The 67,355-nt window shown below is 44.0% G+C and overlaps 2 protein-coding genes across 2 annotated transcripts; both read right to left on the reverse strand.

Annotated features, from left to right (window-relative positions):
* Positions 1-26,032: 26,032 nt before the first annotated feature.
* Positions 26,033-31,886, reverse strand: sost (sclerostin). The gene is made up of 2 exons (XM_080517535.1): positions 31,493-31,886; positions 26,033-27,803 (listed from the first exon to the last, which is right to left on the reverse strand). Exons 1-2 carry the CDS (start codon positions 31,758-31,760, stop codon positions 27,394-27,396), a joined length of 678 nt encoding a protein of 225 aa, XP_080373661.1. The 5' UTR covers positions 31,761-31,886; the 3' UTR covers positions 26,033-27,393.
* A 19,733-nt stretch (positions 31,887-51,619) lies between these two features.
* On the reverse strand, positions 51,620-60,711 carry dusp3a (dual specificity phosphatase 3a; the record flags this gene model as incomplete). The annotated part of the gene is made up of 3 exons (XM_080517666.1): positions 51,620-51,849; positions 56,097-56,329; positions 60,494-60,711. The coding sequence occupies 3 exons, from the start codon at positions 60,709-60,711 to the stop codon at positions 51,620-51,622; spliced, it is 681 nt and encodes a 226-aa protein (XP_080373792.1).
* Positions 60,712-67,355: the final 6,644 nt, after the last annotated feature.

Consider the following 67,355-nt stretch of genomic DNA (forward strand, 5'->3'; position numbering starts at 1 on the left):
GCGTACAGTATTTCTGCATGAAAAAAGAAAATGTAATTCATAGTATACGTTAAGTGTAGAAAGCAGAGGAGTCAAACATCAGGCATAACAGCAATACTGTTCAATTCAGCCTGCAGGATTTAAAAAAATTTAAACATTTCAAATTGTTCAATAAGAGCAACTGTTTCTGATTACGACGCTGCAGGTACAGTACGAGTGAATGACATAAGACAACACCGTATCGTAGCTTCAACATCAAATCCTCACTTTGAGAGTAAATCTGGAAACGCACATAGACGCATGTGGAAGCTGCAGAATTGTTGCAGTGTGGAAAGCAACAGGCTTTTTCCAACATCAGTGTGAAGAAAAATTTAATTTCTGATCAGAAGACGAGCAAAACTAAACGTTTAGTCTTATGTTTAAATAGCAGGGTGTCATACAAGTACTTAAATGTAACAATGAAACTCATTTGTTGGTCATTTATATCTAAAATGCTTATTTTTCAATGTTTTCTTCCTTAAAAACTTGATACATTCAAAGCTGGATTATTGTTAAAAAGAAAAAAAAAAAAGGTCCACACAACTGAGAACCACTTTTCAACAATGAAACATCTAATGTGTCACCAACAAAACAAAATAGAGCTGCAGCGTATATCTCAATGTTTGACATGGTAATTTAGGCCCCATTTACACAATGTTTCACGTGAAGACGCACATTTTTTATGTTTAAGTTTTAGAAAAGCTTCATGTTCACACAGCAACGTTCTGAAAACCATGTCAGTTTTCATGTTGGGCCACTAGTGGGTGCTGTTGGCCGCGAGTACGCGGACATTCGCCTGGAGTGTTATTAAAGCGACTGTCAACCCTACAAACTCCCCAGTCCCAGGAGAATATGGACTGGGAGTCATGACGCAAGGAAGAAAACATTGTTCTGATTGTCCAGCTACTGAACATGTGCACAGCGACGAGCTACTCCAGCCGTAGGGTGCGCTTGCACAATGGCAGCCTTTCAGCTGTATAGTCTGCCTCGGGTTAATCACGAGCACAACACCGATAATTCCTGAGTCCAGGAATAACACAAAACTCGCATGTAAACATTAATCACAATTTGTCGGATTCGTGTTGTTGCAACCACACCTCGAATAAATCCAGCACAGCGTGCAGCAAACAGGGCGAGCGAGATGTTCAAGACGGGTCCCTGTTAAAAATCCTCTCAGGAGGCGTCGCTAAGACGCCATCGGTTCCGTCTTTAAGACAAATGTGTCTTAAAGACGGAGAGAGAGAAAAAAACAAAAAACGTCAAGCCGACTGCGGAGAATATCCAGTAAAAGCAAGCCGTTCATTCTTCACCTCCTTTGTCTTCGTCCCTCCTCCGAGTTGCCTTTTCATCCTTTATCGCTGTCAGCTGCCTCCCGCTCCCCCTCCGTTACACCCCCCCCCCCCCCCCCCCCCCCCCCCGGAGGGCAAAGTGTCGCTCTAATGAAACTGTTAAACTTGACTTTGGAAGCACATTAAAGGAAGCTGTGGACAACGTTTTAATGGCGCTTCTGCCAAGATGAACAAATGTGGCTGCAGAAAGTCGCCCCCCCCTGGAAGCAGAGATGTGCTTCAGGAAAGCCACAGTCCATCTCTTTAATGTCGACGCACGGCGTATATCTCCCCTTTCTTGACCTTTTATTTGCAGTTTTTATCCCTCTAAAAGGACATTCAGCCAGACTCGTAGAGCTGTAGAGCTTTTGGATCCGAAACAACGTCACATTCTTTTCAAAGTTTCACATTCATGTTTTTAAGAATTCAACCTCACGGTATGAAGATGGCAGGTTGTACTGAGGATCTTTTATGAAAATCAGTACAGCTGTGCAGTATTGACCTGATACCCGATACTGGTGTCAGAATCGGTGCTTCCCGAGTCGGTATCAGTGTTTTCTTACACGTCGATCATTTGTCGTGCGATACTGAACAAGGAGTCAACAGCAACTGACGATGGGCAGAATGGAGGTTACGTCTTGTTGGCAGCTTATCGGCTCATTTGCACCAGATACAGACACGCCCAGAGCCACTCATTGCAGACATCGGATACAGAGTGAACACAGCAGTACCACTGGTAGTCATAGGGGGGCAGTATTGAGATTGAAAGTGGTACTGACCACAAAAAAACCTCCAATCGGTTCAATATTAACATGGACATTCACCATCGGGTTGACCTTTGATCTTCTCTTTAAAAAAACAACAACAATACGGTTCTTGGTGCTTATCCCAACGCAAAAGCCGCAGAGCAGTATGAACTTGTTTTGACTGAAGTTCAAATTGTTTATTTCATGAAGGTATGACGTCCGTTATTTATCACAGGCAACAATTATACATAAGTACATGTTCTGCACCGAGACAACAGTTTGTATACGATAGAAGGAATTCAATTTAGAACACAATAATTTGTGTGCAAAAAGGAGAATAATCCATCGGCGACATTTACATAAATATAAATTCAATATTCATATGGAAAGAACTCCGATTTGTATAAATAGTTTGAGTTCATTTTCTTTCCTTCTTTCTTTCTTTCTTTCTTTCTTCTCAGCAGAGGTCCAGTGAATGAAGTCTGAGTCATCGGGCTTCCAGGCCAGTCCAACGTCTCCCAGGTGGAGCACAGGGGTAGTGTGATGATGTTATGGGATTATTTTTACAGGACCCTTTGCCCGCTTTGCCGTGAATTAACCGAGCTCCCGCCTGCGCGGTTGGAGGACGCCATGTTTCTCTGGGAACCCTCAGAAAGTCGGAGCTGTTCGGAGATTAAACGCTCGTTGCCTTTTTTTTAATATATATATATATATATGACGCGTCACCTCAGATGTGTGTTTGGCTGCCAGCGCCTCGTCCTTGGTGTGTTGTTTAAATTCACGACGTAGCTGCCTGCTCCCACACTGGACCCCCCCCCCCCCCCCCCTTCCCCCCCTTACACAACACACACACGTACCAGCGTAAAATGTGCCACACACACTCCCCTTTCTCTGTGTGAAAAGCAGCTCTGCCAGGTTTGTCTTCCCTGCCAGGCCTTTCTCTGAGAACTCAAAGACGTCTGAATGCGTCGACCCGCCGGTTTGAGGACCACCAGGAAAGTGGATGACGAAATCGCCAGAGAAGCGCGGAAGTTGCCAGTTTCTTGCGGTGCCAAAGTACTTAAAAAACCCACATACAGGTATTTGAATGCCTCAGTTGAGAGAGCAGTCATTTGTTCCCCGCTTTTCCACAACAAAGTCTGACAACCATCGTAAAAGACATCGGTGTCACGCCTCGGCACGGCATCACTCTGCGAGCCGGGTCCGGCTGTGGACAGGTGAAACTGCTTGAAAAATAGGAATAGTCAAAAAAAGCAAGCAAGCCCTCCTTTCCCCCTGCGTCGTTAAACTGAAATACGTCTCGGGTCGCATTACGGGGCGGTCTGCCACGTCTTGGCACCGGCCTCGCAAGCGCGCGTCGCCATTTTTCCAGCGCGTCCAGACTCACAGTGGTCCGATTGGGTGAGAATTAATGAAGACAATCACGGCCAGGAGACAGTAGGACACATGCGGGCTCCTGTTGTGTCTCCTCGCTCACGTCAGCACCAGGAGGGCTCCCAAAATATAAAGTTACCTCAAAGTAAATCTCGCCGAGATGGAACGAATTTGCACCCATGTGTCTTCACTCACTGGCATGAAGAGCAGCTGTGTCTCGCTGCATTAGTAGACACATTTGGTAGAGGCCAAGTGAGCCCTCATAATTCCAAATATTAGATTTGTGGCAGGAGAACGTGAAATATTAAGCCCTCCTGTAATCGCCTGATAATTTGATACAAGCGGATCGACAATCCAAACTTCGAGAAATCCACCTTTCAACAATTCTGACAGAGAAAAACTGTACTATACGCATTGTAACACTGCTGCAGTTAGGAGCGATTATTAATCCCCTCATTATGATCGAAATGACTTCACTATAGCCAGACCAGACAAACCACACATTAATGTCATGAGAACGTCTATCGTGACTCTTCCACACCACCCACTCCCGAAGTCTTTCCGTCTTAAATGTCTTATTCATGAAGCCATACACATCAAATGTCTCATCTCGGGGAAACTGGACCTGGACTTCTGTAACTCTCCGTCTCTGACTGTCAGTAAATGTCATCACTGCTATCAGAAACCTGGCGTTCCGCTCCGGTAGTCGTCTCGACGGTCCAAACACCCTGTAAAATCATTATCGCGTGCGTCCAACACAAGCGTAACCTGCTGGCGACACGGATTTCAGAACCCAAACGTCTCACACCTGATGGCCTTCACAGGTTACTTGTAAGTAAAAGCAACTTCTGTGTTCAAGGAACAGAGTTTTCGGTCACATTTTCACTGAAGGAGTAACAAAAATCCTAATGAATGTCTGTGTATAATTCAACTTTTTGTAACTATTTCAGGCACATACATGGATATTTTAATATGAGCAGGTTCATGATGCTCACAGCTTTTTGTGACATATCAAATACTCACATCAGACTGAGGTTCACTTTCAGAGAAATGTTTTTTTGCGTCAACTCGCTTTGACTCTGGTACATTACAATAAGACAATAACAAAACCATCTTACTACCATCTGAAAAATATCGGACGAATCAAAGGATTTGTGAACGGCAAGATTCGGAGAAATTTGTTCATGAATTTATTTTCGGTAGGTTGGATTATTGTAACGGTGTGTTTACAGGCCTCAGTAAAAAAAAAATCTGTCAGCTCGTGCAGAATGCTGCAGCCAGAACCCTCACCAACACAAAGAGGGTGGAGCACATTACAGCCTTGCTCCAATCCCTGCACTGGCTGCCAGTGTGTCAATGGATTGACTTCAAATCTTACTTCTGGTCTATAAAGCTTTGAACGGTCTCGGGCCTAAATAATCTCACATTAACTTGTAGAATATTAAACCTCCAGACCTCTGAGGTCCCCAGGAAGAGGTTTACTCATTGTTCCTTGAGTCAGAAAGAAGCTGAAGCAGCATGATTTTCTCCACCAACACATTTAACTCTGGTCGTTTGTGGCGGCTCAGAGCTCCATCGAATCTCTCCACAGAAAGCAAACAGAAGAAATGCAGACCTTCATTCTGTAAACTGGGTAAATACACACAAAAGCCTCATTTCCTTTAGGGTTCTCTCCCGCAAACGGACGCAAACTCCAAATACTATCTGTTGTGTATTTAACCGGCTTCACACAGGCTCTGTTATATCATGATATCATAACTGAGCTCAAACTGAACCTCACATCTTCCAGGAACCAGCTGCATCGAAGCCACACTGAACTCATTATCCGACTCCTGCATGCAAACAAAAAGAAAAAAAAGAAAAAAAAGTTCCCATAAACACGGTAAGAATTGACCACATCCCATAAAAGCCGATAGCCGAGTGTTTTGTCACGGCAACATGTCTGAACGTTTCACCTGAAGCCACCCGGTGTGGAAACGCTTTCTTTTTTTCTCTCGTCGTCCCTTTTTCAGGCTCTTGCTCTGCGAACGGACGCGGAATCGTGCAAAAGCTCAGCTGATTTACTGAGTGTCAGACAAGTCGTGATCTCTGGCCTTTACAGACAGCCAGTGGCAGTAAAACACACTCCCCATATGTACACCGCCCCCCCCCCCCCCCCCCGGACTAATGAAGTCCATAAAGCAGACTGTTTGACAGGCGGCAAACACAGCTGAGAGTGCAGGCGGTTTTAATCGGGCCTCTGGAGGGAGACCCACACCTTCAGGGAGAGGACCCCGGGACACTCTCGACATACATCAGGAACGACAGGGAGGCCTGAGGCCCTCCGCCTGGTCCCCCCCCCGCGCGCTTTCCGCACAGGTGCATGACGGGCTCAGGGAACGAGGTCAGAGTCCGGCTTCGCTGCAGAGGATTGGAAAAGTTCTCTGGCCCGTGCTGTCATCGTTATGATCGCTCACTGCCATGGTTTGCATGCCTGTGGTCCTTCAACATGTCGAAAACCTTTAGGACAAAAGCAAACATTTAAACGACTGCGCGGTCTGAAACGCGGTTCACAGCGTTGCCTCACTCGCATTGGGGGAAAGGCGACACGGGCTGTACAGTTCTGTTGCAGGAGGTTCCTCACAGCAGGAAGATCCTGCTTCAGTTCTCATTCCCCCCCCCCCCCCCTTTGCACCTGCATCACTTTCCTCCGGGCGCTTTGACTCACTCCTGTAACTGTGTTCCGGGTCAATTAGCAGCCCCGAAATTGCAGATAAGTGAGAATATGTGCGCCTGTGCGATCTGCTTTTCAGCTGCCTGACAGCCAGCGTCCAAGATAAATATAGGCTCCGCTTGCAGAGCTCGTCTTCAACGGTTTAGCGGTTTCAAAAGTTATTCACATTGTTAGCATGAGCCCTGCAATGTGCTCAAGCTCATCCGGGAGGCAGTTTGAGACCCTGCGTTCTAGTGAAAATGCATCATTTTTGCATTTTTGTTTCAAAAAAGTTTCACGTTTACGCAGCAACATTTTGAAAACGCTGGAGGATATGGACTGGGAGTCACAACACAACGGGAGGAAACTTTCTTATTGTCAATCTACTGAGCGTGTGCAGAACTGCTAGTTACTGTGGCCATGGTGCACATGGTCGACAGAGAGTCGGAGCCCGAGTTTTTCCCAAACAGATTTTGTCAGGGAATTGCAGGTGGACCCAAACACAGTTCTATGAAAACCAGAGTTTATTGTTGGAAACGTCCAGGGAAAAACCCCACAGGGAAACAGGACCGACGGGTGACGAGCAGAGCGACTTGTTGACAAGACGAGCCAACAGAGGGAGAGGGTTTAAATACACTGGGAAGGGGTGGACACAGGTGCAACACAGTGAGTGAGGCAGAAGGCCATTGGTTAATTGGAAACATGAGGTGAGCTGACAGATTTGGAGCATTTTCAAGAAGTTCCACTTTTGCAGTCATTTTCAAAAAGTTGCGATTTTCTGTTAAACCCAAATGGAATAAAAGTTTTTCTTTTTCCACTTAAAAATGCCCAGTGCGTTTGCTCAAGGACACCTGGACATGGTCCGTAATAAGCGCTAGAACCATCAGCCTCTAGTGACAGATGGTCTCTTGGTCATGCAATATTCAATCCAGCTTTTCGTTTTGGAGGGCTGGAGACAATCCCACAGTGAAAACACAGAGAGTCCCAATAACGGGAGTCTGATCATTGGTGCAGTATTAATATAAACTTCACTACTTAAACACAGAACATTTGAGGGGCGGCCATTACTCGTGTTTATTTAACCAAACTTGTTCTCGTTTTAATTCCCACTGACCTCTGTGTCATACCGAGACTTCAGGCCGGGTTGATTTTTTTTTTCTGTTGGACGCCCGGAGCCAAAACCCTTCCTTAAAACCTGGACTCAAGATGTGTGACAGTTTGAAAACCAAGGTTGGTCCCGCTATCATGAGAGATTAATCAATTTCACATGGCTCAAGGAATCATTTATGCAAAGAGAAAGCAAAGAGCCAGAGAGCAGAGGGCTTCCATTGGAAAATAAAGCAACAGATGCTGAACCACTCCGAGACGCAGTCTGCCAGCCGAGGGTTTAAGCAGAATGATTCCCCGGCCGCTTTTTCCCCTGATCTTGCAAGGAAAATAAAATTTCTCCTTGGCTGCAGATTAAGCATGGATGGAGGAGGGGGGGAGGGAGGGGGGTCAACCTTGCTGATGCCTTTTCATCGCAATTTATGCTCCATCTGCCGGCTCCATCACCACCTCCGAGACACCCAGCTCTATTTGTCCACACAAGCGTTATTGCTAATGGATATCGCAGCGTATTTCAACGGCCGCCGTAAAAAAAAAACAAAAAAAAACGCGCGTTTCCGACCCGCCCCGGGTTCCACCGCCGCCGCTTCGCTCCCGAGCTCGTCCCGAAGATACAACAGGGGTCAGATGGCGGTGTGTGTGCTTCTCGAAACATGTGGCGATAGGTGATCCAAACGGAAGACATTAACTTGCAAAAAAGCTTCTCTCGCTCTCTCTCTCTCTCTCTCTCGCTCTCTCTCTCTCTCTCTCTCTCTCTCTCTCTCTCTCTCTCTCTCTCTCTCTCTCGCTCTCTCTCTCCCGACGGTGAGCTAAGGTTTCGACACAACTGCGCGTTTGGATGCGGTTCTGTTGAGAGTCACAAGAAGACGCTTGTTTTTAATGGCGCAAACATCAGTGGAATAATACGGAATTTCGCTTGCCACCCCCCCCCCCCCCCCCCTCATCCCCCCCCCCCACCTCCTTTCCTTGTTGAACTTGTAACATGAAGTCAAATGTTTGCCGTGCTCGTCGGCCAGCTCTGGCCAAGACGCCGCATTCATTCACTCCCAGCTTATCTCGCAGGCGTCGTACGAATCGGGGTGCGTCAGGCTCGAACGTGTCATTGCAAAGTGAGGGGTTTGGTAAATTATGCTAATTCGGGTCAGTTGGGATTTCGCGATTTGAAAGAAATGTGCCTTCGGGCAGTGAAGTCCCTCCGAAAATATTTGCACTGCAGCTGGTTTGAATGCAGGAAGAAAAAAAAAAGCAGCTCCCAGCAGAGCGGAATGAGACATTTCTGTAGCCGAGCTCAACAACAAGCAAAATGTTTTATTTCTGACTGCGACTTGCCAAGTTCTGCAAAAGTCTAATTGATTGTTTGGTCTGTATTTCAGCCTCGCAGCTACACTCTGGAATAACATCAGGTTTGTACAATATGTACAAGTGTAAGTTTTAGCATTTCTATCTATCTATCTATCTATCATATCTATCTATCTATCTATCTATCTAAGTCTTTTTTGAAAGGTTTCAATTGAAAAAGTCTCCCTATGTAACTCAATCAGTTACATTTTCATACATTTTTAAATAGCTATGCCTTTATTTTATTATTGCCTTTATTTTGTCTTAAAGCAAATAAGATAAAATATTGTAATTGTAAAATAATAAATGGAATTGTTATTCTAGAAACCTTTTAAGATATATGGTATGATGTAAGTGTAAAATGTAAATGTACCTGTATGCATTCAAATGTTTTTTTTAATTATTGCAGTGAATGAGAATATTTTGAGGCTGAAGCCCATTTTAATTCAGAATGTACCTTTATGATGAACAAGCTTTGCATTAAATGTTCTAATAGCAGATATGTAGAATTATAAACTAAAAATAACGTGGCTGCTCAGTTAATTGAGTCCATGTGTGCACAGAGCTGGGTACTTACAAAAATAGATGTTTCCTTCTCTGTTTTTTCCAACATAATAATGTTCACGCTTAAAAAAAAAAAAAAAATCTATTTTGCACAAAACTGGCTAAGAGCTATTAAGAGCTACAGGCCAAACCTATAGGGGGCAGTGTAACGAGAAACATAAAGTCATGCTGGCCAATCAGAATCCTGGAAAAAACATAGGCCAGAGTTTTCTGATATTCACTTTTTTTTTTAACTTGTTGCTTTGTTTTTGTGAAAATCGCATTGAAACGTCACCATTTCTACTTGTTTTCGTTCATTTTTGTCGACTCTTCTGCTTTTATACGAGCTCACAGTCGCTGACAGGACGGCCGAGGTGCATCTTTTTATGTTGACCTGTATTTTTCAGCCGTTCCCCTCGCCTGTCCACTAATATGTCAACAACTTGTTCACATGCCGTTACTCAGTTACCCAGACTCTCTCTCTCTCTCTCTCTCTCTCCCTTTTTGTTTGCGTTTTTTGGAAAAGCCGAGGTCCTCCGTTAAAATTCTGAGTAGGTCTTTACGGACTCAGTGGGACATTTTGCCTTTTCATCTGCTGAGTGCTTCGTCTGTTTCCTTACAAACCCCAATTTTTTTTTACAACCGGAGCCCAATTGGCCCTTAAGGACACAAACCATGCCAGTGCCTCTGTAAGAGCTGTGTGTACGTGTGTGTGTGTGTGTGTGTGTGTGTGTGTGTGTGTGTGTGTGTGTGTGTGTGTGTGTGTGTGTGTGTGTGTGTGTGTGTGTGTGTGTGTGTGTGTGTGTGTGCGTGTGTGTGATGTTTGGAAAGACACTAAATGGACAAATTGTTCTTTGACTTATTTACATTTGACGGTTTCTCTCGTGCTTTTTGACGGATCGCCTCAAAAACCTGCGCTGCAAGTAAGGATCAGAAGACTCCATACTCTTGTAAAGATTCTTGAAATGCGCCAAGAGATGACGTCCCTGAACGAAGGCCGACGAGGGTCCTGAGGACTTGCACGGGTCTCAGGGACATTTTCTGTCCGTTCTGTCTCCTGTTTTATCCTGAAGCCTCATGCTGTCTCTCGTTACCGGCTCCCTGACTTCCCCTCCTCGTGTCTTCACTGCTCCCCTGATGTGTTTCACCTGGTGGCTGCATTTTATATCAAGCTTCAATTTTTGGTTTCTTCCTGTGGCCTTACTGGACTGTCCAGTCTGGGTTTTTTTTTATCTCGCAGGCCACAAAAAGCAAAAATCCATCATCAGTTGTCGATTTAAAATGCGGCACATCATCGGCCTGCTTTGTTCTGCAGTGAGGAGGCGACGCAAAGGTCTGATGAGGTGATGGTTGCACGATACGAGGTTTAAGAACGATTGTTTACAGTAAACTCCAAGTAAAGTCAACTTAGTGTTTTTCCTGTCTCAGGATCCTTTGATCATCCGTATAAACATTAAAGTGTTTGATAGATTGTTTCTATCAGTGTGTGGCAACACAGTGATGCTAACAAGTTGAATTATGCTACAAATATTCTTTACTTCAATACCTGATATATTCGTGGAAAGATACTAAGTTGAACTTTTTTTGTTGATATCCCAAATTCAATTAAGTAAAATATCATGGAAATCATCATATATATATATATATATATATATATATATATATATATATATATATATATATATATACCCTGCGCCACAACAAAGAAAAATGTAAAAGTTATAAATTCAAACTTTTTTATGTCACTGTCTCACTGGTCCGGCTCTTTTAAGGTGAATTATTTGTGGCTCCTGAACTAAAATGTCTGCGACGCCGCTGAGCTAAACCTTCGCCAAGTGACGCTGTCGTTGCTCAAACAGAAGTGGATTTTAAAAGGTACATTTTCCCCCGAAGACAGCGCTTTTTGAGCGCTGTCTTCTCCGTGCGCCAGACTCGAGGCTGTTGCCCCCTTTTGATCTATTGCCCCTTCTCTCACACGCCGCCCCTCTCTTGTGCTTTGTTGTCAGACGCGACATCCGATACGGCGCTCTAATGACCGAGCGTGGCGTCGCCCGCTTAAGCCCCTCCACGGCTGTGGAACGTCTCAGGAGTGACGTGATGGAGAGCGGCTTAAGGGAGGACGAGCGGCGGCCCGGCGGCTGGCGACTCTGGCAGGAACAGGAAGTCACCTGCACACAGTCATGAGACCGAGCGGGGCCCCGAGGACCAAGACTTATGAGGGGCTGTCAGGCTCCAGGGCCGGGGCCGGACTGTCACGCTGCGTGATGGAGCCCAGAGAGATGCTTTATAATCCCACTGTCTGTACCTCTCTCTCACACACACACACACATACACACACACACACACACACATGCACACACAGTGTTTCTTCCTCAGTGTGTAATGGCCTCGTGACTCCAAAGTAAGAGCGTTTTATACCGTCAGTATTTTCTTTATTCCACATTCACATCTGGATATCATAGAGAAGTTTATACTAACATATTCAATCACCACATTTTTGTTTTTATCCTTAAATAATAAATGTGGAATTATCATTTGAATAAGTTCATATCCATAACCTTTTATTAAATTCACCCTGATTAAAGAGTTCACATTGAGAGCAACTCAATGTGTTTTTGCTGATTTATATATACTATGATCCTATTATAATTATCAAAAATATTACACTTGATGTTTATTGCCCCGGATATTAAAAACTTCATTAATGAGAGTTTTACCCTTTTAATATGGATTTAATGGCCGTTTCTCTGCACGATTTTGTTAATATATTTTAATCATTTATTTATCGTGTACAACATTTTCATATTTTTAAATAAAATCTTAAAGTTTAGCAGAAAATGTTATGTCAAAGTATATTTTTATGCTTTGCGTCATTTTTTGTGATTTTTTTTTTTTTATTGGCTTACAGTTAATAATTAAGGCATTAAAACTTTTAATAAATTCCTTGGAAATCCTCGACGACAGCCGCCTGCATCCAGCACAGGGGCGGGAAATTATTCCTCCAGAGGGAGGAAAATTTCAGCGTATGAGGCCACATGTTGCACTAAATTCAGTTCAATATGAATATTAAAGAGCTGCCTATTGCGGTTCTGAACAGCTATATCGGTACCCGATGGGGATTCAAAGTCTATTTGTGTGTCGACGATTCTCTGGAGAAATTAAGCAACTGGTTAAAATATACATGAAAATGCAAAATAAAAAAAATGACTTTCTTTAGTTGAGGCCTGTATTCAAATAGTTGAAAAGGCTAAAACTGCTCCATCAATAGGCTCATAAAATGTCAGGGGTTCATAATTCTGGATAATTGTTTCTTAAATGCTACACGCACTACAGTTTTTATGTCAGTAATACGAGATGTCAGAGTTTAAAGCTTCTTACCGTTGAATTAGCTTTAAATTAGCCTTGATGTGTTTTATTTGGTGAAAAAAACTGCAAAAAAAAATGTCTTCTGAGGTCTTAGAGGTTGCAGATCTCTTCTCTATAAAGTTTAAAATGGTAAAAGGTTGCAGGTTGTATTGAAAATAGAAAAGTATTCTTGTAAAAGCAGCTTCTTTACCGTATTTTCTGGACTAAAAGTCACCCTTTTTATCCATTTCTATTCCTTTTTGGCTGCTTGATTTTAAATGTGACTTATTCCCCCGTTTGCTGAACAATATTTTCAAGTAAAAAAGGCGAAACCTTTGTAGTCTGCGTTTTTCACAACAATGGATGGATTTTCACTAAACAGTCTTACATGCCACACGAGAACGCTGTTTCATGTAACTGCGTGTTTTTCGTCCGATCATCCACATGGTGTGGCAGAAATGGGTTCCAGAGTGGAGAAATTTGAAAATGCCGACGCACATTTGCTGAAAATGATGATGTCATCGGCCCACCTCTCGACCTGCGACCCTCTCCGCGACGTCACTTAACAACACTAACAATGGCGGACGACGTGCTCCAGATGGAGTTGCAGAAGCTGCTGATTGCTCGTTGCTTTAACAAGGCCAGATGTTCGATTAGTCCATTTTTTGCAGCACCACCTACAGGCCTGTCATACGTGTCCTTACACATCCTTTCGTATCATTTTCACGGTCTTGTATACTCACTTTTTTGTTTGTTTTTTTGCACCCCAACACACCACTGAGATGTCGTCTTCAGAGAAGTTAACACTCGTTCCTTGTCGCTCACTTAAAATACCTTTGATAATTTGAGTCTCTTTTGCAGATTTACTGCTTGAACTTCAAAGACGCTACTTCAGATGGAGAGAAAAATAGTTTTGCGTATCAGCGGAGATTCTGCTCCGGTCGGGCATTCCCGCAAGAATCCCCGGCATTCCAGAAGGTGCGCTCGGGTCCGTCGGCGGCTGTGTGAAACCCGTGACGACATGGAGAGCATGCGACATGCTTCTTTAATTAATGAGGGCGAGGTGAGATCAAACGACCGGCGCCGCTCCCCGCCCGGCCGTGGGAGCCGCAGGGAATTTATTGCTTGTTGAAGTGGAGGGGGGGAGGGGGGGGGGGCGGGGGTTGTTTTCATTTTGCTTATGATTGTGCTTCGCATTCTGAATTTTAATAGAGTGATAAGTGATGACAACCAAACAAGCTTTATTAGTCCAGATGCAAGTATGTTAAAAAAAAAAAAAAAAAGTCTCCAGCTCGACACCTGCGCTGCATTCCCTCTTAAAGTAAAAAAAAAAAAAAACAAAGAAATTCTTCTCTCTCACTCCCAGCGGTGATTTGAGGCCATGCTTGGGTCTATCGCGTCCCCTCAGATGAGGTTTACAGGTTTCACCGGCCTGCTGACGTCCTGAAAGGATCGGCGTTGCGACGAAGCGATGACTTCAACGGCGAAGGGCGAAGCCACTTGAAGGCCCGGGACTGCAGATTGCGCAACATCGCCTCAAAAACACTCTGGTTTGACGGGATAAATATTCTGAAATGCGAAAGGAAAAAAAAAAAAAAGAAAGAAAGAAAGAACGAAAGATCTTTAACTCCTAAAAGCTGCCATTTTGCATTTGAAGTTGTCAAGAGTTGATTTCTGCAATTTTGAACACCTGCAACAAATTCACATCAGCTGTGTGATGAACCGCCCTTTAAGCTTTTTTTGTTTTTTTTGTCTCTTTTACAACAAATACCTACTGACAATAGCAATGTTGCAGCGTGTGAGCGACTTGCTGGCGCTCTCACCGTATTTCAAACGCTACATGAACACCCGTGTGACTCCCTGTAAGACCGAGGACGTATGCGCCTCCTCCCCTCCTATATCAGCACACTTATGCGCCTGAGATGTGCACTAAAACTTTAAATGAAAAACCTGTTGACATGTCCGCGGGGACGGAGGGGGGGGGGGGGGGGAGCCGCCCTCTCGGCGGATTCAGCTGGAACAACGGCAAACGGGCTGCCACGAGGTGTTTAATGGCTGCGTGAAGTTCCCACAGGGGGTGGGGGGGCTGGGAGGGGGGGAGGGGGGGGCTGCTGGGAACACGGATGAATCCGGCCCCGTGATGGATGAAACAGGCCGGGTCCCGCCTCCTCGGCCTTATTTATGGGAGCAGAACGCGTTCCCCCCCGTCTGTCCGCACACGCTGCCGTGAATGTCATTACATGTTGGGTAGGGGGGGGGGGGGCAATAAGACATCTGACATTGAAATGAGCTACACACTCGTGTAACAGCTCTTCTCGAGATAGGAAGTGATCACGATTTGCAATATGGACATTCCAGAGGTGGAAACAAGGCAGACCACCAGAGCTATGAAACGCCGGTCTGCTCTTCCACTCAATGTGAGGCTGATGCAGAATCCTGGAGGAGCTCAGTGTCTCCTGCAGCGGCGCCGAAGTCGGTAAAAGGACAAGGAAGCATCCTGGGCGGCGAACGGCGAATTCACAACACGTCGAAAAACCGTGTTGACTTTTCCCCAAGAAGACTAATAAAGGCAAACGTGGTTTAAACTCAAGATGAGAGAAACTTGTTCAAGGTTTGTTTGCACGGCAACGTTTTGAAAATGACGCCCGTTTACATGGAAACGGCAGAAAAACCACAAACGGTGTAGTTTTCATGCCGGGCCACTAGTTGGCTCTGTTTGTTTTTGTAATGAAACCACACACACACACACACACGCAGCAGAGAAAAATACGTTATGAACGTTAATCATAGGGAGAACTCGGACATTCGTATGGACAGACCTCCAAGTTGACTCGTCATTCCTGTGACTGTCAAAATAAAACTTATCAATTCCCAGGAGAATATGGACTTTGAATCATGACACAATTTTCAGATTTTCCATCTACTGAGCATGTGCAGATATTACTAGTTACTACAGTTGTGGTGCGCATGACCAATAGCAGTTTATAGCACCATTTGTGGTTTTACTTCACCTTTCCTGCCACACAGCTCAGGTGTGGAGAAGTCAGACGTGTGACAGGGTCGGTGTGACACAGCTCACGACTCACAGTCTTCCTGGAGAGCTTTTCCACTGTTTTCACAAACCTAAATGTTTAGTTTAGTGCAGAACGTTGTTTTCAGTAGCATGCAGGCTTCCTGTGACTGGTACTAAAGGGATCTAACCCAAACTATTAAACAGTCGGGCGCGTTTGGCCTCGGGGTCGGTCCTGGGTGGGCCGTCAGCGCCTCGGGCTGTGAGCGGAGTGCTTTCAGACCGGGAGTCCGGACCGGTCGGGGTTTTAAACGAGGTCAAAAGTCGACGACTCGGCGGCGCGCCGGCGCCCCTCTCCACTTCTGGAATCTGGTTTTTCGGGAGTGAAAAACACAGAACAAAGGGAGTCAATCAGGCGAGTGAGAGTGGGATTGCGCGTCGTTGTCTTTCAGTTTTCAGCTCGAGCGTTTCATCGCGGTCCAGACACGCACGGCACGGCGTTTATATTGGACGGGAAACACGGCGCGGCGTGATTAACTGTCGACACAACAGCAATCAGCTTTTATTTATTGGACGTAATTCTGGACGGGCGCCTCGTCTGCCGAAGCGCCGCGAAGTCCAATCGATCAAGTCATTAAAAACCTCATCCCTACTGACGTAACTCTTCTCCGAGGTGTTTTGGCCATAAATCACAGAGCGCCGCGTGATTTTAATTTATGAACGTGAAAAGAAGCGGCAGACGTGAAAATTCCCCCCCTTGAGTCAACAAAACGTCACGAGGTTTCTCTTGAAGAACAGATTTCAGACGTCCGATGATGGACGTGCAACACGGTTGTGAATTTGATCATCTTCATCATTCTTGGAGGTTTCGCGTCCACGGAAAGGTTCCAGAAGCATCTGTTGCTTGAATCGAGTCTCCCCTCGCACTCCTCTTCGACGGAGGGGGAAACACTCGGGTGGCTCCTGCTGGGTCACATGTGCTGACTCCGAAAGATCTCAGCAACACTGCGATAACAACATGAATCCAACCAAGGCTGTTTCAGGCAACGGTGAGAGTCAGGCATGTGGATCTGGATGATCGAAACGGAATAGAAGCATCAGGCGGCACATTATTTCCGCTGCGGGGAAAAACTGTCTGTTTGTGCTTGTAAACCAGTGTCGAAGTCATAATAGTTCAGGGGCCACATACATCATCTCCAGGGGGCCAAACTGCACAAATAGAACTTTGAAATTGAAACCTTTCCTTTGTTGTGGCGCAGTGTGGACACATTTTACAAGCAGCACTGAAACTGTGTAGCCTGTTTCATCTTTTCGTTTGATTTTTAGCCCCAAGAAACACTGCATTTTATCTTTTTTTATCCTACTTTTTCATTTTAATTCTTAGCTCTATTTGTGATGAAAACCTTTTTGTGTGTATTTTTTAGCGTTTATTTTTCTTTATGTGTTTGTTTTTGATCTAATTCGATCTTGTATATTTTGATCTTACTTATTGGTGAATGATACCAATAACCAACACTTGACCAAGTACCTTTGTACCTCGTTTTTTAGTTAGTTCTGGAATACCAATGGTAATCGCAACTCTGCAAAATGAATCTACTCACAGGTACGAGGAAACTTGATCTTGACCTCGACATAAATCCCCTCTCAATGATACTCGAAACACAGTGAAACATCAAAAATCGACTCCTGTAACTGTTGCATTTTGCCGTTTCACGCTCCCACTGATCTCCGAGGGGGAATTTGGACACGGTGCAAAGCCTCACTGTTTCACTGGAAAACTTCGCAGCACATAACACACATGGCAAACTGTGAGTCATCAGAAGAGACACGTTCTCGACCTTTTCTACGCACAATTAGCCGTGGCAGCCACAACAGTAATAACCCTGCCCACACTCCGGTCGCGCACCGCTCCGCTCTCACACCAAGGATTTTTTTTATCCCCTTTTCCATGAGAACAGTGAACGCAGCACTTGATTGTCGTTCCGGGCTATAAATTACACTGTTGTTCGACACAAATCACATTTTTTGAAAAGGATCAAGTGGTAATGTAAACAGCATGCGAGTTATCGTATCCTCCCAGGATCATCTGTTCCTTCAAAACAAGACTAATAGACATAATTGTTTTCACCGCAAACATACTTTCAGAGCTTCTCTGTAACTTGGGTCAAGACTGGGACACGGATCCAGGCGTACAGTTTCAGGGGCTCTTTGACATCTGATAAGGGCTGGAGTGCTGAATTGATCCTGATCTTAAACTCTCCTAAGCTGGGGAGATTGTGGAGATATCTGCCTTCGCCTCTCATGGGTCATGCACCCACGACCACAAGGATAGGAAGCAATTTCCACTGCACTTGGAGCTGATTGCGTTGAGCGGGTCCTCGGGGGTCAGAATAAAGTAATAAAGGACTGACGCCTGATTAATCAGCAACAGGCCTAAAAAAAAATAAAACAGCTTCCATCTGGAGGAAAAAGTGAAATATGCTGTTGATGTGTGTTTGTGTGTCAGAGCTGTGATTCACAAACTAAACTGCCCCTAAAGCAGCGTTTTTTTTTTTACCAAAAGAGATTTCGGCCTCGTTTTGACGACACAGGAGACGAACCCTCGTAGGAAATCAGATCCAAAACAACAGAATAATCCTCCCTTCGATTACCAAGTGGAGATAAACGGAGGAAAACTGAATGATTATTGCCACAAACCTCGTAGTTCTGAATGTGTCGCCACTGTTGGTGCTAAGCTAACTGTTGCTCCTCGTATGACTGCACCCGCTTTTAGAGTCTCTGAGAATTATTACTGAGCACATGTGTATTAATGTCTTTGTTTAAATAACATCTGGAATAATGATGGTAACTTCAGCCAAAATTATTGGAGTCAACACAGAGCGCATGGCCTGCATCTCGCTGTAATATATTACGTGTGTTGATGTGAAAATTGTTTGGGGTTTACATTCCAGTCCAGTTCACTGATGACAAAACACGACAAAGCGTTTCATCTTTTTCCGACCATTTTTAACCTCTGTGGCGCTCGTCCCCCGCAGGTTTACCTTGAAGAGAAGCCTGTGAGCGCTTCCGACCGCTGATAATGGAGCTGAAGTTGGACCAACATGCCAGTTTCTAATGTTAAGTTTTTATTCTGGCGAGTCCTTCAAACAATGGCTGCCATGCGACGTGCTCAACCTTCATCCAGTGTCTCATTCAAAGACTTTGCTGTCATTCGGACAATGTGAGACGGTGGCTTGAACGCCAGTACACGGCTCAGCTTTAATATTCCACAATAACGACGTTTACTAGCTGGACTGATGTGACGCTTTTCTCAGTGGAAGCATCCATCTGTAGGAGCTGTTGCCTCCAGCACAATCATGATAAAACATAAACATCATCAGATGCAGTTCATCACAATTCAAATTGTCTAAACTCCTCCATATTTTAGTCTGTATTTACACAACATTTCAAGCATAAATGCATCATTTTGACATTTTATTTCCAGAAAACTCTCATGTTTCCAAGGCACCGTTTTGAAAATGTTTATATGGAAACAGCAGAATCTCTGAAAACGGCCACCAGTGGGCGCTGTTAGTTGTATTTCTAATGAAACTACACACACGCACATGCAGCAAAGGACAATCTGCTGTAAACATTAACAGAGTAGTAGACGGACATTTACATGTATAGACGACCAAGTTGGATTGTTATTACGGTGACTATAAAACTATAAAACTACCAAGTCACAGGAGAACATTGACTGGGAGTCATGACACTCCGTCCTTCTACTGAGCATGTGCAGAACTACTGGTTACTACGGCCGTGGCGCACATGTGCAGTAGCAGCGTTTCAGAAAAGTTGCTTCCCCCCCCCCCCCCCCCCCGGTGATCATAAAGACAAGCGTTGAAGGGCTTTCAAAAAAACTCAATTTTCAGCAGCTTCCGGCACCGTTGCCATGGAAACGGACACCCGAGACGCAACGAAAGCGAAGGCCTGAACCCAGCGTCCGTGAGCCCGCTGACCCTCCCTGCGATCTCCGGAAGCCGGGTTTGAGAATCGTCGTCTGCGAGGAACAGCAGCGTTTCACTCCTGCCCTCCAATAACCTCCACAGCTGAGGAACCATGACACAAACAGACAAACAAGCACAAAAGGCACCAGGCTGTCTGCGCAAGTCGCCATAAGTCCTCTGGGGGGGGGAAGAAAAGCTCCAGTTTGTTGATCTGGGAACGAGAACAACGCCGCCCGTTTACAACTTGGTTTCTGTGGCTCTTTGTTTTTTTTTTGTTTTTTTTGAAGATAGGCTGCACAAGATATGACACTTCTCATGGAGAGAGGCCGAAAAACCGTCTTCTCCAGGAGTGGTGATATAACGGCTCTGACATGAAATTAATTCAACCAGGACACGGAGGCTGTTGTCATCGGCTCGCCGCCGTCCAAAGAGCTCTTTCATGATCAGAATCAGCTGTAATGATCATGGCTCTGAGGAGGAGGGAGGGTACAAGGGAGGGACGCATCGCCAGTCCACGTCTGCCCGACACCACATTAGCACCAGCAGCCCGGCTGCGGTCCGCAACGATGACAGCAAGAGAAATGGCTCGATTCACTCCCTTGATTTATTTTCTGAGGATCTCAGAACGTGCGTGGAGGTTTTGGATGGAGACGGACTACTGCCTGTCATAAATCTGCTTCTAATCCCCGACATGCCATGACTTACCCGCCACAGAAACACTTTGCTCCCGTTTTAAAATCACCCGCGTCACATATAATTGCTTCTGTCTCGAAGGAAGCCAACGATGCCTTCACTTATTTATTTCATCTATTTATTTTCGCAAATTCTTGCCGGATTAACCGGGCCTTATTGAAAGCACACTTCAGCTGGAGCTCTCGGTTTCCCACATGTCGTCTCTGGGAAGATTCGGACCCGAGAGATTAATAAATTCGGCATTTTTATTCAAAATGTATGTAAATTATGCATATAAATGGATCCAGCTTGTATTGAAAGTGGTGAGGAAAAAAAAGTTGTTGATCCCATCTCTTGATTACTCCACATTAAAACTGAGTAAGTGGTGATGAAAAGCGGTAATTATCCTGCTATTGGAGCCAGACTGGAAGTGTTTGTTTTAAGGATCTCTATCTTTGAGAAATGAACAGTGAAAAGAGACTTGACGTCGAAAGCCAAGAGAGGAATTTGTGGCTACGATCGGTTAAAGCGTCTTGTTTCAGATGTCGGTCCTCATCTGAAAAAAAAGTTGTTGTTGACCACATTGCAAGCACTTACACCACTGTAGGTAAATCGCAGCAGAGCGTGATATTACACTGTTTACTGGAGTGTTATTGTTTCCATAACGCTGAGCAGATTTTCAACTGTTTTCATCTCATTATCGATTTTTTCCATCCCCTAAGAGTGATGACTAATGACTGTGAACAGGGTGGGATTTCCAAAAAAGGCATGTGTGTGTGGTGGTGGTGGTGGATAGAATATCAGACATGTTCCAAAGATGCTAATTATAAGAATAAATCAAATGTTTTTAGGTGAAAACAAAACTTTTGTAGCGTTTTGAGCGTCCTTTTACACAAAGACGATGCTCAGAGTCGTTCGGGCTCATTTTTTAATGTCCTTATACTACACTACTACTTTTATTTGTATTATCTGAATCCTTTATCTGCTTTAACATTGTGCACGGTGTGTTTTTACACCATATTTACTCTACTGTAAAGCACTTCAGTCCACCGCAGTTAAAATACTGAATAAATGAAGTCGCTTGTTTGCACAAAAGTGTTCATAATTTAATACATAGATCACAATTTCAGCTGCGCTGCTACTGTCTGTTTACCTCGGCACGACGGTCAATTTGTCCAAAATGTGTCAAACTGTCCCGTTCGATGATGTTCTGAAACATGAAATGAAACATTCGGGCCGAGCAGCCGTCAGCCTTGTCAGATGGAAACCTTCCTTGCGCTTTCTGGATAAACACGTACAGTTGTGCTGCCTTCCTTGGAGGACGAGACCGTTTACAACATGTCAGATGAATGGAGACATTTTAATTGCCTGTGCGGCGTACCTGACCTCGCTCGTGGCGTTTTTTTTTCCCTTCAACCATTGACCTCGACGTAATTCCCGACTGACAAGCTTTGTAAACTCTCAAATATGAAATAAGCACACACTGTACAGATATCACACTGACTGCGGACATGTGTCGGCTTTAACGTTCCAGAGGAAAGGGGGAACTTTTGTGGTCCTCCTCTAAGATTTCCACAAAATTCCTGTTTGTCAGCATGTTTTGTCTTTAAGTTATTGTCCAACACATGATCTGTGTTCATGTGGATGTTTCTTTAAGATACAAAGTCCAGAAGCCAGGAAGTTCTCTCTCTCTCTCTCTCTCTCTCTCTCTCTCTCTCTCTCTCTCTCTCTCTCTCCCTCTCTCTCGCTGCAGAACCTTGTAGCTCACTCTGCTTGTTTAGAATTGTTTGTTGACAGCCCTGTTTCCTATCGTCTGCACCTCCTCTTGTCCAGAGCGCACATGGCTGCTTCGCCTCCGTGCACACCTCCGTGTTCCCAAATGTATTTGTCCATTCATTTTTTAATTTTAATTTTATTTGTTTAATGAGAAATAATACAAAAAAAATGTGATCATTAAAGTAATTAGCAATTGTAGCGAGAAGCTAAAGTCATCACGGGGATGCCAGAAACATAAAGAGACTATTTTATGGTGAATTATAGTTTCCAATTGTATCAAATATCAACAAAATTGGGAATAAATACATCTAAATGATGTCAGTATGGAGAAATTGCGAAAAATCGTGCTTAAATTAAAGCATTTTTAGTTCATGTTTCGACTGTTACATTTGCTTAATGTTTTCTTTTTGAACAAATAACTGATTTCTGTTCACTCGAGATGTTTTTAGCAAATCATTCTGAAAAAGAACCGATTCAGAAAACAGTTTAATGTAGTCGGTGAACTTCCTGGAGCCTTCAACTCCGTGTGGAGTTATTATTTCATCCATGCTGAGTAAGATTACAGCGTCTCTGGGTAAACGATGGTGAATTAGATTTAATGTGGCCAGCGAGCACTGCTACTCATCGTTATGTACAGGTTGATATCTTTGTTTTTGACATGTTTACAGTTTCGAGAATAAACTACAAACAAACTGTGTTAGTTTTGCCGGAGGACACGTCAACGGTTCTGTAGCACCCACTAGTGGTCCGCAGCTGAATAAAACGAGAATTTTTATTTACCTGACGTCTAATTTTTATTTTTGTTTTTGCCACAATATTTTTGTTTACTTGTTTCACATCAAAATGCAGCGTCTTCGATATATTTTTGTGACTCAGTCATTTTGACAATGAGTTGTTGCACAAACATTATTAAAAAAAAAAAAAAATGAAATAAAGTAACCGAATACAAAACATGTGTGACACAGTTTGTATTTCATTATATATGTTAATGTATGCGCAACAAAAAAATCAAAACATAAGTGCTCCTTCCATCTCATCTAAGGAAAATCTGCAAAATTAAAGTCAGATGTTTCTAGTATATGTGAATTTTAAGTGTTATTTGATTTAATAATTAGATCAAAATCTATATTATATTAAATGAATGGCCTCCATATGCTCTTTAATATATATGTGATCCTCTTTAATGGCATGCCACCTTTTCTTTTAAATCCTTTAAAATACAATCTCTGCTTTTTCTCCCCGTTTCTCCATTTAATTTAATTGTGGATTTGCTTTGAGTTGCCTTGCGTCTAAATGGTGCGACATAAATAAACCTGCCGAGACTCTCCAGGCACCCGGAACGAGATTTCGAATTCCTCGACTCTGGAAGCCTGAACGCTGAAGTTAACCTGGACGGACGTGTTTGGTCTCGGCTCCGTCGTGACCTCAGCTTTTCTCGTCCCCTCGGAGGATTTCAGGAAAAAACGCTATCCACCTTTCAAAGGCCGGAGGAAACACAATTACTTGAACTTGTGCTTTTCGGCCCCGGCCAGACATTCTCTTCTGGTTTCCATTTGTTTGAAGCGATCGGTGCTCGTGACCTGATAAGGGAGTGGCCCGGCGGAGCACAAACATCCGTCTCCCGATGCGTCGTCCACATGTGTTCGAACCGGAGCGGCGATAGATCCGCTCCTGGAAAGGCTTGACTCGCGCGGCCTGGAGGTGAAACCGCGTTTTCCACTTCATGTAATCCCCACTGAAGTCCCGCCTGTTGCATGTGCTCGTCTGGTAAATATATTCATTCGCAATAAACATCATGGGCAGCCTGAAATATTGAATCGCGCAGGCAGATGACCGGAGGAACCCGACACTTTGGGGACATTTTAACGTGTGTGGAGAAAGTTTTTTTTGTTTTGTTTTTTTCTCCTGCTACAGAAGTCGCCTCCGGTCAGTTTCCACTCGTGCCGTTTGCCGTCAACATCGGAGCCTTGTTTGTTTTCGTAAGACGGATCCCTCTGGCAAAAACAATCATCCGTCAAGTATCTCTTTATTTTTCCGATGGTACACGATCTACTTCGTTTCACCGTCTCTCTGTTTGGCAGGACATCACTTAGCTCTGTGTTGACAGTGTCGGAGGCGGCTGCGTCTCGCTCTGCGATAAACACGACGCCCCCGACGCCTCACGGCCCGAAACGAGATCTTTCACCACTCATCTCAATGTGACGTCAGAGGTAAAGTCTTCACGTACGTCCGCGAACGTTCTGAAAACGACGTAGTTCGCACGCCAGGACCACGCGTTGACGCCGTTGTTTTGTTTTTGTAATCGAACCACAAACACAGAGAGCAACAACGATACGAATCACGAAGAATGACGTCGCCACACGCCGTTGCGTAGCTTCCCCAGGTTATGCAACGGCGTGTGGCGACGCCATTCGCCAGAGCGGCCGGCGGGAAACATGGCGCCCAAAACGGCACGAATGCTCGTGAATTTAATTCCATTTCACGAGAAGGGTTGACAACTTGCAATACTTGTGAAGTGGATATTTCATCAAAGGGAGGAAATACAACCAATATGCAGAAACATCTGCAACAATGTGAATAATTCTCAAGTCGTAGCGTTTTCAAATATTTGCGTTTTCGGTGTCTCTGGGCGCCGTTGTCGTGTCAACAGACGGCCAAAACGTAACCAATTCTTTTCAAACTGGATGATGCAGCACCTCTTTTCTTCTCGAATTTTGACAAAGAAAGCCAACGACGGTTAATCAAAGCTCGTGTCACTTCTATAAAAACTCCCTGAGTCATGCTGGGAGACGTTCGGGAACTGTTGCTTCTCGGCGACGCGCCTGGAGCTTCACGTTCTCACGGTAACACGAGGCAGATGCTTTGTCAGCATCGATATCTCCGAGTACCGTTCACGCAAGCCGCTCCGTTTACGTGCGTTATTGAATTTTCTTGGGAAACCTGCGGTATTGCATGTCGGTTCTCTCTCCCGGAAAGCGGCACTTGAAAATGACATAATGACTCCCAACATTACAGATGATGTAGTGAAATTTAATCTCCACTGTTTGGCCGTTTGCAGAGGTTTTCTGTTCTGCGTTTGCACTGAAGCCTATTTGACCATTTAAGGGAGCGAATGCACCGGTAATTAAAAATAAATGTGTTTTCTTTAGCTAGGTATGGTTCCAGTGCCGCGGTCGCGTAAACGATTCAATCTGACCGGCCGAGCCGCAGCGGAGTTTCAGCAGTTTGAACTTTTGAGCTCTTACATCGAATCCTGGAGGGATTGCTTAAACCTCCATGTTTCTCTCAGAAAGATAAGCCGAACAACTTCTTTACTGCTGCTTTCTGAGAGTAACACACACTACGCAACCGCCGATATTTAGCTTCTACGCTATTACTCGTTTAGCATTGAATAGATTCTTCATTTGCACTCCAGATACATATTTTAAAGAAGTATTTTCAGTTAAGTTAATTAAATGTATGTTCAATTTGCAAATTCAAATGACAAACTGCATGTCAGCAGGTTACATTTTGTTGAAATGCAAATGAAAGAGAAGGAAACTTCTCGGAAGGTGGAAAGAATAAAAAGCACTTCATTTTGGACGGAGGATGGCGAGATGGGTGAAGCAGATCATCATCATTCGTCTTCTATTGAACTTGTTTAATTATGTAAAGGTGAAAATGGACCCCAAAAAGTGAATATTAATTTTGTACTTAATTGATACACAATGCCTTTTTAAGGCATCAATTTATTGGTAAAATTAAGAATCATGTGCAATATAAGCTTCCCATAATGCTATTGGAGAGGTTTGTTGGACATTTCACTGTATTTTGCATCATTGTAGCAATTTTCTGTCGCAATTGTTGGTATTTGCAAAAATATCAATATTTTCATCAGGAATACTTGGTACCACAACAAAAAAAACAACTTAAAATTTAAGTTTAAAGATTATTAATGCACTATATTGGTCCAGACCCCTGAAGCAGAAACCAGATCGTATAAACCCCCTGAACTAAAATGTGTTCAACACTCCTGATCCAGACATGTGCATAAAAGGTCATAAAAAACAACAACCTTTAAACACAAATAATTATGAAATAAGCCAGCGTTTTTCCAAATATATCTGCCTTTACTTTATTCATGTCCTGTACAGATTTTTTTCACTTTCTCTATCATACTATATGACAATAATGGCTATTATTTGCTACAAAAAGGTTGCATAAATAATTTAAATGTGGAAAATAAAAAATAAATATGCAGTTCATTCTTTGCGACAGTCCTTCTTAGCATCTCCCTCGTTTCACCACCACGTCACAGGCCGTCTTCCAGTCGCTGCATCGGTTGGAAAGAGAAGCGAGCGCGGCCCGACCGGCGACGCGAGGATGAGGCGGCGGCGTGGAGGAAGGGGGTTGTGTTGTCTGCGGCCGCCACTTCCTCTTCCCCTCGGCGGTCCGCACACGGGCAAAAAACGGAATCATTGTTTTCGCCATCTTTCCTGCCGGAGCTATTTACAGAGCGGGGAGCGGGTTGTCGGACGGACGGTCTAGTTCGGTGGAGGTAATTCCAGTGGTGGACGTGTTGGAAAGTCCGACGCCGTTCGGTAGCGACACGCCCACACGCCACGCGTGTGAATCCAGCAAACAGGAAGTGGCTGCGTCTGGAGGAAATGGCTTTTTTTGTGACTCAGTCCTCAGAAATGGGCTCATTTAGGTGATTAAGAGGAGTCGGAGGAGTTTGGTGTGAGTTCCTCCCCGCTGCAGCGTCGCCTCTCTCCCTCTCTCTCTCTCTCTCTCTCTCTCTCCCTCTCTCTGTCTCTCTCTCTCTCTCTCTCTCTGGCTCGTGTTGAAAAGCGTCGCTTGGAACCGATAGGCCGTCCTGATGAGCGAGGCCTTCGCCACTGGCCCGGACCGCCGTGCAGACCGGGGGCCTCTGCAAACCTGTCAACATCCCACTGCCGGAGACCACCGAGATGCACAGGCAGCCTGGGAGGAGCGGGATTTGGGGGGGTGGGGTGGTGGGGGGGGGGGGGGGGGGGGATTACAACCACTTTGAGCGGACGTCCACCTTTTCAGCCTTAAAAAGCGAGCGAGTGGAGCTCGGCATCCGCTGGATATTTGTACAGATGGGGCGGCCGAGGCCTCGGGGAGGACGCTGCACTGTGCTTACGTGGAATCTGGATAAGTGGAGGACGGAGCCAAGCATCGGGGAGGCTCGGGAGCTGCTGGGGCGATCAGACGCTGGTGGATATACACCCTCGCCAGTCACAGTCACGGCGAGCTCTGGCGCCGACTCCTTCTGTCATGCAAATAAGAAAAGTTCACAAATATGCCGGGGAAACAGACTGAAGCCCAGCCTGGGAAATAGCTTATGGATTTGCTCTGCGTTTCGTGTGTGGTGTAACTTGTGTGTGTGGGGGGGGACGGGGGGGGGGGGGGGCGCTTTTGGTGTCTGTCCCTCGGACGCGCCGCCTCAGCGTCAGTACGAGTTTCCCGTCAGCGGCGTGTTGTTCTTGCTCCGGCCCTGAGGCGAGCGGCCGTGCTTCTTGCCACGCTGCGCCTTGGGCAGCTCCTTGGCCTCCGACTGGTTGTGGTGGGGCCTGAAGCGCTTGCACTTGCAGGAGGTGACCACGCGGATCTTGTAAGTCCGAGTGTTGCCGCTGGGACAGTGCAGCTGGACGCGGCGCGTCCGGGAGTGCGCGGCGACGCAGCGGTAGTCCGACGCGCTGCTCCTCCACCACTTGCCGCGCACGATGGAGTTGGGCATGAGGTGCGACGGGAGGCACTGGCCCGAGCACACCAGCTCCCGCACCGGCTTGGCGCTGCGGCAGGATCCGTCGGTCATGTAACGGGTGGAGCGCAGCTCCCTGCAGCTCAGCTCCGAGGCACCTGGAGGAAGGGGGAGGAAGAGGAGATGGCGGTGAGCAGCCGAGGACTCCACCCAAAACAAACATTCTGAACGAACCCTCTTTGCAGGCTCGCTGCAGCGTCGGATCCCTCCGTGCGCTCAGCTCTGTTCAGACTCTGTTCATCAGTGTTTTCACTCTGCGTGATTGAACTAAAACCACAAAGAACCCAGGACATGTTTCCAAAGAAGACGAGAATTAACTACCAAAAGTACACTTTTAAATAACTGTCATGGCCACGACAAGTTTTTTATTCTTGTATAATAGATTATAATAGATTTGTTGTAATTTGCAAACCCACCACTCCATACTACTTTAGTCAATGAGAATTGATGCAACTTAATGTAGAAATTGATACTTAACAGTACCTAAAAGTACTTAAATTTGCACCAACAAAGCCATAAACTGGTGGTTTTCATTGGTTTACAATATAAATAGACATAAAAGGCCCAACATATGTTTCAAGGGGACCTCAGAGTGAACAACCAAACCACTGGATGGAGGAAACACCTTGTACAACTTATGTGACTTTCTTAGGTTCTAATAAATGCTTTAAAGGGGGAAAAAAAAAAAAGCATTTGCATGGAGTTGTTGCAATTTAAAAACTGAATCTAAAATACTAATGGCTCTCCAACATGCTTCTACCTGGACAAGCACTGGGGGGATATTGAGGTTTTAGGTGAACGTTAAAGCAGAGGAGCTCAGATCAGAGCGTCTACGCTGTGAATGTGATCTGTATATCTCAATATAAGAAGCTCCATTTATGTATCTGAGGTAAAGAATTCACCAGTGAAAAGCTGTGAGGACGACCACGTTGGCTTCTTATGAGCTCTAGACCCCGTTTACGTGACTTTCCAGTCAAAACGCATCGTTTTTTTGGCCTTTTTGTTCCAGAAAAGTTTTGTGTTTACATGACAACGTTTTTTGAAAGCTATGTCCGTTTCCACGGGAACAGCAGAAACACAGAAAACGATGCAGTTTTCATGTTGGGCCACTAGTGAGTGCTGTTGTTTGTTTTTTGTAATGAAACCAGCATGATGTCATACAAACTGGGAGCCATTTTTGTTATTGTCCATCGAGTGAGCATGTGTACAATAACTATTTACGTCTACACGTTTTGAAAAAGTTGAGTTTTCAGTGACTCAAACCGCCGCGAACCGACGGCCAAACCGGGACAAAAGTTTAGCATTTTGACTTGAAAATGCTGTTGCGCAAATAAGGATTTAGCTTTTGTGGCTGCCTTCGGTTCTTCTCCACGCTTGTAAAGGAACGAGGACATGAGCAAAGTGCGCCTTTAAAGTCGGACGTGTTACATGAGAACTTCTTGGCCACAATAGGTTCTTTTACATGCTTATAAGTGACAAAGAGCACGAGTTATACCACCAGCTCCTACACATTATTCATAGAATTTAGATTATAAAGCTTAATGACTGAACAGCAGAATGAATGAGGGATCTCGAGTTTTGTGATCCACCATAGGTTCTCTTGCAGGGAGTTGCAGTAATACTTACCAGTAGAAACTGATAAACCCTACATCTTAATGTGTGTTTGGAAATATATAGTTATAGAAATTCAACCTAATGTCTCAAAGCAGAGTCTCTGAATTTTTTTTATTCCTGGTGTGTTTATTAACTGACAAAAAAAAAAAAAAAAACAGCTGGCAGCAATCAGCTGATAGGAATCCAGAGCGGAGGGCCATTAAACAGCTCAATCAAACCAAATGGAGGCTGGTCCAGGAAGGAAAAGCTGCTGGACGCTAGGAAGTGTATGTGAGATGGAAGAGTAAATAAGCTGTCTGGTTATTTTAAGGCCGCGTTACAGTTTTCTAACAAACGGGACACCTGCCAGACTGATTTGAGACACTCAGGCCGTAATCCAATCGTCCGGCTTTTTTAACAGCCGCACGCATGAGTTATTGTCCTGGTTCTTTTTCTTTTTCAGAAACAGTGACTGTCGGTTAAGAAATGATACACTCGGAGAGGATCTGTTTTCCTCTGTGGCTTTCTTTGCAAAAAAAAAAAAAAAGAAGGAAAAAAAAGGGCTGAACAAAGGTTTTATGTGAGGTGACTTCCTCTTTTTTTGTTGTTGTTTTCCTCCCTCCCCATGAGAACCTGATCCAGTGTTATTCTGCGGCTGCAGGGACCACAGTGGCGCAGAATGCTTCCAGCACACACCGCAGGGCAGCGGTTTGCACCGATTACCACCAGAACCACTAAAACAGTCGCGTATCGTCGCCTCTCTGAAGGAAACACACTGCAGACTACCGTGCGGCTGCGTGAGCTGCGCCTTTCCCCTCGGAAAGGAGGCGATACCTGGGAGAGGACTGGAGGGAGGCCAGGCCTCCGCAGGGACCGACAAGATTATATAACCCAGGAGATTTCTCCCTCACACGTGCTACTGCAGTTTAATTGTACATCTATCTTCGAAACACTGACGAATACAAACCCAAATAAAACACAATCTCGTCTTTTGTGCTTCATCTTCACACTAACCCAGCCCGACTCGCCCCGTCAAGCTCTTCTCCCCCTAATCTGATCAATCGTCTTCTGATCTGCAAATCAAGTGGTCGTGATTGAGCGGGTCGAAAACGACCGCAGCCACCCATCTTGAATCCATGAGAGCACGCGTGAGATTATCCTGCAAGCGCAGCTCAATCAGAACTTACATCCTTTACTGGCCACAGGTGGGAATCATTCTCAGAGGCAGTGTTGCATTTAAAAAGCAATTTCTACAAAACCCCCACAAAGAACCCCCCCCCCCTAAGAACAAACCGTGGACTTTCTCTGTTTTGGAGACATGTTGTTGCAATCAAATGGTTATGGCGTAAGTAGAGCTTGACTAATAGTATAAAGAGAGAAGGAAACAACCTGGAAGACAACGTGAAAAAGCCCTGATGTCCCTACGAGCGCGCTGTTTGGAGGAGGGAACCGCAAGAATGTGCGCCCGAGCTGCTCTCATCACCCTCATCTCTGGGTTAAACAGGAAAACACTGTTCCCACACAGCTGAGCGGCTCCTCATCGGGGAGCTGGTGTGAAAACCAAGCAGAGGGTGAGGACAGGATGCTCATTGAACTGCAATGTTCAAGCGTTCAGTCTTTTCACAGAAACATTGAACCTTTAAAATCCTTCTTTTGCAGCGCTTACTAACCCATTTTATCCTTTAGAATGAAAGTTCAAACACAAACTTGTTGTGGAAGGTAATTTTGTTGTATTTGGGTAGGTGTTTTGAAACATACAATTTAAGGTTTTTACGGGATCTGATCCACAAAAATTAAGTTTCCATGAGAAAGAAATCAAATTTTATGTTGAGATCCAGTTTCTTTGTAAAGTGGCAGACTGGGTGTTATAATATCAATCTATCTATCTTTATCTTTATGTTTTAAATTGGGAGTGTTATCAATTTTACGCACGGTGGCCTGGTGCGTAAAAATACCAATCTACGGAGTTTCTGAGCGTAAAAATGTTCGACTGGCTATTAAATGTATATATCTGGCATACAACTTAGTCTATCTATGCATTTATGTTTTAAATTGAGGGTTTTCTCACTTTTACGCACGGTGACGCAAATGCGCGTAAAAACCCTTAACTTAACCCCAAACAGCTGATTTAATGATTTTTATGTCACAAGTGTATTGAAATAAAGTTAGAAGGAATCAAAGTGTAATGACTTACTGAATGAGACTGTGTCGGCTGTCCTCCCGCCGTGTTTCGCCCTGTTATTCAACGAGTTGCTGTTGTTGTTGATGGCGTTGTTGTTGTTGTCGCTGATGCCGCCAGACGCCGGTAGTATCACATCCTGCGGTGTCCGGGGGTTATCTCTGTACTCCGGTAAGATCTCCGTGGCGTCGTTTTTAAATACCTTCCATCCCTTGACGGCGGTGCAGCATCCCTGCAGCAGCAGCGCCGAGCTGGAGACGAGGAGAGCCAGAGACACCTGCATGCTGCTCGGCTCGGGAGAGACGCAAATCTCACACGGACAACAAATAATAGCAAAAAAAAAAAAAAGAAAAAAGCTTGTAGATTCAAAAAAAAATCGGGTGACGAGATGGTTGGACACGCTGGTCACGTCCAGTCTCCGTGAGCGCAAGAGGCGCGCACGGTATTTAAGCATTACGCACGTTTCCGTCGGGGCTGGCAATTAAGCGCTGGAGCAAAGTGGGAGGGGTTGAACCCGGAGAGAGACTCATTGAGAGAGGAGGCGGTGGGAGGAAGGAGAGGAGAAGATGAGGATTGAGAAATGGGGGGGGTAGAAAATATTTTTTTTTTAAATGTGAAGCGAATAAATGGGGGGAAAGGGGGGAAAGGGGGGGGGGGGGGGGTTTCTAATCTGCACATTTTTATTCTGCTGTTCCAACATGCATCGCCTCTCCCATCTTTTAATGATTTCCTTGTGTTTAACCCCCTCATCTGGCAAGAGATCATGTTTGGTCACTTCTGCAATTTCTTCCTAATGAACGTAAATCCACGGAAACATGATGGAATAATTCGACTAAACATGAATAAATGCGCTTGATGAAACGTTGGTTGTGCTATTAGTTGATCTCTACTTAGCTGTAAGAAATATATAAATTTTTCACATATAAAATGAATAATCTTACACAAATGGTTTTGGTATCCAAATAATTTTATTAAGAATTCAAAAGAATTATGTAAAAAAAATATCTGCAAACATCTGTCAATCTGGTAATTCCATCCCTATTCTTTGAAAATAATACATTATATAGTAGGAGAGTGATGGTTATTCATGTGTAGAATATGTTCTACAGATCATTTTTTAAATGATCGTTTAATAAGTTGTGCCTTTCTTGTCATTTTGGTCAGTTTAGTGTTTTTCAGCAGCTTAAATTTAATTAAATGGCGCATGATGGTGTTTATTCATCCTGTAAACGATCAGTGGACTTTAAGCATTCATTCATCACATTTTAAAATGGAAATTTGCGGGATTTTTTTTTTTTTTTTACTATAAACGGAGACAGGTGCAGTTGGTGTAGAGGCTTGCATGTCCACCATGACTTTTTCTCAGCTTATTCCATCTTTTTCCCTCAGTCCAGAAACATCTGAGGCTCTAAGTTGGATGTAACCTGAGTGTCTCTCCGTGTTTTTCCTGTGCGTCCTCACCTTCAGTCAGCTGGATTCGGCTTCATCACCTCGTGACCTCACTTGGACGAAACAGTGGGGAAGATGGATGATGCATTATGTAGAAGGCTGAGGGTGTCCAGCAGCACGCAGTGAAGCTTTTATCCAATTCCAATGACAAATATATTGAATTTTGTGAATTTTTAAGCGATAGATTGTGGGAAATGTGGGAATTGTGCTTTTCCACCGGTTGTAAACGCCACTTAACGGTGTTTTTACAGAGTTTAAAGTCGTGAAACAACCTTGCACACTCTGGGTTGTGCGTATTTGAATAAATGCCCCCACAAAGTGTCCAGAGCTGGTTTATTTTGGACCACCTCGTTCTCCTGTGAGAGATTCCCTCTCCTCTCTCTTCTCTTCACTGTTTGAAACACACATTAATCATCCTCCCCTCACATTAATTACAGTGTTACCGCTCTCAGCAGGAACAGTCAAAACGAATGACGCTGCTCTTCTCCCGCATGCTGCAGAATAAACTCTGCAGCTCCATCTGTAGTGTGCAACATTCGATCGCTGCCCGTGTTGTTGCATGGGAATCCGACAATTCTATATCTGCGTGTCTGGTTTGAATATAATAATGCAGACTGAGGACTACAAGTTCTTGGCTTCACTCCGATCCCGGTGATTTGATGAGTGCTGACAGATGGAGGCTCTTTTATTCAAACACTGCCCTCTTGAGGGGGAATAAACAAGTCTGGTGGAGGGAAAGGATGAGAACATGGTTCATGTGGACGAGTTTATAGATGCAGAACTATGAATCCTGGGTTACAAGATAGGAGAGAAAATAAAGTTTGAGATTTAAAATCTTCATCCAGGTCAATATTATGTTGGAGATGGGTCCATAATCACCATTTTCTCCTGTAATTATCTGTAAGATGGTCGTTGTTAATAACTCACATTATAAGACTGAGTCAGAATTTTCAACCTGTTACAGAAACACAGTGAGAATATGTCCGATTTAGACACTTTTTTGAGAAATAAATTGTGAAAAACATTCCATTCTTAATTTTTCATAAATACATTTTACATCATGTTCTTAATCTTTACTTTAACGAGTGTCTGGTTGAATCTTACCATCGAAAAGAGTTAAATGTTGCAAAATATAAATAGAAGAATAGTTTGAAAGTAATAAATACCTTGTTTATTTGTATATTTGCTTCATAAAGAGGATGTTAAGATATTCAGGCTTTGACATCTTCATGAATGAACAATAGCCTGAGCATATTTGCGGATAATGTTCAGGGTTTTTTTTTCCTGTTCTAAAAGCCTCATTGAGTCTCAGAAAGTTTTTCATAAGCACTGACGGGAGCGTTTTCTTTTTCTTTTTTTCCCTTTTTTTAATGATTTCTGACGTTCAGCATGACACTGATGTTACGATCCGGGAGGTTTTAAAGTAAGTGAAGCAGACAGCTCGTATTGTGTGTAACCCTCCAGCTCTGAGGCCGTGCCAGCTTCCTTTCTTTATGTGACGGACCCGATGTCTTCGGCGAAGCCAGCTCTGATTACGGCCTGCTCACCGACGTCGTGACGGATGTCAGTCACGGTCTGGATTCAGGCCTCTGGGTTTCTTCCTGGAGCCCGTGAGCCCCGAGGGGAGTGTTTTTCTATCACGATAACGGTCCAAATAGCAGTCAGATGCTCCGCAGACTGACAGGAAGCCTCCAGCGCTGCAGAGTGCAGTTTGATTTTTATGGAAATGGGGGAAAACATTGTTTTGCGGTCCACAAACAAGCTGTCCTGGCGCCCGGCGTCCTGGTCACGTTTAGACAACCTGATCGCAAACATACAAACATATTTCGACTTCTCAACACGATCATGAGCCAAGGAGAGTAAAAGAAAAAGTAATCACAGCAAAATGCCAAAACATTTTTTACATTCAACAGACATAAAATAAACAAAATGCGATTATCGTGCTTGAAATTGGTTTATTTTTTTGTAATCTGATACAAAATACACAAGTTCTCTTAGTGAATGCAACATTTTTTCATACACTAAGTCAAAATTCTCCCATATTTAAATAGTGATGTTTTATTGATTATATGTTGGATTTCAACACTGGTAACTTGTGGTGCATTTATTTTGAAAAGCCAGTCAATCCCACACAAGTAAACATAAATAATGTTAGAAAGGATAAAGACACTTTTACCAGGAAGAAATGTGCAGAACCAGACTGGGAGGAGGCTGATTCTGCTGGACCAGGAGTGTCAGACACATTTGAATTGAGGGGCCACAAACATCACATTGTGCCGTGATCGCCTCAAAATTCAAATGCTGAGTATACTTGATGAAAATGTCAAACAAATGACTGCAATCTCAACATAAAGGGAATTTTAATTAAACTTTCTGGTGTGAAAGACAGTGAGGCGTCCAAAAAAAAAACGTCTCCTATTGCTGTTGCATTGTGGGTGTTTTTACAAACTCCCCCTGACAGCATGACTTTGAGTCTAATACTAGTTTACAATCCATTATGTCAGCATCACTAATATCTCAGCTCGGGTCTCAGTGTTGTGTCGCTCTTAAGAAATGTGTTCAAAAATGCATGTTTTCTTTGAAATCTTTACCATTTTATTGGTATTTCCGCCAGATCGGAGCCTCTTGAGGGCCGGTTTTGGTCCACGGGCCTTATGTTGGACAACCCTGGGTTAGAGGATAGTGAGAAGAAAAGGAGAGAAGCTCAGTGTGATAATACATTATGTGTTAGCCTCCTGAGCATAAACTACGAGCTCGATCCACAGCTGAAAAACCTTTAGAAAGCAACTCTCTGAAGACAAAATGCTCAGACCAGGTTATTCGGGACATTTCTCCAGCCTAGTTTTGTGCAAAGAATCACTCAATATCATAGGAAGAGAAACCAATACGCCAGAAATATCATATATCTGTTAAGCTGGGTGTCAAATCAAGGAAAATCGAGGCTCAGTGGTGCTCAAATTTGACAATCTGCCGTCTCGCCGTTGGGCAAATAGGCCTCCTAATTTCCTTTTGCTGAGGGCCTCCAATTGGCCCGGGGCGCACCCGGGTTACAAGAGCTCTAGAAGAGACTCACACACTCACCAAACTGGTATTTCCATCTGTTTCTCGTAGCGATGGATGTGAGGAAGATGTCAGGCTCCTCGTCGTCATCGTGATGTGATGTTTTCATCAGCTGCTCATCTGTTTCATCTGCACTTTGTTACATCTTGGTTTTATCAAAACACACACTTTTCTACTGCGGCCAGCATGAAAACAACTGAATAGAGCTTTTTTTTTTTTTTTTTTCCCTGTGTTTTGTGGGCAAATAAAAGACAGGAAGACAATGTTTTGTCATAAAAGGGAATATAGGCTTTTCCATAAAATATACATGAATTGGAATAGTGAAGCAGACTCTTTGAATGCAGCATGGGAACAATCGCATGCTGCGAATAAAAACATGATGTTAAATACATGCATTAAAAGACATTTGTCAATACGAGCTCTGAGGAAGTGGATCAGTGATGAATGGCTTTGTGGTCCGATGCATTCCTTCAGTGTTATTCCATTTGAAAAGCTGTCATAAAAAAAACAAAAAGGAAGAATAAATTGCAAATTCTTTTTCACGATATTTGGCGTGCAAAGTTTGCAGATGTATCATTTGTGACAGAACAAATCTGAGGAGAGATCCCGTTTCAGCAACGGAAGACTTCTGAGGAAAATACAAGCAGATATTTATCAAGTGTTTGTCAACTGTATTTACATTTGAAGAGGCTGAACATCTGGATGTATTTAGCTCATTTCTTAATAAGAAACTAGGACCACAACAGAGGCTGCATCTTCATTGTGTCTCAAGTAGAAACTCCTTCCAGTCCGTCAATACGAGACAACGGCATGATCCAACTGGTGCTGGTTATGGACGAAGAATCCTTTAGGAGGATGTCACCTGACCACCAGTCCGTTACAGGGTCATTTACACTTACAGGCTATTTCAAGTCGCCAATCTTAGGCAGTCTTAAGTAGCTGCTTAGGTAGCTAAGGACCTCAGAGCTCTTTTTTGGGCCCGTAATGTTAAATGCTCAGCTAAATAAGCTGAAACAAGTCTATTAAGAACTTTAAAAACAAACAAAGTTTAGAATTTATATATTTACATGACACTCAAAATGTCCTCTTCCCCCATTAAACAGGAGTTTAATGGAAGAGCAACAGTGCAGCTCTTCACGGGAATCTAGTTTAGTTCATAGTAACTGAGCTGCCTCTGTTGCAGTGCGACCTCCTCACCACTAGGTGGTGCAGAGGTGACTTGGCCTTGTCAACACAGCTGCAGTGTTTTGGTGTTTGGAAAGCAGTAAATACAGTCAAATTAAAAAATAATATATATATATATATAGCCGCGCAATATCTTGAGCTATAAGGGTAAAAGTTAATCAGAAGTGTTTTCATATTAAAGGCGCTCAAGTGGAAGTGTTTGCGGGCTAAAAGTGATGAAAAGCAAATGTGCGCGACCGCTTCCGTCGCTTTCGTCGCCATACATGTGTGGAGAATTTAGCCAGAAGTGCTGTAACGCAGCGGATGATCAATTGCTGTGCGTTGACCCTGGACACGTCGCCGTTTCAAACAGCTCAAGCAATTGATTTATCGCCCATTTATTTACACGCAGCTCTTTCCAAGCTATATCTGTGCATGTCTATAATGGAAGTAATTAATCATTGTTCAGCTGAATATTATAACAAAGAGATGAGGCAATCCTGACTTCTTTTTTCCTTTTGGATAGTAGCTCAGGCTAATGCCATATTTTGTATTGATCTCATTTTTAACTAATAATAAGTGATCGTCGACATATAGCTGTATTTAGATTTTTTTTTTTTTTTTTTTTTTAAATCTTTGTTGCACTAAAGATGGAGCAAAAGCAGCAACACAAGTTGACCTTTTCGTGGTTTTCCAGGAGGTTGTACTTGCATTTTGGCTCTTCCGAGTCGGACTCCAGCCATTCCCATTGTTTGTCCTCATCTTTTTCTTCTTCTTGGCACTCGTCAAAATAGACGCCCTCACGTTGGCAGCCAAACGGAAAAAGGAACCGTAAGCCTGGCCGACCACAGTAAACTGTCTCTAACCTCTCGACCGCGAGCATTCTGAGCACTATTCTGAGCGGAGGGGGAAATCACACCACCGCACAAAATCCTCCACTATCTTTTTCTGTCACAATGAACCCAGCTTGTCGCCTGCTTTTATCTGACTGTAGCTCATCCAGCCCGGGATATATCTGAATGCGCCAAGTGGGTGTATAAATACGGCTTTTCGCCCACACGGTCAATGCATCGCTGCACAATTTTGGCAACGTAGAAATATTTCAAAAGACCGAGAATGAACTGTGTAAACAAACGTTCCGAAGTTTACTTGCTCGATAATTTAATTTGCGTAGCGTTTCAGGACGAAGCGGCTTTTCGCCGCCTGCAGGCCGGAGCGAACGTAAACAAATCACAGATACGATACAAAGGCGAACCGCAGTAAACATTACGAGATACTTCTGTTTTGCCGTGGTTGACAGATGGTTAAAGAGAAAGACCCTTCGGCACCTTGGAATCACATTTTGGATTTTGGTTGGTTGAAGGTGAAGGAGTGAGGAGCTCAAAGTGTCAAAGCGGAGCCGCTGCCCGCCGACGGAGACACCAGATGGTTTGATCATCTGATTGGCGCCTATCAATGCCTCCAATTAGACCGACCCAAGACCTGCTGAAGAGAACAAGACCCCCATTTACATAACATTTCAAGTAAAAACTCTTAGTTTTTTATGTGTATTGGTTTCAGAAAAGTTCCCCTAAATTACCTTAATCACAGCTTAATTAGACCTTTAAAGACCCTCATAAAACCATTAAAAAAAACCTCCTTTAGCTCCGCCCCCTGGCTCATAAATCAGTGGGGCCATAAATCATTCAGGTTGACACTTTGTGTGTACTTCTCTCTCTCTCTCTCTCACACATCACACTGAAACGAATCGACTGGGAACTTTTGCCTGGTATTCATCAGACTTTTCTTCTTGCCGGGATAATTAAACCGAATAATAAACACGTGTGAATAATCCACAGAGTTCTTGTGTTCAATCCAGTCGGAGTTTAATTAACAGCAGCGCCGTGCGGAGGTTCTCGTCGGCTGGTTTGCGTGGAGGTGCGGCGGCCCGCGCGGCGCGCCGAGCCCACCCACCGTTGCGGCTTCCTGACGCAGTCCAGCCGTGCCCGGCGTGTGACCGCCACGCCGTTTATTAGCGTCGCGGCGGCGGCACGCGGGCGTGACGTGGCCACAGCTGAGCGCGCTGGCTCCACTTCTGAGGGCCCCGGTGAGCTGGGCGGTGGAGTACGGTGGATTCTGACCAACTTCTCCAAATATTTCTCCACGCCTTTATGACTTCTCGTGAACGGGGAAATCTCACGCCGCGCACACGTCCTGAGAAACCTCCATGATGAGGGGCTGTTTTTTTTTTCTTTTTAAGTCCCCGTCCAGGTAGAAGTGGCTCCTGGACGAGGTGCACGGGGCTCAGCCGGTGCAGTTAACCTTGAGCAGGTGACGCTAATTGAGTGCTACAGCCCATCTGGAGCTGGTTTGGTCAAATGCATCACTCAGATGCGATTCCCGTCGGAGGACCGAGTCACGAGGATGCAGAACACTGTATTTATTTGCGAAGGTAATGGTTCAGGGGAATACTCACTTTTTCCACTGTGCAGTCAAATATTCCTCCTCCGCCGATGCGTCGGCTCCGTCATGTGCAGACTTTTTCAGTTAGCGTGACGGGAAAACGAAGCTCCGACAAACCTGAAGGAAACGTGGAGGAGTTGAAAAAGCGTGTCAGATACTGCGTTAGATTAGCGAAGTTAGCGAGGCAGTTTCAGTTATTGTAGGCTTTGTCATGCTTTATCATCTTTCTCTCTCTCGATGGTGTTCGTTGTGCCGCTATCGGAGACATATGAGACCTGTGACCACGTTAAGAATCCTAACTTTAGGCCAAACGTTCCTGTTATGGGTGTTTGTTTCCATGACAATGGTGCTCGGAGCCACCGATAATGCTATTTTTTTTTTTTTTAAAGGCTCCCCAAGGTGGAACATTTCCGAAAACAAAAACATTCAGACTAAGTCTCCATGGAAAACAATAAAAATGAAACTTTTGTAAAATGCCCCGACTGTGCGGAAACGGGGGAAATACGCAACACTTTTCTGAAACGCAGCAGCGTGCATGTGCACCACGGCGGTGACTCCCAGTCCATACTCTCCTGGGACTTGGTAGTTTAATAGTCGACAGTCACCGTGACAACAATCCAACTTGTCCATACATATGTCACTTTTTTAAAGTCTGAAATCTTGTGTCCTCACGGTATTTCTCTGCAATTGGGCGCATTTACACATAAACGCAGCAACGACTCACCACAAACGATGATTCCTGAAAACTCTGGCCACAGTGGAGATCTGGATGTAAAGGGGGGGCAGGTGGATATTTACGTCACAATTTGAGACTACCTGGTTTTTTTTTCTCCAGGATTCTGATTGGCTATCATGGCGTCATGCTTTTGCTACACTGCCCCCTACAGGCTTGGCATGCTCATAGCACCTCTGAACCAGCTGTATATGTGGGTCAGTGCTAAGTCAATTTTTTATTTTTTTTTAATGTAGAGAGGGAAAAATATACCTGGTTTTTGTTGTTGTTGTTGCTGTTTTTTTGAACTGGGTACGTGTAAACGTGGCCACAGGTTTCTGTCACAACTCCTCTCAATTTGTGACAGTTCATTTTCCATGATTCTGATTAGCTATCATGGCTTCATGCTTCTTATTACACACAATAAAGTTGTTTTTTGGTAAACGTAAGTGTACATGTGGCCTCACTCTATCTCTAGTTTCAGGCTCCTTGCGTCTGATTGCTCCCTGATGTGAGTCACCTGTTGCCTGAGTGTGTGATTGTCTTCAGCCAGTGGCTGCTCTATATATTGAGCTTCAGTGAGCTTCTTCTTGCTGGTTTGTCTTCTTTGAGATGTTTTAGTTGTTATTTAGTTGTTGTCATATCTGCTTCTTTCGCTCGGACTCTCTGCCGGGCTGGTTTCAGCCCGCGGGCCAGATGTTTCCACGGCACCCCGTTTAAAAAAACAAGCAAACAATTTTCCCAGCGTTGCTTTCTCTCGTTCTGCTCTTTGTTACTTTCTCAGAACCGGGGGGGGTTTATTTCTCCCCAGCCGCCGGCTGGGCCGACACCACGGCTTTATCCTCATACCAGAGTGTGGGTGTGCTGCACGTACGCGGCATCGATCCGCCGCACAGCAAGTGCACTGGGAGAGAAAGTTGAGATGAAACGTGCAGCAGCACCACGGGCACAGACGTTTGGAAGAAGATCTGAGGGCCCATTCTCTCCTTCTCCTTTCCCCACCCTCCCTCCCTCCCTCCTTCTAGATACTTTCCTAATAATTAGTGCTGCACCGCAGATGTGCATGTCTCCCCTTTTCACCGGCTCCACAAATGCGAGTGCAGGAAATTAGACTTTAACGTGAGCATCGTATGCTTTCTATTTGATAAAGCCGTTAAAAATGAGGACACAGATTGAAGCCGAACGCTCCATATGAGGGGGAAAAATGGATCTAAGTGCCGCAAGAAGCAGGGTTGCCAAAGGTGCTTACACACTGCACTGAAGCAGAAGAACAGATATTGTATAAATCCAACTTCTTTATTTATATAAAAGTAGAAAAGTAAAGATTCGGAGGTGTTATTGTTGGTTATACAAGGATTCAAACCTGGTTTCCCCGCTTACCGTCAAGATCGGTACAAATGTACTTTTGAACGCAGGTCCAAATACTCCATTACCTTCTACCTCTGGTTAGCGGCCTGATGAATTGTAAGATACGACTGACCTTAAAAATCGACTCCATCCAGCCCGAAGGGAAACGGGATAAATGAGTCAAGCGGCAATAAAACTTTCAAAGGCCGCTGATAACTTTTATTTTGTGAAATTATGGGGGAAAAAATGCGTCTTCGTTAGAGCCAAAAATCTGTGTGACTGATTAGATATCCTGTTTCCCACCAATGAATCACTTCCCCTATAAACAAGTATCAAACATGAGTTTGCTCCACCCGGGTTATCCACATGATGAGCGACTCTCAGATCTAAAACATACCCTTCCCAGCACAAATGTGACATTTTAATTATCGGAAAACCTTCACCGGACCTATTTGAACCTCGTTCGTGTGCAGACTCGGTAGTAAAAAGTGGGTCACGTGACCCGTCTGAAACATTTCCACCACATAGCTGGAATAAAATGGCACCTCATCACACGCTCTCTTACCGATGACATTCCCCAAACAAGCGTCCTGGATTCCTTTTGGTAGAGTGGCAGAGAGGGAGCCATAACCTGGCTGCAACACATAATCCCTTCAGTTGGAACCTCGGGCTGCTTCCGGACCCGCAGTGCTCCCCCCGGTGCACACTGGGCCGGGCATTTCTCTCCTTCGGGCACCCTGGAGGTTGGAGGGGGTGTCAAACTCATTCCAGTTCGGGGGCCACGTAACGGCTCCATTTGAGCTCAACAGACCCGTGACAGTTTCATAATATTATAAAAAAAAAACGTAAATACGGACTCCCCTCAGTTCTACAGCAAAAAAGAAAAGAAAATGGTGTCGATGTATGGTGTATATATTTTTACATTTTTAAATTGTTATTTTTAATTAGTGTGAATGCAAGGCATTCACACTCTTGAGATTCTGTTTCTGTTTATTCTGTACGTTTTTCGAATTGCTAAAACTCTGGCAATCTTCACCCGTTCGCAACCATTCAAATATAAAATCGTGCAGCTTTTTCGGCACTTTCCGGCTATGTTCCGGCTTTTTGAAATCTCGTCAACTTTTTAAAATATTTCAACTTTTGTGCCACTTTTTTTCCAATGTTAACGGATGGAGAAAATTTTAACCAGCTATAACTTCTTCAAATCTTAACCGATTTCTAACCATTCGACTTTTAAACTGTTCAACTGTTTCAACTTTTAGTAACTTGTGCAACTTTTTGAAACTTTTTCAACTTTTCGAAACTTTTACAACTGACACTTTTTCAACTTTTTGAAACTTGTTCAACTTTTTGAAACTAGTTCAACTTTTTGAAACTTTTTCAACTTTTTGATACTTCTCAACTGTTTCAACTTATTGAACTTTTTCAACTTTTCCCAACTTTTTCAAAGCATTCCAGTCTACCTGCCGCGGGCAGGCAGCAAAAAACATTACAGTTTGCATTCACACTATCATGCATCTGCCTTGGGAAATGCAGATCATCTAGTATTATTGTTACATGCCTTTTTGCACTGTGGGTCAGAGAGGACTGAAATTTCATCTGTGCTGTATGTCATGCATATTAGCACACTTGACAATAAAGCTGACTTTGACTTTGACTTTGACTTTGACTTTGATTAGAAATTTTACCATGTTGGAAACGCAATGTTAAATTCAAGGGATTGAGCTTCACGACTTTCACAACGACGTTGGGCACAATCACACTGTTCAACATTTCCTACTGTACAAAAAAAAAAAAAAAAAAACCTTCAGCCTCCTTTACTTTAAAAACTTCCCAACCCCGTGATGTATAGACTGTTAGTTTGTGGCTTTCGAACAGGGGTTTCTTTTATTATAAACACGTAATTCTTCACTTTTCTCTTCTTTAGTTTCACCAGGTGCTGTTTGAGAGGAGGAGGAATGGGGGGGGGGGGGTCCCTGGATTACTGGGGGGGCCCCGGAGGGACCACACAGCTGGTCCTCAATAATTGCTGTGCAAGGGAGCGTGTAGAGGGAAAAAAAGAGTGACGCAGGAGGCCGAGAGAGTTGAGTCCAGTCAGTCGGTGTGACCCTGACGGACGTCACGCTGCGGAGCTGCTCCGTCCCCAGGTGTGCAGGACATAAAATAGCATTTCAATCCCTGTCATCTCATTCCCACAGCTGATGTCATTTCCCCTTCTGAATGTTTCTTCCTCCTCTTCTCTCTCTCTCTCTCTCCCCCCTTTCGCTTTGTTTCTGCAATTTTGAGCAGGAGTTTGTCGCCACCTGCTGGTGAAACCGTGCAGGACGGTTTCGACTCGATTAAAAAAAGATAACAGGACTGAAGTTTTAAACTTCATTCGCAGAGATCCTTGAAAAAATCCACCTCGTTTTCAACTTCAAAACTTCAGAAATGAACAACTTAAGCGCCGTTTTTAATCAAATGTATGCATTACATGATAAAGAATTATAATTTCAACCTTTAATATTCTCTAAATTGGAGGAGGAAAGCTGTAAATGACTAATTACAGGCTTTATTCCTACTAATTTATCTTCTTGTTCTGTGCCTAAAATGCTCTATGCACAACAAACCAGGTGCGTCAGGTGACAATACATTCAGTCTGTCACTTGCATTTTTAGGAAAAGCCACTTTGCCAAATCAGGAAGGCGAAATATCCCTTTTAATCCCATGTTTCATGAATAATTATTGAATTGAATGAATGCAGAAGTTGTGTAAGGATGGTACAACATCATCTATACCACCTAATGGTCACGGGTTAATGTGAGAACGTGCACACTCCACACAGAACGGCTCCAAACCTGGACTCAAACTGGGTATTTTCTTGTTTTGAGATGAGAGTTCTAACCACGACACTGTCCTGCAGCCTACTGATTAACTTCCAAGCTGCAAATAACATTTATTATTATTACATTCATATAATTGTTTCACAAAATAATGAAATAAGGCAACATGTTGCATATGTGCTCCAAAGGTTTAGTGTTTAAACAGTGTTTAAAACATATTTTTCTTTTCCCATCACAATTTCTATGTTGAATTTGATATTAAACAAGAATTTAAAAAAAAGAAAAACGTACCTGATGCATTTAGGCCCATTTTACCTCTCAATTTAACTCCAATAAACCCTTGTTTTCTTGGAGCTGCAACCCCTGGATGAATAACCACTCCTCACTCCTGCATCTTTAATACCTCAACCATTTATTTCTTAAACATAAGAAAGGAGGGACTTCTCCAAGGTAAGAAAAATAACATCGCCGTTTAAAATCAAGTGCACTTCAACGACGTCTCGATCTGCACCCCCGCTTGCGTGAACGTGACGCACGCCAACTCCCGAGACCGAAGGGATCCACCGTCGCTGTAAGGCTTTGGGTGCCGAGTGTCGTCGCTGTCGGGGCCGACAAGCCGACCCACCGGGGCCGACCTCTCGCAATGTCCCGCGTGACATCCGACCGAGAACACAAAAACATCGACCGTGTAATAAGACTCCCGCGGGAGTCAGGCAGTGGTCTCATTGTGCTAAAACTCCCACTTTTTAAAACATCAAGAAAAGGAAAGGTCGAGGAGGAGAAGAACGACAGCCAGCAAGAGCGCCCGGGCCGAGGAGGAGGAGGACTTGTCGGTCGTTTTTTGGTTTTTTTTTCCGGTGCATCGTTCAGCCAGATGGGGTTTCCATGATGTCAGCGACGGCGTCCGGCCCACAGATGGCTGAGTGGAGCCGCATGGGACGCAGAGTCTCAAAGCAAAAATCACAGGAAATTACCTGCGAGTCCATTTAATGCGATAATAAACCGCAAGTACCTGGTTTGATTGATTTACCCCCCCCCCCCCCCCCCCCCCCCTTCGTTCCGTCCTCCTCCGGCTCGGGGCCGACGGCCTTTAACACATGAAGTGACCCGATCGCAAGAAGCGACACGTCACTACTGGGTTCAACTGAGCCCAAAAGGTCGGAGACGTAGGTCACAATCTCACTTGTTCAACATTTCCTACTCTACAAATAAATAAATAAACAAACACCTTCGGCCTCCTTTACTTTGAAATCAAACCCCAAAAACTCAACTGGCGCCCTTGTAACAGGACAAGATAGAAAATAACTGAAGGGAAGAAAGTAATCTCATGTTTCATCTGCAAATTCAACTCTGGATCGAAGCAGTGGTTCCCCACCCTTTAGGACCTTTAAGGACCTTTCAGGATCGTTTAATCCCGAACGTCACAGTCGAGACCAATTTGTTTTTAAAATTTCATATTTTGGTTTGGTTTGAGAAGAAGAGTCCAAACTGCGACTTGGGCCGAACAAAAAAACAAAAAAAAAGTCCTAAAATTATCCCGAAATGTGTCCGTTAGCTGAGTCAGCATCATAATGTGCTTCTTCTGCTTCTGCTCTTTAGCGGAATGCATAAAGACTCACCACACCACCTTGTGGCACAAAGCGGAACTACAAGTCAAGGTGTAGCTCACCCAGCCCAAAATGATTAATTAACGTACCTTTAACTTCTCTGAGGTAACTAAAATACTTTGAAAACGTAAAAAAAAAAAAAATTGAAGGACATTTTCAAGGGTTATTATCCAAGACTTCAGAAAAGAGGGGGGGAAAACTACTCAATAATATGCCATTCATTTATAATTTCAAAGAAAATTAAGGAAGACCTATCACGTTTGATGGTATTTCGGTTGAAATACTGTTTAATTTTGATGTATCCCTGCCTATATGTCGAGTGTTCTACTGTGTTACAAACTTTAAATTGTTCTCTTGTCACTCGTGATTAAATTTGCTCTCTCTATTTGTCTCTAGCATTGATGTGCACTAACGCAGGGTAAAAGGTTAATTTTCCTAAAGCATGAATGTCCATATGCGTCATTACTCCCAAATTCTCGGCTTAAACCATTTTTTGTTTTTTTTACAAACTCTTCAATAGTTTGGAAGGAACATAGTCACTTAAATGTTGTCACTTTTTGTTCGTCTGATTGAACAATCCTTCACGTAAAATGCTCTGTGCTGTCGAGACGCCCCGGCCCCCCTGCTGTGACGTCCAGAGGCCCCTGGAACCTCAGGTGGGGAACCACTGCTCTGCATCCAACCTTCACATTGTACGAGGCCTGTTACGACAGTAAAATGCAGCAATTCACAATTGCCTTTAGTGCGTGTTACATACTCAGTATATATAACGATATACATCAATGGCATTGACATTTTGACATTCTCCATAATACATATTGTACTGTATCACCCACAAAAAAAATGATGCTGGTACCTTTTAGACAAACAATTGCTTAACATTGACATTACAGGGTTTCACATTTGGGCAGGAAACAGAAGTGGTAATAACATGGTAATAAAGAGTGCAGTTACTGAACAGCAGGTGGCAGTGTTTCTCTGTTACTCAAAGCAGAGGAAGAGTGTGAAGCCAGCAGTGTAGGCATGGTCGAAATTTTCTTGCGGTGCACACTTTGTTGCATCCTGATCCCAGAAAGTGTTGGAAGTCATTAGAAAAAAAATAATAAAAAATCTAACGTGGCCAAATCCGGATACCACAGAGTGTGTCTCAGGAGCCAGATCGTGAAAAACAAAGAGGCAGTCGGTGCTAAGAAAGTACGTACCCTCATCCTGGAGCCTTCTGATTTTAGACATTCAGGATATTCTGTGCGCTAGAACACGAGAGGAATAGACGGCGTGGTGGCGTACTTTTAGTGCGGTCAGAAGGAGGGCAGTATCACGGAGGTATGAAGTGAAACCCCAGGCCACTCGACGAGCCCATCAGAGATGTTTGGAACTGGATTTTGTCCCTCCCGTCTGCAGACTTGACGTACGTCCGGGTTGGATTGGGGTTCATGGGCGATGATGGGGGGGGGGGGGGGAAATGCTGGATGATGCATGCACGGATCAAATTTGCAGCTCCGCATCTGATTCGTCTCCACGGTCAGTCGTGCAAAACAGGCGAGAAGCGGCGTTGCCACAAATCAGATGTGTTGATTTTTAAAAAAAAATGTTTTTAGGATTTTCATGTGCATGAGATGAAACAGGCCGCCAGCTTTCACTCCCTGATTGCAAACACTGAGTTACATTCACTGAGTGCTGTACCTTTAAAATGACCCTGAATATACATTCTGCTGACACAGCGTGTTCTAAGACTCCAGCTGTTTCCATTATCAGCTGGTCTCAGGAGTGTTTGAGTTACAAGACACAGTTTCACAAAGTTAATTATAAATAAACCAGTAAGAAATCTCTCATACGCTTTGTACGTTTCCACTTCAGACTAACTACAATGAAGCTCGAACCTGAATTTGAAGCATTCTGCTGCTTGATGTATTGAGTTTTGACCTTTTGCTTTCCTTTGCAGATTTCCTCTAATATGGACGTGGATGCCCATAATGAAGACAAAGTAATAATTCCAGGGAAATGGTACGATGTTTGGAGGTCACCACGGAGGTCACTGTGGACTTTAAGACCCCGTTTACGTGACGTTTATGTCGTTTTCATGTTGGACCACTAGTGGGTGCTGTTGCCATTTGGTTGCATCACATTTCTCAGCTCAGCTGGAAACAACTTCAGTGAGAAATTACAAGTATTTTTTTACTTTAAAATTGTTTTTTTTATCAACTTAGCTGCAACTTTTTAAGGACAACAGATCTGGCTCCTCTTCGACCAAACAACGTCTCCCCCTAGTGGAGAGTCGGCTAACTGCAAAAAGGTAGGTTTGCGAGGGAGCTACAAGACGGCGGAACCAGAATCAAGCGTGAGCAAACATGTTTGCAAGCACCATCTCGTTGGGTGAGGGGATGACTGCAGCCTGGAAAGTGACGGGCATGTGCACGGCGGGGGGTCATGATGCAGAAAACAAACCCATTCTGATGCTGCCACCTGCATCTCGCTGGACTTCACGGACAAATCGGCAAAAAAAAAAAAGCAACAAAAAAAACAATGGGAAACTGAAGTTTGTGCAAAACGCGATGATCCACATGCCCCAGTGTCCTGACCCGGGAAAAACCCTGCTAGCTAATCGTAAGCACGTTTTGCACGTTTTTGTGATATGCCATATCACAAGTACACCGAACATTTTCACATGCACATTATACGTGAATATCAATGTACATGTACTCAAACTGAAGCAGACAGGAAAACGAGGAGCTAATCCGCAATGTCATATACAAATATAACGTGATATATAAGGACTTAAGACATACTGACAATACCTACACATTATAGACACATTGCTCATACATTCATATATGTCAACACTTGATATATGTATATGTATATACAGTATACATGTATATATTTAAATGTATACAGATATATCAAAGGAGGAGTAAATAGTGCCATTAATGAGGTGAGACGACCAATCCTTCCCTCTGGTGAGACGCTTCCCCCTGGATTCATGCTAACATGCCGAAAAACCTGCAGCTGGGGATTAATATGGTGCGTGAGGCGTTGGAGGCTGAACTCCCTCTGTTTGCCAACAGCTCGGACTCTCTGTCTCACTCGTCCTCACTCTCCTGACGTCTCGGGGGGGGGGGGGGGTTCAGAAGCCACCGTCCCTCCCGGCACCGGCTCTGGTTTACAGTATTATGCCGAGGATTAATAGATACAGCGTTCGTCCGAGAATGTGCTGCGGAACTAAAGTTATACGTTTACACCTATTACTGCCTGGTTAATCATACTCAGTGTGGTTACATTCTATATATCTGATGGGGGGGGGGGGGGTGGGGGGTATTGACATATATTGCAATGCTTTTAAGTACATACAGAAGAAATCAAAAGGAAAAAAAAAAAAAAAAGGCTTGATGTGAATGTCGTGTGTGCATAAATTCCCGTATGGCACGCACATCGAGGGGGTGGGGCGTACGGAGCTCTGACAGACCGTCGGGTGTGGATGCTGCTCGGGGGGGGGGGGGGTGTGGCAGTGGACGACTCTGGTGGTTGTGGGGGGGGGGGTCCTTGATAAGTAAGTAAACGGGGGCTGAATGGGCTGACGGACAGGAAGTCACTTTACCGGAGAGCGTCTCTTTAAAAAACACCCTGGGGTCAAGGGGAAGCCTTTCTAGAATAAATATCTATATTTCTAGAATTCAATTCAATTAGCAACAATCATAACAGTTGATGATGAATAATAAATAATGTCATAATTTAAGCCATCGCTTAAGTCCCATAATACGTTAATTAATATTTGATTGATTTATTAGTGTAATAATATTTGGCAAACAATTTAATACATGATTGAAGTAGCATCAAGAAAAAATATTATAACCGCAGCCAATAAAGTTGGAATTATATAAATAGGCCTGTTTTATTCCAGGGGTGTCAAACAAATTTCAGTTCATTACAGACTCAATTTTACATTATTGGAAAGTTATTGGTTGTAATAAGATCAATTAATTTGATTAAAAAAAAAACAAAAAAACAAAAAAAAACAAAGCATGTGCAGCTTGAAAAGGGAGGAGAGGTCTCATACCTCCACACTTTTCATTACAATCTATGTTAAATTAACATTTCCAGTTAAACATTAACATATTCCCACCAACCAAAATGGGGATTTAACCCTTCGTGGCCTGCTGCAAATCTTATGTGCATCTTTTTATGACCCTTTGCAAATGTTTGTGCTTCTTCCGTCCTTGATTTTCCCCTCATAGTTTGATGCACTTCAAGTGAAATAAAAAAGATGATTGGAATACAATCATGTCACTCGAGATCCTAATATTTCATTTCTCAACATTTTTGACTTGATTAAAAGGAACAAATACTTGTTTTTATGTGTTTTTTTTTTCTTAACATAGCCTCTATTATATCATTGTATCCATCCTACCGTGACCTGTCTAAGTACATTTTGGAGGATTTAATGTAACCAGAAGCTGCAGATTAGGTGTTTGTCGACAAAAGCTAATTTCGACTATTCCCCATCTCTTGATTGTGTAAAATCGCTCTTTTTTTAAGCGGGAGAAAAAGCCGCTCCGGTCAGGAAACGAGCTCATTAGAGGCGGCGGACGAAGCATTTCGTGCGGCACCTGTCTGGCCGTGATCTCTCGCCTGAACTCTGTGAACATCCGTCCCGTCAGCTAGCGACGCCGACAACCTCGCGCAGCTCATTATTTTTAATCAGCTCGACCTTTGCTGCGCGTCAACAAACGTTTGCTGGTCATTTTTTTTTTAAAACAAAGCGGTGGCCCGAGGTTGTCGGGGTGGAGGGGGTGAGAGGGGGGGGTGGGGGGTGTCGGTGTGAAAGCGACAGTGTGTGAGTCGTTTGTTTTTTTGTGCGTTCGATGTCTGTCCCGACGAAGCATCGAGAGGCTCAGAATGAGTCTGGGAATCTGTTCTTCCAGTTTACATGGAATGTTTTTTTGGCATTTTCGTGAACCGGCTCACTGGCAACTCGATCCGACTCGCGTCGCTTCTTCTTTTTTTGTTTTTTGTTTTTTTGCATCGTTTTCTGGCCTTGGACTTTGAATGTTTGATAGTTGACTTGGAATTTAAAAGCGTACTCCTGCTGGCGGAGACGTCAGCGACATTCCCGGCAGTGGAAAACTTTGGAATGATTGTACCGTTATCTTCTAGAAATTTTGTAATTTAAAAACATCGGGGCAAAGTTTCCAGCTCCTTAACTCTACTGGGAAATGGAGGAATGCTTCGGGTAGCTCGGCTCTGACAGGAGCTTTTAGCTACGAGTTATTAAAAAAAGGGGGGGAGGGGGGCGTTTGGACTGGAGATCACACTCTAGGTAGATCAGCAGTGGGATGCGAGGGAGGGAATGGAACAGAAAACAGCCGGTGTGAGTGTTTGTGTGCATGAGAAAGACTTATCTACACAGAATACCCCTGTTGTGTTGTGATGGGTGCTGGTTTGGTCAGTCTCGGAGCAGCTGACGCCCGCCAAAGGCATCGAGGGCGGTCTCAGGACTCCACCCCTACCCCCCCACCCTCCCCCCTCCCCTCCCCCCTTGCTTTCATTTGGTCTTTAGTTTGCCCACCTCCCCGTTCAGCTTGCCCTCCCTGGCCAGGTTCTCGTTGAGCTGGCACAGCTGGCGCAGGAAGCCGTCGTTGGGGCCGATCTCTCGCTTGTGCCTCACCGTGGCCACCGCCAGCCGGGCGTCCATCCTGTGGCGCAGCATGAGGTAAGCCACCACCATGGTCGGGGAGCGGCTGTAGCCTTCTCTGCAGTGCACGTACACCTTCCCTGGAGGGACACACACACAAACACACACACACACACACAGGAGGCTGATGAGACCAGTCTTCATACAGTGGGTCATCCATCCATCCATCCATCCATCCATCCATCCATCCATCCATCCATCCATCTGGCCTCAAGGCGGGTAAACACGGATGAAAGATGAGCAGGCATGAGGATATTTTATGTCGTGGCCTTGAAGTCTTCACGGGAGCGAGGTTCAAGGGCGGCTGACGTCAAAGACGATCTGCTGCTACGATCAACAACAACCCGCACAAACTGTCGGCTGCTGCCGAATCCGGTACAGCACAGTAGACGTCCATATTCTCCACAGCTTCTTCACATTAACACGTGAACGAGTCAAGAACAGTAAATCACCGGTGAGTTTAATTTATCTAGTGCAGGGGTGCTCAATACGTCGATCGCGATCTACCAGTCGATCGCAAAGGTAGGAATAGTAGATCGCATGACATTAGAAAAAAAAATAGACGCTGGTGTAATGAAACTCAACTCTCCACTCAACTGAACTTTATTTATAAAGCGCTTTAAGCAGCCGTAGCTGAGACAAAGTGCTGTACATTGTAATAAAAATATAAGAGGCAACATAAAAACATTAAAACAATAAAAACAATCAGATGGTAAAACAATAAACAAAACATAAAAAGTTAAAACAATAAAAAAAAATAATAATAACAATAATAATTTACCTTTCCGAATTCCGAGTACAATCGAACGCAGCATCAGATGACGGCTGAATTTTTCTGACCTATAGGTCACCGCACATGCGCAATCAACGATGCTAAGTGTGGCAAAGCTAACAAGCTAGTCAGCGAGTTACCGCAAATTTGAAGCCCCCCAAAAATGAGTGGGGGGGGAGCCGGACCAAGTGAGAAGACGAAAACGTGCCACTTTCATGAGGAATGGGACGTGGACTTTTTTTTCACGATGTCATTTTCGAAGTGCGTTTGTCTCGTCTGCCAGTCGACCGTCGCAATACCAAAGAAGGGTCGTCAGAGTAAAGCCAAGTAATTACAAAAAATGTTCATAGTTAATTATGTTGTGTTGCACAATATTGGCTCATACGGTTTTGCAAGGTACATCATTATACATTGTACGTATAAAGAATCCTCAATATATTTGAAAATAAATATATGTTTTGCATTTTTGTAGTGGGTAGATTACTTTGACTTGGTCGTTTTTATAAGTAGCGCGCAGGCTGAAAAAGTGTGGGCGCCCCTGGTTTAGTGGATGTATTGGTGTTGGTTCCACCCTCAGTTCAGCACCGGTCGACACGTTTCATTTAAACCGAAGCCCCGTTTTCACGTCGTCACAAGTGAAAACGTGTCATTTTTTGCACTTTTGTTTCAGAAAAGTTTCGAGTCTACACGGCAGCGTTTTGAAAACGATGTCCGTTTCCACGAAAACGACAGCGAGGCAAAAAAAAAAACCGATGTCGTTAGCATGTTGGGCCACAAATGGGTGATGTTGGTGGTTGGAGATGGAAATTGCATTTTCACTCCGTTTCCATGGAGAGTAACGTTTTCTCTTGTTTCCACGGCAACGGAATCCGAGCATTTTCAAAAAATGCTCGGATTTTCCATTTTCACATGAAAAAGTTGGAAACATGCTGAGATTCTATTTATGGGAGGGTTTTTTTTTGGTTTTTTTTAATCTTGAGACGAATCAAGAGAAAGTAGAAAACAAAAGCCGGGATAAGAAGTCGGGGGAACATGTGCTGCGACCGCAGATGCCGAGCGAAGCAGCTTATCCGCCAGGAAGATGCAAATATCTGACCTGACCTCTGCCGGGAGTCGCCGCTGCGCTGCATGCTAAACGTCCTGCAAACGTCTGCGGCGGAGGAGACCCGCCCACCCGCTCCCGTGTTTTTGTTTTCACCGTGTTTGTGTCCCTTTAAGGACGTGTCTCTGTCTAACCTACACCTTCATTACAGACTGGACGAAACCCCGTTGGGGATTCGCGTCGGTAACCCCCCCCACCCCCCGTACCCGAGCAGCCGGTGTGCCGGTCGAAATCTGCCGACTCTGCACTTTGTTTGAAAGCCGACACCTCTCCGTGTAGTAATATTCCCAGCATCCCTCTCCCCCTGCTTTCCTCCGCCTCTCTATTCCGGCCCGAGAACAGTCCTCTATCAATGACGTGACCTCCCCGGAGCGCCACGGCCGCGGCCCCGCCGCAGATCAATGCCGAATTCCACTGTATCCTCTCTGGATCACCACTCCTTTCCTCAACTCGCACACGTTTCTACATCCCGCCGCTCCTCACTCTTGGCTTCTGCAGATCGCGCTGCAATTTATTTGTGTTGCGGATGCAGATAAACCCTGAAGGCTGAGTCACGTCGACACCTGCAACAAGGAAACGTGCAAATCTTCAGCACTCTCACTTGAACTTCCTTTCCTTTTTTCCTGAACGGGAGACGATTTGATTGGACTGATTAGAAAAAATGTGAGCCGAGATATTATCAGTTATATGGGCTGATCTGTATTAACTAAATGGCAAAATTTCCATTATTGGTAAACTTCAGTTAATCTATAAAACAACCAGTAATGTGGTGAAGATTAGCAATGAAGTTGTGAGTTGTAAAACGATAGGTTAGTGAAATAGTAACATCAACAAAGTAGGCTTGACTGAGGCCTCGTTTACACAACGTTTAAAGTGAAAACACATCACTTTTGCATTTTCAGAAAAATGTCACGTTTTGAAAACGATGTAGTTGTCATGCCAGGCCACTAGCGGGTGCTGTTGTTTGTTTACGCAATGAAACAAACTTTGTTCTGATTGCTCAACCACTGAGCATGTGCACGTTGGATCGTTTCAGAAAGGTGACGTTTTAACTCCGTTTCCATGGAGACAAGAGACGGGTGCATTTTTCAACGGTAGGAAACAAAAGCTCAAGAGAACCAGCAGGACACGTAACCACTGCTAATTTCAACACGGTAAACGTTTATCAGCGCGTTAATGGTGAAAGTAGTGGAATTAAACTCACCCTGTCCTCCTCTGCGCGAGATTCAGATTTATAGCTCCCTCAAACAACCTGGGAATTTAGAGGCTTTTCCGTGTCAAAGCCGACCGTAAATCCGTCCCATAAAACACAGCCCGCTGATTAAAAACATCCCTCACGTCGCTAAATTTAGCTTCGGCGCTGGAAGGGAGGAGAAAGCGGTAGAAAATAACGCACCTGACCCAGTATCAGCCGATCAGCCGGGCGAGAGCGGCGTCCTGCAACTTTTTTTTTTTTTTTCCACATGTTGACACCCCCGATGGCTACAGGTGAATCGGAGGCACGTCCGGGGACCAGATCCCATCAGGAAATATGGAGCAGGACCCGGGAGTGTGTCGGATTTAGCTCGTGATTATCTCCCGTCTGCGTCGACGCCGATCCAGATTGAACCGTTAGAAGACGTCTTAAATCTTTGTTCAATGACAAACCGAGACGAGCGACTCGATTCCTGCGACACGAGGAGCTCTGTACTCGTCTGACATGGGATTGATTTCTACAGGGCGGATCCAGAATCACGAGAATCCTGAATTCTGTTTATTTATGTAAAAGACTAAAGAGCTAAAAATGTCTATGATTAAACTCTGTAGCTTTGCTTTACATTGAATTATATGAAAAAAAAAGATGTTTTTGACTTGTAATGTTGACTATTTCATATTTTTTCCCTTTTTTTTTTTTAAACTCTTTATTTTCATTTTTCCGTTTTTCTTCTTGACAGTAAACACAAAGAAATAACAAAACAGCAACACCAACACAATAAAATAAAATAAAAATTTATAAAAAAAAAAAATAGCACAGAAAAAGCAAACAATTAACAATAATAATAATAATAAAAAATAATAATAAATTGTGCTCACATTGACAATATTAATAAGACAAGGTCATTTAGCCTAATTTATTATTATTATAATAATTTATTTATTATTTATTTATTTATTTTTGCTTAAAATACATCAATTATCTATTTATTGTATTTGTTTTGTTTTTGCTTGTTATTAATTAACACTTTTTGCAGTTTAAGCATCATCAGACCACAGACCATATTCATGGAGGGGGGGGTCATTTTCGACAGTAATTGTTTGGTTTTGTGAAAATATTGGCAATTCCCTCATGCCGCTGCGCCGCCGACATATAGAAAGTTTACATTTAAAGGTTATGATGGCACTATTTCACCACAAGATGAAGTTGAGTCGTTTGTGGCCCCAGAACTAAAAAATGGGGGTTTTGACACGCTCACCTTTGCCGTTGTTGTGTGCGAGGGCCTTGTCGATAAACTCCGCCCCCTCCTCGAAGAAGGCACTGAGGTTGAACTGTTCGGTGTCGTTGGCCTGGATGCCGTGGTACGTGATGCCCGTGCCGGTGTAGAAATCCACGCTGGTGTTGACGTGCATGAAGGACGTGCCCTCCGCCACGTTGAGCACGTGCGTCACTCCCAGCTTCTGCAGCCGCATTGCATTCTGGGCCACGAATCTGAAAAGACAAACGAATCGGGTTCCAACCACGTCGACGCCTTTATCTGGTTAAATCGAGGTTGAAGTGAAGTTGAACTAAAGACACTTCGTGCCTCTTTAACCTCATATTTTATGTCAGTATGGAGGATTTTTTTCTAATATAAAATAAAGTTTATTTTTCTGTTTTTAATTACTTTACAATAATTTTGCTTTTCTTGTACTCCGAAATATCAGGCATATCATTTTGAGCTCAAAAACATGGAATAAAATGTAAAGTCAGGCCCCGTTTACATGTTTTCAAGTGAAAACACAAAACTTTTGAATGCGTCTGTATGACAACGGTACTCGGAATCACTGAAAATGCAGCTTTTTTTGAAAACACTTCAACTTCCAATCCATATCCTCCTGGAACTTTAATAGTTTAATTGTTGACACAAGATGTGTGTGTGTGTGTGGTTTCATTATAAAAACAAACAGCAGCACCAACTAGTGGTCCAACGCGCTAACTGCATCATTTTCGACGTTTTCGACGCTTTCATGGAAATGGGGCATTGTTTTCCAAATGTTGCTGTCAGAACAAAACTGTGGCTGCGGCTCGGGTTGGTAAAGCGGGTCGTCCCGTCAATCAGAGGGGTTGCTAGTTCAATTCCCTTTCTGTCCGCATCCTTGACACGGGTCCCAATGGGTGGACTGAGCGGCCGCCTCTACTGGCGCGTGAGTGTGATTAACAATGTGAAGCTCAAGTGGCGGAAAAGTGCCATACAAGTGAAATCCATTTACGCTGAGCAGTAAGTAAAGTTTATTTATAAAGTGCTGCATATAAAACGAGCGGCGAAAAAAAAACCCACACGAGGTCTGACGCCTCCCGTCCGTTAAAAAAGCTGAGACTGAACAACAAATATTCCCCGAGTCCATTCACAAATATCTCCACTCAGACTGAGGCCACGTTCATGCATAATTCATCCGATGCCTACGCGTACAGTACGAGCACCTAAATGCAACTGAGGAGGATTTAAAAAAAAAAAAAAACCCTGTGTGTGTGTAAAGCGCAGTAGTAGAAAGACTGTGCCCCGGCATTGTTCCCACTGACACAATGCAGAGGAGCAGCGAGTTCAGCCGGGTTCACAGCCGCCGGTTTCCGGGCCTCCTCACCCGGGGATCTGCAGTCCCAACACATCCATTATTAAAGAGCGGCTCCAACAAAGAGCCACGGCAAACAGGCACACCTTCGGGCCCAAAGTGCTGACTGCAACCGCTCGGGGAAATATTAAAAGTACACTCCGAACCCACTTATGATCGGCGACGACGTCGCCGGCTACGCTTGCGGCGACAAATGTACGTGAGGAGAAGATCCACATTAAGGAACGACGGGTCCCGGGAGTTCACCGGCACGTCTTGCCTGCATATAGCAAACCTGCATTACATACATGTGATTTCTAGTCAAATAACTGCTGTTTATTCTGTTCCATTATGATTTCTTCTCAGAAAAAAAACAACAACAAATCAGGCAAAACATTGGCTCAAAAAAAATCAAAAAATTCGGAATGCCTCGTTGACACGACGACGTTTTGAAAACGATGGCGGTTTCCACGGGAACAGCAGAATGTCGTTTTCATGTCTGGCCACCAGGAGGAGCTGTTGTTTGTTTTTGTTTTGTAATGAAGCCACACACGTACAGCCGAGGACAAGACATCTGTACGGACGGACGACAAACTCGGATTGTTTCTACCGCAGAAGCGCATTGGCGTTTCCACGGCGACAGAGTCTGAGCATGTTCAGAAAGATGCGTTTTTCACCGTTTACACAACAAGTCAAGAGCATTTTTCAAAAAAAAAAAAGGAGCCGTTGCGTTTCCAGTGACTCTGAACATCTGTTTGGGACTGTGGAGTACCGCAAGGTGTGTACCGAGGGACCTTTACGTTTGTGGCTCACTGCTGGGGAGGGGGAAGGTTGGCCTCGTGAAGATGGATGGATACATCGACATTTTGTCACATGACTATTTAACAGATCGTCAGTAAATGAGCTCATCGCAGCCTGAATTCCTCCCGGACGCCGGGCGAATCGCGGATCTGCCGCGGTGACGCGTACACATGCCGCCACACAATCTGACTCGCAACAGAACTCCAACCAACGGGATTCCGTCAGCGAGCGACGAGGCGCAGGCTTTTAGTCGGCGATCGATACGGCCTCTCCCGTTCCACGGCGGATCACTTTGCGGAACACGCCGCCTCCCCCCCCCCCCCCCCCCCCCCAACCCCGTTCGGGGCAGAATCGGCGGCTAATTAGCCGGCGACGGCCGTGAACTCAGACAGTCCGGCTCCGCGGTCGCAGGTTCAGATTGATTCTGTTGTCGCTCAGAGCGACGGTAACGAGCTTGTATCCTGTCGAAACGTCGACACCGAGCGGAGCGACGTGACGGACGGAGCAGAGAGCAGCTCAGTTCTCTGGGGTATATATATATATATATATAACTACTTCCTGACTCAGACTCAATATTAGACCTGCAGCCATTAGTCAGTTCTAAATTATTTAACAGGGAATCAATGGAGAGGCTTTGTCAATATGTTGTATTTGTCGTTTGAATCCATTTTATCTCGTGTAATAAATAATTTCCCCATGAATTCAATTATTTTTGATCTCTTGATTTAAAAAAAAAAAAAAACAATTTCTACCATTTTGTTTTGTCTTTTTTCTTTTTTTTCCCCTATCATTCATGAAACGCTTCCGTGATCGAAGCCAAACACGTCGGTCCAGGAAGAACCGGTTTTACAGGAACAACAAACAACAGTGTTCAAACCAACCCGAAAGAATCTCGCCAGCATCACAGCGAACGTTTAAAAATACATTTTGAGGGTTTCATTTTATATTTTAAAAAAATATCATTTAGTTCCTGATTGATTCAAGAAGAGAGCGAAGTGAAAATGACAAAGTTTGCATCTTGTTGACTCTTTATTAACAGGATGAATTGTGAAAGATTGGCTGACCTATGATATTTTTTACATAATAAATATATAATTAAATGTTCACACACTGCATGTAAACTAATCTTTGTTTCGTGGACAGAATGCTGCCTAAAATGGGCTTTAAAAAAAAATTACTTATTTTGCAGTTTTACTACTTTTTTGGCTTTTTATCCACACAGTTCTATCTATCATTTATTTATCCATCCATGCAGTTGGTTCTTGCATTAATATTTACAATAAACTCACAAGTATAAAATGTCCTTTTGCTTTGAAATCTGTTCTTTCAAATAACAGTGCTCTTTCTCTTGCCCCTAATTTACACTTTCCCTCTTCCCCGTCGTGTCAGAAAACGACCTCTTTGTTGTTTCTGCTTGAATGTGAATTTTCTTTTTTTTTTTTTCTCTTTCTTGGAGCAAATTTTGTCAATAGTACAAATCCCGCACGAGGCGGAAGTCGACATCAGACACAAGTCACATCACATTTCTGTGCAGCAAATTCTCTCCCGATCAGGTTATTGATCAAACCTTCCATGAACAGAGAGGACAATTAGCATTTCTGGGCCATTTGCGAGGAGGGGGGGGGGGGGGGGGGGGCGGTGAATGTCCTCTGCGGCACAACAGGTTAATGCAAGAGAGGGTGGTGTTATTTTGTTGCTGGTATGTAGGTCATAAAGGTGCAGCATCTGAAGAAGTGAGCAGTGGATCAACAGTCTGCTCTCCTTTGTTCCGCATGAAGACCCCCCGCTGGCCTCCCGCTGGTGCATTTTTATGAATGAGAGATGACAAATCCCTTGGATTTGTGGGTGACGGGTCCCCGGCTGGATGGAGGAGGAGGAGGAGGTGGAGGAGGAGGGGAGCGGCTGGGTGGAGGGAGAAAATGATGGGTGGATGGAGGAGAGGAAGGAGGAGGAGGTGGAGGAAAGGTCTTTGGTGTTGCCCTTCAACCTAAACATGTCTGATGTCTGTGTGTCGCCGTGCTACAGGCTGCCGCGCGTCGGGGACATTTGTTGACAACAACAGGCGGTCGCCTCGTCCACGATCACGCCGGAATAACGCGCGCGCGGCGCGACATGCGACACTGTTGCCATTGGCGCGTCTAGGTGCGCGCGCTTGCGAGGGAGCGTCTGTTAGAAATAAAGCCCATAAATTAAATACGTGAGGTAAATGATGCGGGGAGGAAGAGGAACAGGAGGAGGAGGAGGAGGAGGAGGAGGGACTCACGCGTTCCCGATGTATATCCTGGGGAAGACCTCGTTGAAGTGCTGGGTGGGCAGGCTGTAGAAGCCGCTGCCGTTGGACAGCAGCTCGTTGAGGTGCTGGACGGTCACCTCGCCGCCCGCAGCCGCGTCTCCCGCCGGGGGCGGCGGCTGCTGCTGCTGCTGCTGCTTCTGCGGGGGGGCAGCGGGAGGGTGCTTCGAGGGGCTCAGGTGCTTCTTCATGGCTCTTCTGTCTCCGTCTCCCTCCTGGAGGGACGTTACATGGCAGGAAGCGACAGGCTCGTGAGCCTCATCATTTTTCTTTTCTTTTTTTTTTTTAATTATTTATTTTATAATTAATTTTTTTTTTTTTTTTTACCTCCGCACGTGCGTCGTGCGCGCGCGCCGCCTCCGAGTCCACAAGGTGTCTGAAGAGGCGCGAGCGAGCTCCAGGTCTTTAAGCATCGCTGTCAATGGACGTAGCTCACAGCAGCACTTCCGTTTAAGCCTTTCAACATAAAGCAGGACCCGCTGAGGAGGCGATGTTCTTTTTAAGGCTCCGTTGACACGACAAAGTTTTAACGCGTTTTGTGCTTTTGTTTTGACAATCTCGTTTGAGAAAGGTTTCGCATTTACACAACAATGGTTTGAAAACGAGCTTTAAAATGTATAGCAGTAAAGTGTAAATGCATCCTTAAATAATATGCTCTGCTTCATGTACAAATACTACAAATACCTTTCCTTGTGCTTATGGAATATTTTTTCTTTATTTGAATTGCATTAAACAGATGCTAGAAGATGTAAGAATCATGGGGGTGGGTGAGCGGCGCATTAATCAAAAAGTGATTGTAAAGTGTGTAAAAGTTAAAAGGTTCTTTAGATTAACAGAAGGAACCTAATACTTACCATATATACTAAATCAAAGCCCAATAATCCTGTTTATTTTATGGAAAATATTATATTTGTTTTTGGAATACATGTTGTATAAATGAAAAGCAGTTCTTTTTGTTCCCCCTACGTGTACATTTTTGGCCAAAAAGATTATACAAATAAATATAAATAACACATGAGTGAAAGACAGAATTTTATTTATTTATTTATTTATGTATTTTTAAAAAGAAGAATTTCTGCTAATTAAAAAAAGAATATGTTTGGCCAAATGTTTAAAAATGATCCAGGAGGCTATAAGTGTTGAATTTGGAGGATGGTGTTTTATTTCCAGGACTGAGGCTCAGTTTCCTGCTCTATGCTGCTTGTCCGAGGCTCTCTTGACCAGCGCCCTCTCTCCTCCACTCTCCCCAGCAGACACACCCCTCCGGCGTACAGACGCTCCGGAGACACATCTGCTGGACTGGAGGAGGAGGATGGAGGAGAGGATGGACAAAGTGGCAGACAGAGGAGGTCTCAGACCCCTCAAACTGCGTGCTGCCTTCAGGTGCTGCTCGTAAAAAAACGAAACAAAAACAATAACAACCTCTCACCCTTCCACTTTATCAGATAAAAGACTCACAAGTAATTTCTCTCCATATTATCTTGCAAGTATTTGACTTGAATCTGAAGACCTAATGAAAAGTCTACACTGCCACAACTGTTAAACACATTTTAGTTCAGGTGTCACATACAATCCAGATTCATCCTGACTGAGACGGAGCAGTAAAAAAATAAAAGACCAATAATAACTTTTACATTTTAAATAAAGTTTTTAGAGAGTATCTGTGATGAAAATGTCTAGATTTGTACAAAACCAAACAACTACTGCAGAAACTGCGTGCAATCGCAACATAAAACCAGTTTGAATGAAACCTGAAATTTTTTTGGTTGTAAAAAGTTGGAGCATCTTGTGGCTCAGTTTTGTTCCACGGGCCATATGTTTGACACCGCTGGCCTACACCAATTAAAAGTTTTTAATAAAGTGAAAAAGAAGTGATTTTTACATCCCATGTGTATTGAATAACACCTGATTTAAAGAGGAAAACAGGTGGAATTTAAACAAAAAAAAGGGAATGAGAGAGGATGATATGCTGACGGAAATAAAACACGTATTGTGTGTACAGAGACGAGGTGTGAAGCTCTTGCACGCAGAGGTGTGAAATAACAGCAACACTTCAGCCGCCACAATGATCGCGCGAAAAATGACAAACGTGTCTGCAACTGTCTTTTTTTCTTAAATGAATCCAGCCTTCCTGTTGCATTTCACACATTTTGGCTGACCTATCGATGTCAGCACACACACTCATCCACCCTGATTCTGCCTGCAGGGGTTAAACTGAAGTGAGAGGGTGAGATTTTTTCCCATGTCTGAACTCCAAACCTGCATTTTTTTTTTTTGGGGGGGGGTGGGGGGGGGGGGGGGGATTTATCAAGCTGGGTATGCACGTCATTTCTAAAAGTTGTAATAATAAAGGAAAAACATGCATCTGTGATGAGTTTCTGCACTTTTGTAAGGCAAATCACCACCAGGTGGCGCCACTGTTCTTCCAAAGCCATGAATTAAAAAATATGCAAACCTGTAGTTTTCTGGAGGACTGATCCTTTTTATTCACATCTGTCAGTATGTTGCGTGTAAACTCAAAACTCTACCTCATAGTCATTAGTGATCTACATACAAATAAAGAGCAGAGAAACATTTTAATTCAGGGGCCACATTCAGCACAATTTCCCGTGGAGTGGGCCACACTGATAAAATAATGCCATGATAACCTTTGAGGTTTAAACTTTTTCTTTGCTCCAGTGCAGATTATACATGATCAGAATGTATGTTTTTGCAAAAACTAAACAATTGCTTCCAAATATCAATGCAAAGTACATTTCAATTATGCAAAATCTAGTGAAATGTACAGTAAAAATGTCTTAAAGTCAGAATGAACATCCTGCAGATGAAGACTGGACAGGTGGAAAATGGGAAACAGTTTCTTTAAAGGATTGATCCGGTCTCTTGAAGCAGAATTGACGGTGCATTTGTATTTATTTGCACGTCATCTTGCAGAGATGCTGAGCAGCTGATGCAGACCCTCGAGTTCCACAAACCTGTGAAATCATACGCGGGTTTATCTACAAGCTTTGTGGGTCACGTTTGCCGTGGCGGGGGGGCGGGGGGGGGGGGGGGTGAATCCCGCCGAGATGCTTCGTGTGCCGCTGGGCTGTTCGACTTGACTCGACTCAGACGTTCTTGACCCATTTCACTTAAAGCCCCTTTTGCCAGTCATCGTTTTGTGTGTGTGTGTGTTTCCATGGCGATATGAGGAGATGCAGCGCAATGCCATGGCAACAACAGATCCTGGAGCCCAGTGTGTGCATATATACACCTGTGTGTGTGTGTGTGTTCTGCAACAGAACTGCTGTATTATCAAATACAGCTTAAACCTCCATCCACCAAAGGCTTCATCAAGAATATGCAGACTTGAATCAGGGACCCACCCACTGTGAGGGAAGCGTGCTAACCACTACATCACCATGCATTTAAACAATAAGAACCAGTTTTTCCACTTGATTTTTTTTAGCTTTTATTCCATCTCCTCAACCCCCGTACATTTTGTGTGTGTGTGTGTGTGTGTGTTCATGTTGTGTGTTTACAGAATGAAACGTTGAGCTCGACGCTCCCTGGTCTGACATAACATCACAGATTAAGCACCTGGTTTATCCTTCATGTAATTTAAACGTCCACGTCAGCTGCTTTTGCTCCGGTGTGTGTTTCCAATCAGCTCGTGACCATTAGATTAATTACCGAGGCGACTGCAGCTGATTGAATCTTCCCGGCTGTCTGTAAAAGTCAACACTGTGGAAACAAACACGGAATTTCTGCAACATAATCACACATATAACTGCACAGAAAAGACCTTTTGATGGAAGTAAATGAATCAGGATGGAGAGATTGTGGCTGATTTCTACAAAGGAATATAAATTCCCCTGGCAAAAGATCAAAAAACATGAGGCTGGACCAAAAGGTCAGTTCTGTTTCTAATTAAATCTGTATTTGAAAAAAAAAAAAAAAAGAAGATAATTGAAGACTTTTTGATTCTCAATTATGTGTCAAATCTGTGTCTGATCGTGATTAAAATAGAACCAAATCAAAGTGTCTACATGATGTGATCATAACCAGATCAAACTACAAGCTAGCTGTAACCGAGTGAACAATCACTTCAAAGTAATTTCCTTTTCGTCTTAAATCCACCAGTTTCCTCATCTCGCTGGTCTAATTCTTTGATTTAAAAACCAAATTGTAAAAATAAAAAAAAAATAAAAAAAAAATGCTGTGATTGCCAATAAATTGCACTCGTGGTTCGGTGCCATAATAAAAATAATAGAAAAGTCTGAACACATTGCATTGGACTTCAACAAGTTACGTTTTCAGTGGCACTGCAGGGTATACAAGGCCTATCGTGTCTTTTTCCAGTGTTGTAAATTGGCTGAATTTACCCTTTGTTTCTTTGTTTAGTTTAGTTTTCTTGTCGCTAGTCGGAAAAAGTTTGCCTTACAGCCTGGGTGTCGCCATGTTGGATTGCATTCACTGACGTCACACTCGAATCACTCACTGCGCATGCTCAACATTTCCCTCCTCCCGACAAGGCCTTTTTTTGTTTTTTTAATTTAAGAAAAACGTCTATATCTGGTTTATTTCCAGAGAACACCCTTTTAATCAGATTAGAAGTCATGTAAGATTTTTGCATTAACAAACTGAGAGTGTGAATTAGTAAAAGCTGCAAAAATCTTCTTTAAAGTTAACCTTGAGAGAGAATTTCATATATTTCTGCAGATTTGGATGGCTGGGGGAAAAAAAAAAACATGCTGCAAATACAGAACATTCTCTGAGTCTTGAGTGTATTTCACATCACGAGGATGTTAAAATGATAAAGATATTGAATGAAACTTCCAGGTACTGTATACTTCTTTCAATTAGACAAAAAAAAACACGAATCTACGTGAAAAGTAATATCAGTAAATAACAAAATCCGCCTCGACGGCAGGTTGTTGGGCTGTTTTTGGTCGTGTTGTCGTCGCCTTTTACCTCCACCAGTAAACATGAACTCCCACCCACCCACACACGTTTGATTTACGCCTTTGCGTCCGACCACTTATGTTTTATCCCTTTATCCCCCCACCGTTTTCACAGTAATGTAACATAAAGATGCAGAGCGGATAAACGATGGGAGGAGGGGAGCGCTCCGCTCCGGGCCCCATCTGTTTGTGAGACGTCAAGACTTTGCCATTGATTTAGTGGCACTTTTATTGACACTCTGCACTCCTCATCTTGCGCCGTTGTGCAGTTAAATTGGACGACCACCACCTGAGCCCTGCGCCGTGCCCGACCCGGGGAGCGCCGCCGTCGGCTCAAACCTAATATCTGAGATTGGACCTTGATTGCTTTAATGTAAAGGAGGCTGAGAGTCCAGAGGTCTATCATTGGATTTTAAAAGTGTCAATGCTGGTTGATGCATGTGCAGAATTTTTTAAATTTTGAATGCATACAAAGTTTTTCTCTTCAGTTTTCTACAAAAAAAACGCCATGGAATGAGCCGGTTTGGGGAAACAATGTTTTGTTCTGCCTCTTCAGCAGATTTGCCAGCGGTGTCATCCCAGATAGACGATTCCCAGTTAGACGACAGTGTTTTCCCCCCCAGATAGACGATTCCCATTTAGACGACTTGGTTTAAAATCGTATTATTAAATAAAAAATTTTTTTTAAAAGCACCTTGTTAAGTGAATTATTTGTAACATTTCATTGACCTATGATGATTAGTAATGTATTTTTACACATAACGACACAGGTTAAAACCTAATTTTATTTTCAGTGTTTCTTTGATGAGGCGCAGAGTATATGTGATGAAAATGTGTATTTTCATAAAAAAAAACCTCTTAGTACCAAAAATGATTTTACTCTCGACATTAAAATTAACTTTAATGAAACCTTCTGGTGTAAAATGCAGTGAAATGTAAAAAAAAAAAAAAAACCTCCTAAAGCTGTTGTATTATGTATGTTTTTACAAAGTCCCCCTGACGGCATCACTTTGAGGCCAGTTTGACATATTTCATGGCAGCATCACTGATATCTCATGTTGTGTCCACCCCTCTCAAGAAATATATATATATATATACATTTTTTTTTTTTTTTCAATCAATGTTTTCTTTGAAATGTCTTTGAAGAACATATGCAGTCATTTGATCTGAGCGTCTCCTTCCTCTGCTCCTGCATTTCGATTTCAACATCCCAGCAAATGCGTGCTTTTCAACACGCATCCATATGCAGCAACTTGTGCAATGTTTAGTTGAAATATGCAACGTTTCCCAGACTCCGTTAGAGCATCGCATGAAGCTTCTCGCAGCTTTCCGTCTGGAAGGATTCCTCTTTCGCCGCTTCTCCCAGATGGTCTTTGCCCGTGCTGTACTTCATCATCTGGAAGCTGCCGCTGCATGCTCGCCCTCTTTTGTGATGCATATCTGCGCGCGGCGCTTCTTTATCTCGCCAGAATCGCTGCGTCCCAATCAATCTGAGCTCCTTTTATATCCCGGTGACCACTGCCCGGCCGGCGGGAGGTTATTAGTCTTACGTGCGAGGGCGCGTGACAAAGGGAGTTTCTTTCTAGAGAAACTGTGAGGTGTGATTGATATTACCATCTGGCCCGGCCGACCACAACGTGGAGACGGGATTCCGGGATCCGTGGGATTACTTGGCTCTCTTCCTCCTTGGTGTATTTATTGACGTTTTTGCTCCTCTTCTGGGTGGTCGCATTGAAATCTCCCCAGATGAGGGATGAGGTCGCGACCTTTTTCCGGCGGAGGTCACTTTCAGTGCAGCACGCCACGCCGGTCTGAACTGATGTGATTTCAGGCCTTTGCTTGACCACCATCTTCTTTTTTTTCTTTTTTAAAGATCACATTTAAGGGTGGCA

The sequence above is a fragment of the Blennius ocellaris genome (assembly GCF_963422515.1).
Source record: "Blennius ocellaris genome assembly, chromosome: 21".
Lineage (NCBI taxonomy): Eukaryota > Metazoa > Chordata > Actinopteri > Blenniiformes > Blenniidae > Blennius > Blennius ocellaris.

Coding starts and splice junctions, on each gene's coding strand:
- sost (XM_080517535.1), bottom strand. CDS start 31,760: ATGCAGGTGTCTCTGGCTCTCCTCGTCTCCAGCTCGGCGCTGCTGCTG. Junction 27,804..31,492: donor AGCCGACACAGTCTCATTCA/GTAAGTCATTAC, acceptor CCCTTCCTCCAG/GTGCCTCGGAGCTGAGCTGC.